The 71,705-nt window shown below is 46.0% G+C and overlaps 1 protein-coding gene across 3 annotated transcripts; it reads left to right on the top strand.

Moving 5' to 3' along the window:
• Positions 1-16,065: 16,065 nt before the first annotated feature.
• narfl (nuclear prelamin A recognition factor-like) lies at positions 16,066-60,507 on the top strand. Of its 3 annotated transcripts, none has more exons than XM_041206231.1 (11): positions 16,066-16,178; positions 22,443-22,538; positions 22,975-23,118; positions 25,087-25,222; positions 27,869-28,003; positions 30,064-30,182; positions 31,371-31,500; positions 32,381-32,453; positions 38,337-38,474; positions 40,023-40,180; positions 58,751-60,507. In XM_041206231.1, the coding sequence occupies exons 1-11, from the start codon at positions 16,080-16,082 to the stop codon at positions 58,990-58,992; spliced, it is 1,470 nt and encodes a 489-aa protein (XP_041062165.1). In that variant the 5' UTR covers positions 16,066-16,079; the 3' UTR covers positions 58,993-60,507. The 3 variants fall into 3 exon arrangements, with proteins under 3 accessions (XP_041062165.1, XP_041062167.1, XP_041062168.1); XM_041206233.1 differs by lacking the exon at positions 16,066-16,178 and adding an exon at positions 21,328-21,460; XM_041206234.1 differs by lacking the exon at positions 16,066-16,178 and adding an exon at positions 21,468-21,583.
• Positions 60,508-71,705: the final 11,198 nt, after the last annotated feature.

Here is a 71,705-nt window from a genome sequence, read left to right as displayed (position 1 = left end):
AATGTGTCCTTTGTTCGCTAGGAAAAAGGAGATGTTTGTATCTTCTGTTCAAGATGAAAAGAGGGATGTTTGGGTTTTGTAATATAACCAGTCTGATTGACACATCTGGCTTTTCCATAGTCATATGACTATGCCATAAGGCTGCCTCTGGAGGCAGACATCTTAAGAACAGTTCAGTAAAGACTCTCACTGAGACAGACACTGATGAAGCCTACTGTCTTGATACATGAAACATGCTTCATTTCATTGTGAGAACTGAATCATATTAAAGAATTAATGATTATCGCATCACTACTGAAGCCTATTGTGTGCAGAAAGTTCTGTATATTGTAATGTCATAATTGCTCAGGGGGTACAGTGCAGTTCTTCTTTAACAAGTTCTTTTGATTTTCTGAAGGTGGTGCAACAACTGCTCACATACAGACTCTTGCTGTCGGAAAAATCAATATGGATCCCAGTGTATTCCTGGCATTAAATCCTGGAAATGTACAAGTATGGAGAAACAAAATATTTATGCAAACAATTGTGTGGAAGGGAGGGTGGGTGGCTGGACAGGAGTGAGTTTGCCTTTGCACAGTGATGCCTTCCATGGTCAACTGTTATGTTAATATTATTTCTTGACACGTGAGCTTAGAGAGTGGTTGCTCGGTTCAGATAATGGAATTCTGTAATCTCTGAATTTCACACCACAGAGCTAATACCTTTAGAAGAGTGATGGGGGAGTGTGGAACACAGTGGATGGCATTGACTAAAATTATGATCACTAAAAGCAGTATCTTTATTAGTTTCATCATGCCATTACATCATTCCATAGCATAGCAAATGTGAAAAATAGGTTCACATTATAACTAGGGCTCAATACATTAACAGCGAATTCATGTGAAAGTTGTATTTCATTGGCTGAGAAGCACAATGGGATATCTTGAGGTCATGAGGGGTGCTGTATGAATGCAAATCTTTCTTTTAATTATAGTTTTAATTCTTCCTGACATTTTTTTAGTTATTTTTCATCACTTTACACAACATTAATTAGGCAAGATTTAGAGTACAAATATCACTGTTTTCCATGAAGTAATGCACAATTCTTTTTGCTTCAGGAACTCAGTCCTGACGAATTGAAAAATTTGCTTGGAATTAACCTTCAAACTGTTAAGGATGCTGAAAACTCCACATTAGTGAAAGCTTGGATTTTGCAACGTTCAGAAAGTGAAGTGAGGAGCCTGAGAATTGGACTGACTGGAGGGAATCCAGACCCGATTCCACCTGGTTTAATGACTATCCAAGGTAAGTGGAGTCCATTACAAGTCGATTCTGCTGATGATGATTAGCAATGGCAATCCATTCTGAGACTTTCAAAAGCAGTTGACTAATTGAAGGCTTAAAATCTTTTTGTTTTTGTTTTTAGAAATAGATTCATCGTCATCTTCTATCAACAAGAACTGTCTTCTATATATAATCCAAACTTTATCTATCAGCGCAATAATCATTGTAATACAAAGATGGTTATAATAGGGATAGAGAGTTGTTGTATTTAATACTGTCTGTAATACCATGTCAGTAAGAAATTCAGTAATGTCTTAATGCATTCAGCATATATAAACACAGTCCAACCATGCCATTCACAGACATTTATTGTATGGTTTAAAGTGTGTGTATAATATTTTAACTTACAAAGTAAATCCTATATATCGTAAGTTCAGCTCTGTATATTAGAAAGTCATTAAGTGGGATCCTATTAATGATTAATAAGATTGGCAGAATATGACTTTAAATCAAGCCAAGAAATTCATGCCAAGGGACATAAATTTAAAGCTTTAAATAAGGATATAAGGAAGATTCTCTTTAAACAGTGTTAAATGTTTTGGAATAACATGTCATTTAGTCCAGTAAAGAAAAAAATAATTGTTCAAAATATAACTGTATCTTACATTGGGAGAGGGAAGCTACTACAGAATTGAACTACATTGGGTCAAGTGTCGTTTTCTTAAGTTATATTCTATTATGAAAATTTATTAATATAGATTGAAAGATAAACAAAGATATATTTTCAGTAAATAGTAAGTGAACAATATCTATGTAACTGGTGAATTAAATACTTTTGAACTATTTTGTTAAAACTGCAATAGAAAATCTATGTGTTGACTCTCATTTAATGACAGCTAGATAATTAAGCAGAATTATATAAAATCTGCAAATATCTTTCCTAAAATAATTTTTTTTTTTAAATGAACTCCAGACTTGAGCTTTTGTCTTGTGTTTTCTTTAAAATATATATGGACCGTAGGTGTTGCCTATAACAGTTACATCATCACAGAAAAAGTACATAAAACACTTTGAGACATTTTAGACACAAAATATAAGTGCTACAGATTTTGGTTTGTCTCTGTTTTGTGTTCAAGAAGGAGACTAATGCCTTCAAATTCATTACAAACAGCTTGCGGGAGTTGTTGGGCAACTTTTTTAAACTGCATGGACAGTTATTTAAAACTGCTTAGTCACAGTCACTTTTTAATGGTATTTGTCATCCTGTTAATTTAATCGGACAGTCTCTCTGAAGCCCTTGAGGAGAGATATGCCAGATATTTTTAATTGAAAGAATAAGAGTGGATCCACTGCAAAGAGATCTGACAGGAAAGTCATCAGGAAGGTCTTTCATTGTAGTTAAATTTCTCTTCATTTACAAAAAATAGGAATGATTGCCTTTCCTACCACCATTATCCCCATACCAACCCCACCACCAACCCCATACCAGCACCATCCCCCTACCCCACCACCCCGCACTCCACCAAGATGGAAAGAATTTGAACCAGAGCACAAAATATCACAGCTCAGAAACTGATAGAGCCAACTCCATTGAAACACAATGAAACAATAAATAAACGATGAAACTTCTTACTTTACAATCTATCCTATCCATTCTGCAGGATGGTTAGATTAATCATTCAGTTACTGAGCACTCACACTAGATGGCAATCTAAGACTGCTTGGTCTTCTGTGTATTAACGTACATGTTATGAACAAGGCTAACTAACCCTGTAGGAACAGGAGTAGGTCACTGAGTCTGTCCTGCCATTCAGTTAGATCATGGCTGACCTGCAGCTCAACTTCATTTACCTGCACACTCACAAACTTTTCTGGCTGCATAAAAGCAAGGAACACAGATCACAGCCGGTTAGGTTTTTAATAAAGAATGCTGTAAAACAGTTAGGTAGCAACAAGAAGTTTGGAATACAGGATGGAGTTAGAAACCAAGTCAAGCTAGATGATCCACTAATGCAAGGGAATATAGTTTTTTTTATATAGTTACTTGAAACCAAGTTGTACTAATTGAACCAAATGAATCCAATGACAAACATAGTCACTTGGCTGTGAATAAAGCAGTGTAACAATTCATATCTCCTTGTTTCACTAAGTGTTAACTCGGCCTGCTTTCGAACAGATTGAAGAAAAACATATGCAAAAAACACGACTATCTAGTTCAGGTAACAGGAGGGTAACTATTGTTACTGTGCAAAATAGTTGAAGGGCATCATGAGCCAAACCCTGTAAACACTTATGGGAGCAACTAACCACTATCAACATCCTGGGGGTTACCATTGACCAAAACTGGACTAGCCATATAAATACTGCAGCTACAAGAGCAGAATCCTGCAGCAAGTAGCTCACTTCCTGATTCTCAAAAGCCTGTCCACAACCTACAAGGCACAAGTCAGGGGTGTGACGGAATATGCTGCGCTTGCCTGGATGAGTGCAGTTCTAACAACATTGAAGAAGCTCGACACCATCCAGGACAAATTAGCCTGCTTGACGGGCACCCCATCCACAAACATTCGCCCCCTCCACCACCGTTGCACAGTGGCAGCAGTGTGTACATCTACAGCTGATGTTCATCTACAAGATGCACTACAGGAACACACCTAGCCTCCTTAGACAGCACCTTCCAAATCCACGACCACTAACATCTAGAAGGACAAGGGCAGCAAACAGGTGGTGGAGTTTCCATCTATCTGCTGCCCTTGTCCTTCTAGATGGTAGTGGTCATGGGTTTGGAAGGTGCTGTCTAAGGAGCCTTGGTGAATTCCTGCAGTGTATCTTCTAGATGGTACACTCTGCTGCTACCATGCATTGGTGGTGGAGGGAGTGAATGTTTGTGGATGTAGTGCCAATCAAGCGGGCTGCTTTGTCCTGAAGCTATATCTGCCTGTGACCCTCAAACAAAAGGAGCTACCATGGCTGTATCACAGAAACCTGCACTTCATTATCTCTGAAGAGACACTAACCCCTGTGGGCTGCAGAGACCAAATTCAAAGACAACTATACAAAGGCTATTTGCATTTCATAAGCCAGGCTGGCCACCCAGAGCCCATTAATCTGCTAGGACAAAGGACCTAAAACCTTCCCTTCAAGTCTTAATGGTTGGAACATTTAACCATTTCGGGAACCCAGAAGGGATACACACCCTTTGTCAAAAACACTGTGAAGAGATGGGAATCATGTGACATGAACCTCTAGCTGGTGGGAACCAGTTATATTGCCTTGCTGTACTGCAAACTCAGTCTGCCATTTTACCATCTGCAGCACAGATTGCCTAGATTGAATACCTGGCCCCATCTACACTGTTTCTACTGGAACTTCTGTACCATTGCCTTACAAGACTTATTCATCTCTGCATGCCCATCACCTCATGTGAAGTCAACTCCACTAGAAAAGTGAATTATACAACATTGACTTTCAACCTGCTGACCTCCATGAAGAAATACCTCATTGGACTTTGATTCTGGACTCTGAACACCCATGAAACAATAATTCTTTTCCCTGGGGTCTTTGCCCTGTAAACCTTTCTTTTCTCTATCCCTCTCTTATTGTACGAGTGCACAGGGAGCTATATGGTGACCCCCACCCCTGCGGTTTGAGTGTGTGCAAATAAACTAACCCTGTGAGTTCACCCCATCACGAGTTTGCTGTGGGGTTATTAATAAAAATTGGATCACACCAAAACTGGGGGGTTGGGAAATGCGCCACTGCTAATAAAGGGAGAAGCAAACCAAAACATCTTTCTGTTTATGGATGGGTGGCAAAAGGATAAATCAGCATTGTTTAAATTAACCCCCCTCCTGTCAGAACAATTTCCCTTCGAAAAAGGTAGGCAGGGCAAACAAATCCAGGTCTTCCTGGATGACAAAGGAGATATGAAATGAAGATAAAAGGGAGGTGGTGGCATAGTGGTATTGTCACTGGACTAGTATTCCAGAAACCCAGGGTAATGCTCTGGGGGCCTGGGTTCAAATCTGACCATGGCAGATAGTGAAATTTGGGTTCATTTTTTAAAAATCTGGAATTAAAAGGATGATGTTGACCATGAAACCACTGCCTATTGTTGTAAAAACCCATCTGGTTCACTAATGCCCTTTAGGGAAGGAAATCTGCCATTCTAACCTTGTCTGGCCTGCGTGTCACTCCAGACCCATAGCAATGTGGTTGACTCTTAAATGCCCTCTAAACAAGGGCAATAAGGGATGTGCAATAAATGCTGGCCTAGCCAGCGACACCCACATCCCATGAATGAAAGGAAAAAAATAAAGAAAAAGTGTGTTTATGTCAGTAGAAAGCAAAATTGAAAACCAAGTTGATTTTTTTATTATTCATTCAGGGGATGGGCGTCACTGGCTAGGCCAGCATTTATTGTCCATCCCTAATTGCCCTTGAGAAGATGTTGGTGAGCTGCCTTCTTGAATTGCTCAGCCCATACAGTGTAGGTACACCCACAGTGCTGTTAGGGAGGGAGTTCGAGGATTTTGACCCAGCGACATTGAAGGAACAGCGATATATTTCCAAGTCAGGATGGTGAGTGGCTTGGAGGGGAATTTCCAGGTGGTGGTGTTCCCATGTGTCTGCTGTCAGGAGGTGAAGAATCAAATGAGGGAAGCCAAGAGGGAGTATAAAAAGAGACGGGCTGCCAAATAAAGGGAATTCTAAAGTCTTCTATAGGACATAAATAGTAAAAAGGTGGCAAAAGGAGGAGTAGGGCCGATTAGGAACCAGAAAGGGGATTTACACATGGGTGCAGAGGGTATAGCTAAGGTACTAAATGAATACTTTGCACTTGTCTTTATGAAAGAAGAAGATGCTCTTCAGGCCGTGGTAAAAGATAAGGTAATTCGTACAGTAGCTTGGTTGAAAATTGATAAGGCAGAGGTATTAGATTGAGTTGATAAAGTTCATAAGGCACCGGGGACTGGATGAGATGCATCCAAGGATACTGAAGGAAGTGAGAGTGAAAATTAAGGAGGCACTGGCAATAATTTTGCAGCCTTCCTTATACTCAGGTGTGGTCCCAGAGGACTGGAGAATTGCAAATGTTACACCCTTGTTCAAAAAGTGTGTAAAATTAAGCCCAGCAACAACAGACCAGTCAGTTTAACTTCTGTGGCAGGAACGCTTCTAGAAACAACAATTCAAGACAAAATTAATAGTAACATGGAAAATGTCAATTAATTATGGAAGGCCAGCATAGATTTCTTAAGGGAAAGTCATGTTTGACTAGCTATCTGGAGTTTATTGAAGTGTTAACAGAGAGGGTTGATAAGAACAATGCTGTTGATATGGTGTACATGGACTTCCAAAAGGCATTTGCTGCACAATAGACTTGTGAGCAAAGTTATACTCATGGAATAAAAGGACAGTAGCAACATGTATACAAAACTGACCGAGCGAAAGGAAACTAAGAGTATTGGTTAATGAAATAAAAGCAAAATACTACGGATGCTGGGAATCTGAAACAAAAACAAGAATTGCTGGAAAAACTCAGCAGGCCTGACAGCATCTGCGGAAAGGAAGACAGAGTTAACATTCTGAGTCTGTTCATCAGAACTAAAGAGGAATGGTTAATGAATGTTTTTCCTGCTGGAGGAAGGTTTGTCATGGAGTTCCCCAAGGGTCACTTTTGGGACCCTTGCTTATGCTGATATGACCTAGATCTTGATGTACTGGGCACAATTTCAAAGTTTGCAGATGATACAAAACTTGGAAGCATTGTGAACTGTGAGGAGGATAGAGTAGAAATTCAAAGGGACATAGGCAAGTTGGTGGAGTGGGCAGACAGGTGGCAGATGAAGTTCAATGCAGAGAAATGTGAAGTGATCCATTTTGGTAGGAAGAACATGGAGAGACAATATAAAGGGTACAAATCTATAGGGGGTGCAGGAGCAAAGGGACCTGGGTGTATCTGTGCATAAGTTATTGAAGGTGACAGGACAGGCTGTTAATAAAGCATACAGTATCCTAGGCTTTATTAATAGGGGCATTAAGTACAAGGAGGTTATGTTGAATTTGTACAAGTCACTAGCTCAGCCTCAGCTAGAGTATTGCATCCAGTTCTGGGTGCCACACTTTAGGAAAGACGTGAAGGCATTAGAGAGGGTGTAGAAAAGATTCACGAGAATGGTTCCAGGGATGAGGAACTTCAGTTATGAAGATAGATTGGAGAAGTTAGGACTGTTTTCCTTAGAGAAAAGAAGGCTGAGAGAACATTTGATAAAAGACTTGGGGCAGAATTTTCTGCCTGTCGGGCAGGCAGTGTGGGTGCGGGTGGGTGCGGACCTGATTGCTGCCTGCAATCGAGTCCACGCAGCCATTTTACGCAGGCGGCAGAACTGCAATGACTGCTGGGTCCAATGGCGACCGGCAGCCTGTTTAAAAAAGCTGCTGCAGCCTTTCAGAGGGATGCAGATTGACATTATCACCATGTTAACTGATCCAACGTCCTTGTTCTTCCTTTCATCATCATTGGAGCAGGGACGGGAGGAGAAGCAGCAGAGGTCTCCTCTCACACCTGAGGGGCCTCAAGTCTCACCAGCGCAACATCATCCCTCCCAGGCAGGCAAGAGCGCAGATACTAGCACCTCGGTTGGAGTTAGAACATCGGCTAGTGTCCTGGGGCACAGCAGTGAGGGCACTTCACAGCCACTGGAGTAGCTGGCAGAGACAGAGAGTGCTCATGGCGCCAGCAGTCAGAGGACTGCAGGGGACCAGGTACATGCTCAGTCGGTGCCTGATGGTGTGCCTCTGGAGTTGTCCACGACACAGCAAACGCAGGAAATGGGGCCGGGTGTGCGGGAGCATCTGGGGGAGATACATGAGGCTTCGCTTGGCTTGGTATTTGTGGTGGAGGAGTCTACGCGGACCATTGCTGATGCAATGAGCCTCATGGCCAAGCGCCACGTGTCCTCCATGGAGAGAGTGGCAACTCTCATGGAGAGGCTCCTCAGGGGTTCCTGGGGATGCACTCAGACCAGCAAGCCCTCACATCGGCATTGACCTCAGCTGGTCGGTGCTAGTGTGAGACATGGTCTGGGCACCAAGGTTCCCAGCTCAGTGCCCATCCATCCAGGGAGAGCAGGGAGGTCCGAAGCGACCTCATGTCGGCGCAGTAGCTGCCTGTCATCTCTCTGGGCACCTCTCAGGGCACTCCAGATGAGGGCAGCAGCTCCTCCGCCCCTCTTCCAGTGACCGTAGCATCCGGTGAGGCTGCGACAACTGGGGAGATGCCAGCTATGGAACTGGCAGCTCCCTCCCAGGCAGGATCAGCACAGGCTCCCAGGGCCAGAGGACGACTGCCAAGGTCATCGAGGCCAACAGGACAGCAGAGTCAGCAGGCTGTCTTAGATGCCACTCCGAGCGATGGGGCAGCATTAAGACGTAGCACCTGAAAACCTAAACATAAGGCACATTAGACACAGCATGGGTTTATCACTGGCGCTTTTGTGTTGGCCCGAGATGAGGTTCTTATGAGTTGGTGTGATTTTTAACACTTTTGTCATTTTATTTTTTTAAGTTCCTTTGGTTGTAATATTAAATTCAGACGTGTCACCATGGCTGAGGGTGCCTCTTTTCTTCTGCAGGTGGATGGTTACCAATAATGTTATGAGTGATCTGTGGGACATTCAGCTTTATTAACAAGGCCTTTAGATTATGTTCCTATCCAGGCAGATTTTGCACTTAGGTATTAAGTATGGAGCCTCCTGGTGGTCCATCTGTGTTGTGCTAGCTGAAGGTTCACTGGATTAAAGCCTGCTGGGTGTCCCTGCCTCCCTGCAGTATGCCCAAGTCAGTGTCTACCCCCTCAGCATTTCCCTGTGCCTGCTCATCCTCGGACTCACTGCTCGACTCAACGTGTGCAGCCACAGCCACTGTGTCTACATCTTCCTTGTCCACTGCGTCTCCCCTTTCCAGTGCAAGATTGTGGAGAATGCAGCATGCAACTACTATCACCGATACACAATCTGGGGGATACTGGAGTGCGCCCCCTGCGCAGTCAAGGCATCGGAAGCACATCTTGAGAAGACCGATGGCTCTCTCCACCACAGCCCTTGTGGAGGCGTGGCTCCTAATGTACCGCTGCTCAGCTTCTGTTCTTGGATGGCGGAGAGGCGTCATGAGTCACCTATTGAGGGGATAGCCCTTGTCACCCAGCAGCCATCCATCAAGCTGGGCTGGAGCACTGAAGAGCCACAGCACCTGGGAGTGCCTGAGGATGTAAGCATCGTGGGAGCTGCCTGGGTACCTTGCACAGACTTGTAGAATCAGCATCCTGTTGTCACACACTATCTGCATGTTCATGGAGTGGAAGCCCTTCCTGTTGATGAAGGCACTGGGCTCACCTGCTTGTGCCTTGATGGCCACATGTGTACAGTCTATAGCACTCTGGACACGGGGGAAGCCAGCAATGGCCACGAAGCTCTGGCTCGCTGTGTCAAGCCTGCCTGGTCCTAAAAGGAGTGGATGAAGGTCAATGCACGCTTGAACAGAGCGTCTGTAACCTGCTTGACGCAAGTGTGGGCAGCTGATTGGGAGACACTGCAAAGATCACCCACCGAACCCTAGAAAGAGCCAGAGGCATAGAAGTTGAGGGCAGCTGTGACATTCAGAGCCACTGGCATAGGGTGTCCACCCATACAGTTTGCAGTGACCTCAGGCCCAATCATCTGACAGATATAGTTGACTGTCTCCCTTGAGAGACGGAGCCTCCTTTGGCACTGCACCTCAGACATATTGAGGTAGCTGCTTTGCCACCTGCATACCCTGGCAGCAGGATAGTGGCATCTTCTGCGGCCCCTTCCGCCTTGGACTACCTCTTGGTCCTGCATCCCTTCTGCCTGCCCCTATCCTCCCAAAGGTGGCTCCCCAGGAGGCTGATTGTGCGCTCCTGGCTTCAACCCCCTTCTAGCCCTCCTTTCCTCCTCAGAGAAGGTGCCTCCAGTGGAGAGTTCAGCTCCCATTCCCAGGCTGAGGGAAGGCTTCCTGAAACCTCCAGGCTCCAAAAAAGAATCCTCACTGTAGAATGCTGACCTGAAAGTTGTGAGTCCAAGCCAAGCAGCTGGCTTTTGTTTTGAAGTATTGCAGATCACACAGTATTAGTAGCTTTGAAAAAACAATATTTGACAGAGCACACTCATGACCCCACTGAGCCCCCTTATCCTGCCCGTGGATGAGGTTTATACAAATGTATCCTGCCTGTTGCGCCCATACGCCAACCCAAAGATCGCACGGGCACCAAAAAATCAACATCAATTGGTGCCCCACGGGCTTTAAGTGGTCTGTTAATTAATGGTTGGGGCGCATTGGACATCATTGAATGCCCGCCCAACAAAATATCGCGATGGCGTGCGGTGATGTCGGGATGTTTGCCCGACTTCACCGCGCATCATCTTACGTGTCAGTGTGTGGGTCCCACCCCCACACGCCAGTGGAAAAATTCTGGCCTTGATAGAATTATTCAAAATCATGAGCAGTTGGAACAGAGTGGTTAGGGAGAAACTGTTCCCACTCATGAAAGGATCAAGAACAAGAGGGCACAGGTTTAAAATAATTAGTAAAAAAAGCAAAAGTGATATGAGAAGAAACTTTTTTACATAGCAAGCGGTTAGGGTTTGAAATGTACTGCCCTAGAATGTGGTGGAGGCAGCTTGAATTGAGTATTTGAAAGGGAATTAGACTGTTATCTGAAAAGGAAGAATGTGCAGGGTTACGGGGAGATGGGGGAACGGTACTAGATGAGTTGCTCATTTGGGGAACTGGTACAGACGTGATGGGCCAAATGGCCCCCTTCTGCACCAAAACAATTTTGTGATTCCTTGACCATCTGTGCAATCAAGCTACAGTTCAGCATGTCCACTGACCGTAGGAAATCCATTAATTGATTGGACCCTATCTATTCAGTCGCCGCTGTGTCCTAGACTTCTAGGTACAGCAGGGGGGGTGCAAAAACCCTGGAATTATTTGATAAATAATCAGATCTGCAGTGGGGAGACTTTAGAATTTTTTTGGATGAATATCAGTGTGCTTGCACACGAGTAGGGGAGAGACCTCATCCTGAGTGAGACACAGCCTGAGTGAGTGTGGGGATTGACAATTTGATGCACAGTGGGAATTCTGTGCAGAGGGGAAGAGGTGGTCTTCGCATTTTTTCTTTGCTATTCAACTTCTTAAATCTTCAGAGATTGGTCTTGCCCTGCTGCAGCAGTAGAGGCTACAAGGGAGAGAAATGACTGGTAAGTAGTGGGTAAGGTCAGGTAAGTATTTACTACTTTTATCGCTTATAGTTTAAGGTCTTTTTTGTGGTTTATAGTTTGTATTTTCTGTAGTAACGAGGAGCAGGAAAGAAGGGCCCGAGAGTAATTGACTTAAAAGGTTTAATTTAAAGGAATAAGTCATGGCAGGAGAGCTAAAAACCATGGTGTGCTCCTCGTGCTCCATGTGGGAAGCCGGGAACATTTCCAGTGCCCGGGACCAGCGTGTGTGCAGGAAGTGTGTCCAGCTGCAGCTCCTGGAAGCTCAGGTTTCAGAGCTGGAACGGCACCTGGGGACACTGTGGAGCATCCGTGAATCTGAGAGCATCTGAGAGCATGTCTAGAGGGGTGGTCACACCGCAGATGAAGGGACTTGAGGAAGGACGGGAATGGGTGACCACCAGGCAGTCTAAGAGAAACAGGCAGGTAGTTCAGGAGTCCCCTAGGGCCCTGCTCGCAAATTGGTATTCCATTTTGGAGGTTGATGAGGGCACTGGTACCTCCAGGGAGTGCGGACAGAGCCAAGCTTCTGGCACCACAAGCAGCCTGTCTGTACAGGAGGACCGGAAGAGAGGAAGAGCAATAGTAATAGAGGATTCTATAGTCAGGGGAACAGATAGACGCTACTGTGGCCGTCCACATGACTCTAGGATGGTGTGTTGCCTCCCTGGTGCCAAGGTCCAGGATGTCACTGAATGGCTGCAGGGCATCCTGAAGGGGAAGGGTGCTAAGGCAGAGGTCATGGTACATGTTGGTACCAATGACGTAGGTAGAAAGAGGGATGAGGTCTTGCATCAAGAATTCAGGAAGTGAGGCAGTAGACTGAAAAGCAGGATCTCTGGGGTCGTAATCTCTGGATTACTCTCAGTGCCACATGCTAATAAGCACAGAAATAGGAGAATAGCACAGATAAATATGTGGCTTAACAGTTGGTGCAGGAGGGAAGGTTTTAGATTCCTGGATCACTGGGACTGTTTTGGGGGAAGGTGGGACCTATACGTGGGTTGGTCTACATCTGAACCAGAGCAGGACTAACATCCTTGCGGGCATGTTTGCTAGTGCTGTTGGGAGGAGTTTAAACTAATTCAGCAGGGGGAGGGGACACAGAACGTTAGCAGTATAGGGACACATCAGAATACAGTAAAACAATCAAGTCAGAGGGAGTACAGCTGCATTAAGTTTCAGGGGAGTAAGGCAAGGCAGGATGGCCTCTACTTTAATGCCAGGAGTATTACAGATAAAACGGATGAGTTAAGAGTGAGGATTGACATGTGGAATTGTGATATAGTAGCCATCGCAGAGATGTGGCTGAGGGAGGAGCAGGATTGGTAGGTCAACATCCCGGGAGAGAGAATCTTCAGGCGAGACAGGGGAGGGGGTAAAAGAGGAGGGGACATTGCTTTATTAGTTAAGGAGTCAGTTACTGCAGTAAGGAGAGATGATATCTTGGAGGGGGCATCAAATGAAGCTTTGTGGGTAGAGCTTAGGAATAAAAAAGGGGCAGCCACATTGTTAGGTGTTTATTATAGATCCCCAGACAGTTAGTGGGAAATTGAGGAGCAAATATGTGCACAATTTGTGGAGGTGTGTAAAAACAATAACAATAGGGTAATTATATTAGGTGATTCCAACTTTCCCAACATTAATTGGGATCGACATAGTGTTAAGGGTTTGGATGGAGTGGATTTCTTGAAATGTGTACAAGAGAACTTTTTAGGTCAATATGTAGAATGTCCAACAAGGGACGGTGCAATGCTGGACCTAATCCTGGGGAATGAAGCCAGACAGGTGGCTGAGGTGGTGGTGGGGGAGCATTTTAGTGTTAGGGATCGCAATATGGTACAATTTAAACTTGTTATGGACAAAGAAATAGACAAGTTGCAAAAAATGTTTTGGGAAGAGCAGATTTTAGTAAAATAAGGCAGGATCTGGCCAAGATAGACTGGGAACAGCTACTTGTGTGGAAATCTATAGAAGAGCAGTGGGGGGCGTTCAAAAAGGAAATGGGGAGGGTACAGGCTCAACATGTTCCCTCTAGGGTGATAGGAAGGAGTAACAAGCCCAGAGAACCATGGATGTCCAGACATATTCAGGTTAGGATGAGAAGGAAAAGAGAGGCTTTTAGCTGGTACAAGGGAAGCAAATCAGCAGAGGCATTAGTGGAGCACAGAAAGTGCAGGGTGGAGCTTAAGAAAGCAATTAGGAGAGCAAAGAGATGATATGAGAAATCTCTGGATGGTAAAAGTAGGGAAAGTCCCAAGATATTCTATAAGTACATCAATGGGAAGAGGATAACCAGGGAAAGAGTAGGGCCCATTGGGGACCAAGGGGGCAATCTATGGGTGGAGCCAGAGGACATCAATAGAGTGTTGAATGAATACTTCACATCCATCTTCACCCAAGAGAATGAGGGTAAAGGTATGGAAGGTATGGGAGAGAGACTGCGAGGTCCTTGAGCAAATTGATATAGGGAGTGACAGGGTATTGGAGGTGTTGACAGGCTTAAAAGTGGACAAATCTCCAGGTCCGGATGATTTGTGTCCCAGACTGCTGAGGGATACAGGGGAGGAGATCGCAGGGGCTCTGACCCAAATTTTTAATTCCTCTCTGGCCACGGGAGAAATCCCAGAGAACTGGAGAACAGTTAATATAGTTCCGCTATTTAAGAAGGGTTGTAGAGATAAGCCATGGAACTACAGACCAGTGAGTTTCATGTCAGTGGTAGGGAAACTATTAGAGAAAATTCTGAAGGAGAGAATCTATCTCCACTTGGAGAGGCAAAGCTTGATCAGGGATAGACAGCATGGCTTTGTCACAGGGAGGTCATACCTAACAAATTTGATTCAATTTTTTGAGGAGGTGACCAGGTATGTGGATGAGGGTAGTGCAGTTGATGTAGTTTATATGGATTTCAGCAAAGCCTTTGACAAGGTCCCACATGGGAGACTTATAAAGAAGGCAAATGCACATGGGATACAGGGTAATTTGATAAAGTGGATTCAAAATTGGTTTAGTTGTAGGAGACAGGGGGTGATGTCAGAAGGATGCTTTAGTGACTGAAAGCCGTTGTCCAGTGGCGTATTACAGTGATCTGTGCTGGATCCCCTATTATTCATCATTTATATAAACGACATAGATGACTATGTGGGGAGTAGGATTAGTAAGTTTGCGGATGACACAAAGATTGGCCGGGTGGTTAACAGTGAGGTTGAGTATCTTAGGCTACAGGAAGATTTTGATGGGACGGTCAAATGGGCAGATAAGTGGCAGATGGAATTTAACCCTGAAAAGTGTGAGGTGATACACTTTGGAAGGAGTAATTTGACAAGGAAGTATTTAATGAATGGCATAGCACTAAGAAGCTCTGAGGAACAAAAGGACCTTGGCTTGTGTGTCCATAGATCTCTGAAGGTGGAGGGGCATGTTAGTGGGGTGGTGAAAAAGGCACGTAGGAAACTTGCCTTTATCAATCGAGGCATACATTACAAATGTCAGGAGATCATGTTGGAGTTGTATAGAACTTTGGTAAAGCCACAGCTGAAGTACTGTGTGCCGTTCTGGTTGCCACATTATAGGAAGGATGTGATTGCACTGGAAGGAGTGCAGAGGAGATTCACCAGGATGTTGCCTGGGATGAAACATTTAAGTTATGAAGAGAGAATGGATAGACTTGGGTTGTTTTTGTTGGAGCAGAGAAGACTGAGGGGTGACCTGATCGATGTGTACAAGATTATGAGGGGCATGGACAGGCTGGATAGAGAGCAGCTGTTCCCCTTAGTTGAAGGGTCAGTCACGAGGGGACGCAAGTTCAAGGTGAGGGGCAGGAGGGGGATGTGAGAAAAAACCTTTTTACCCAGAGGGTGCTGATGGACTGGAATGCGCTGCCTGGGGGGGTAGTGGAGGCGGGTTGCCTCATATCCTTTAAAAAGTACCTGGATGAGCACTTGGCATATCGTAACATTCAAGACAATGGGCCAAGTGCTGATAAATGGGATTAGGTAGGTAGGTCAGGTGTTTCTCACGTGTCAGTGCAGACTTGGTGGGCCGAAGGGCCTCTTCTGCACTTTGTGATTCTGTGAATATTGATGGGCTTTTCCTCATCTCTAGGAACTTTAGGAAACGAGTGGCAACTACTGCACTGTCTGTCAGCCTATGCAACATGCTTATTCCTACATTAACCATTCTGCAGTACATCAAGGATTACCAAGAAAACGAAATTTAATGAAAATTTTAGCATTGATAATTGTGCTATTTTTTCACAGCCTAGTACAAATTTGTCACCATTTGGGAAATAAGTTAGCTTTTTGATCAAAGAAAGTGTGAACAGTTCACAATCCCACGTTTAAATGTGTTAACAGGGTGCTTTATTATTTTCTGGAGTGAGATACATCATCAAAGCAGGGTATATGAGTCAGCAGGGTGAAGTCGGAGTTTGCCTGGAAGCGGTGGGGTGGGAACTGACCTTAATTGCCTCACTGCCGTAGATGAAGCCACGGCGCACACTTTACGGCAATGTATTTACGGCGCTGTCGGGCGATGGTTAAAATGGTGTCGCAGTTCAGTGGGGTGCTGCAGCTGACGGATTTGGATGATTTTATAACGCCGTCTCAGGTAGGAAAGCGGATCTAACGGGGACCGGCCGGGCTGGGTAAGAGCCCCGGTTCACAGGTACAGGCTGCCTCCTGGCCCAGGCGGATCGTCCTGTTGATAAAATGATGTAATTAACTTCCAGCAGAGTTGAGGTGAAAAGCTAGGATCATTTAAATAAACAAGAGGAGGTGGAATTGTTGTTGGGTGTCCCAGAGTAATGGTGGGTTGAATGGCCAGGTAAATACCTGGTTTGTATAGAGGGCTGCTGATGTCCTGTTGCTGTAATATCAAGTGTTGTCACAATTAGCAACATTGGTTCTGAACTCCTCCATCCTGGATTCAGGTAACGTACTGAGAATCACACCATACAAAAAGGGAGAGTTGCACAGAGAAACAACTAGAATCTCTGAAATAGTTCATTCTTAAAAACCCCAAGCTACCTTGAACCCAATGATACTCAAAGTGTAAGATGCAAGTTCATAGAATGTTTTCGGAATAGTTTCTTAGAACAACATGCTCTGGAGCCAACCAGAGAACAGGCTATACTGGACCTGGTACTGAGCAACGAGATAGGATTAATTGATAACCTCATAGCAAAGGTACCCCTGGATAACAGAGATTATAGTATGATTGAATTTTGCATTCAGTTTGAGAGAGAGGAGTGGGTCTACGACTAGTATTTAAAACTTAAATATGGGCAATTATCTGGGAATAAAAACAGATCTAGCTAAAGTGAACTGGCAAATAAGTTTAAGGGATAGGTCAATAGAGATGCAGTGGCAGACATTTGAAAGGTTATTTCAGAACACATGCAATAGATACATTCCAAGTTAAAGGCAATATCAAACTTTTTCTTTATTCGCTCATGGGACGTGGGTGTCTCTGGCTAGGCCAGCATTTATTGCCCATCCCTAATTGTCCTTGAGTTGAGTGGCTTGCTAGGCCATTTCAGAGTCAACCACTTTGCTGTGGGTCTGGAGTCACATGTAGGCCAGACCAGGTAAGGACGACAGATATCCTTCCCTAAAAAGCATTGGTGAACCAGATGGGTTTTTCCAACAATCGACAGTGGGTTTTTTTTATTATGGTCATTTTAATTATCAACTTTTAATTCCAGATTTTTATTGAATTCAAATTCCACCATCTGCCACAGTGGGATTCAACCCCAGGTCCCTAGAGCATTACCCTGGGTCTCTGGATTACCAGGCCTGTGATGATGCCAATACACCACTGCTTCCCCGAAGAAAAAGCATATAATTGCATAAAGATGGATAGCAGGTCAGAAGATTGGACAGAATATAAAGAATAACAAAAAGATTATGAAGGAGGGAAAAATTAAAGTATGAAAGAAAGCTAGCTAGAAATATAAAGACAGATAGTAAGAGTTTCTATAGATATTTAAATAAGAGAAGCATTAACAGTGTGCATTGGTCCTGTAGAAGGTGAGTCTGAGAAATTAATGGAAAACAAAGAGATGGCAGATGAATTGAATAGGTATGTTGCATCGGACTTCGCTATAGAGGATACAAGTAACATCCCAGAAATAGCTGTAAATCTGGAAATGGGAGGGAGGGAGGAACTCTGGAAAATTACAGTCACCAGGGAAGTGTTACTTAGCAAATTGTTGGAGCTCTAGGCTGACAAATCCCTGGGTCCTGATGGACTTCATCCTAGGGTCTTAAAAGAACTGGCTAGTGAAATAGTTGATGCGTTGGTTTTAATTTAGTAAAATTCCCTTTATTCGGTGAAGGTGACTTTGGATTGGAAAATAGCAGATGTAACTCCTTTAAGGGAGGGAGATAGCAAGCAGGAAACTACAGGCCAGTTAGGTTAACATCTGTCATATGAAAAATGTTGGAAGCTGTTATTGAAGATGTTATGACAGGGCATTTGGAAAAACTGAGGGCAATTAGGTAGAGCCAACATGGTTTTGTGAAAGGGAAATCATGTTTAACCAATTTATTTGAGTCCTTTGAAGGAGTTACGTGATGTGGATAAAAGGGAACCGGTGCCACATCAAAGATTATTGCAGAAAATAAAAGCTCATGGTGTAGGGGCTAGCAAATTGGCATGGATAGAAGATTGGCTAGTCAACAGTAAGCAAAGTAGGCATAAAGGGGTCTTTTTCAGGTTAGTGGGATGTAACGAGTGATGTGCCACAGGGTTCAGTGCTGGGGCCTCAACTTCTTACAATTTTTGTAAACGACTTGGATGAAGGAAGTGAAGGTATGGTTGGTAAATGAATTGATGACACAAAGATAGGTGGGAAAGTAAGTTGTGAAGAGGACATAATGAGGCTACAAGGGGACATAGGTTAAGTGAGTGAGCAAAGGTCTGGCAAATGAAGTACAATGTGGGAAAATGTGAAATTGGCAATTTTGGCAGTAAGAATAAAAAAGAAGCATATTATCTAAATGGTGAGATTAGTGTCCTAGTGCATGAATCACAAAAGGCTAGTATGCAGGTATAGCAAGTAATTAGGAAAGCTAATAGGCTGTTGTTGTTTATTCCGAGGGAAATTGAATACGAAAGAAGGGAGGCTGTGCTTCAGTTATACAGGACACCTGTGAGACCGCATCTTAAGTACTGTGTACAGTATTGGTCTCCTTATTTAAGGATGGATGTAAATGCAATGGAAGCAGTTCAGGGAAGGTTTGCTAGACTATTATCTGGAATGGGCGGGTTGTCTTATGAGGAAAGATTGAATAGGCTTGTATCCACTGGAGTTTAGAAGAGTAAGAGGCGACTTGATTGAAACATATAAGATCCTGAGGGATCTTGACAGGGTGTATGTGGAGAGGATGTTTCCTCTTGTGGGAGAATCTAGAACTAGGGGTCACAGTTTAAAAATAAGGGGTTGCCTATTTAAGACAGAGATGAGAATAATTTTTTTTTCTTGAGTGCAGGGAGTCTTTGCAACTCCCTTCCTCAAAAGGCAGTGACAGCAGTGTCTTTGAATGTTTTCAAGGCAGAGGTAGATAGATTCTTGATTAAGTAAGGAGGTGAAGGATTATTGGGGGGTAGGCAGGAGGTTACATTCAGATCAGCCATGATCTTATTGAATGGCAGAGCAGGCTCGAAGGGCTGAGTGGCCTACTCCTGCTCCTAACTCGTGTGTTTGTATTTATGTACATAAGAGAGCTCACCAGGAGAATACTATGATCGTGTAAAAGTTTCTGCTGAAACAATTAAAAATGAAATCAGCTATATATCATTTGGACTAGCACTTGCTCCTGACTGTGTATTTCCACATTGGATATTGAAAACAGAGTTCTGTTTTTACTTCTGTTTCAGTTGCAAAAAGCGCATTCTTTAGCATTCTTCTTTATTAACTGATGGTCCTTTATAAAGATTGTCTTTAACCTTTACCCTCCAGGAAAAAGTAAGCCATGTTGTAACAAGTGTAGTAGATTGTTTACTGATATTTAACAGTATGGTAAAGGGAGAAAGTCACCTGGTTTTCAGTTTCTGTTCTCTTAAACTTACAAACAGCTAAAAGAAACACCAAGCTCCTAATCCCAGCAACGCATGTAGGAAAATATGCAATTCTCAATCTATGCACACAAGCATTGAAATCTCTTGTAGATATGGTATGAAATCTCTTGACCTGGAGATCCTGTGAAAGTGCTGAAGGTTTGTTGCCACACTAATGGATTTTTGGGGAGTTACTTGAGGAAAGTGGATGTCTTATATCTGATGGTGACCACAAATCCATTACCGATTGTCATAAAGTCCCATCTGGTTCACTAATGCCCTTTAGGGAAGGAAATCTGCTGCCCTTACCTTCTGGCCTACATGTGACTCCAGACCCACAGCAACGTGGTTGACTCTTTAATGCTCTCTGAACGAGGGCAATTAGAGATGGGCAATAAATGCTGGCCTAGCCAGCGACACCCACATTCCATGAATGAATATAAAAAAAGAGAATAGTGTAGATCTCCATTTAGGATAATTTTTTTAGGTTAAAAAACTGATGCAGAACAGCAGAAAGTGTACACACAAAATTTTGGGCATTGACTGTTGAGAACTGACGTAAATGCAAGAAACTCATGATCTGGCCTGGTTTTTGCATGAGGACACAGCTCTGTCAGTGGGCTGGTGGGTAGCATCAGATGTTGCACTGAATCAGTGCAGCAGATTGGGTAAATTTGGCCGTAGCATAAAATGGGCGCAAATTAATTATGTCTAAATTTCTTCAGTCTTTTGTACTGAAAATCGACATTATGCATTTATTTCAGTGAAACTTTTACCAGAAGGTTTCAGGCTAGAATCTCTGTACCATTTGTCTGTCTGACACACATACAAATTCCCTCGGTCCTTTCCTGCTGGAAGCATTCCTTCCCTACTACCTTGCTGTCTAGTCTGCAAAACTCTGTTGCCTTCCTCACCCAACCACAGTCCTGGCCTCTTAATACTAAATTTCCTTCCACGCTGCAGCCTAGCTGCAAGCAATACCATGAAGTGATTATAATTAGCAATATAATTGAGTTTTATATTCCTGACTGCATTATGTGAACATCCAGGCTAAATTTCTGCCTTGCAGCCTTTTTAAAAATTCATTTATGGCATGTGGGCATTGCTGGCTAGGCCAGCATTTATTGCCCATCCCTAATTGCCCTTGAGTAGGTGGTGGTTCCTGAACCGCTGTAGACTCTATGATGTAGGTACACCCACAGTGCTGTTATGGAGGGATTTCCAGGATTCTGACCCAGTGACAGTGAAGGAATGGTGATATATTTCCAAGTTAGGATGGTGGGTGGCTTGGAGGGGGAACTCCCAGGTGGTGGTATTCCCATGTGTCTGCTGCCCTTGAATAACCATAATTACTTGATATTTTTCATTGTCGCATTTCCCATTAATATACTTGCTGCGAGGAACACAAACTGATTCAGTGTTTTAATTTATATTAGTTTTCCTACATTCCCAGCCAGAATTTACTTTGCCCTGTTATGTCACTGATATGCACTCATATATTTTACATTTGTTTAACAGAAGGATCTTTGCAGTCCTTTTTGTTTTGTACTGAAATTCAAAGCTGGGGAAGCTGGCTCACATCCCTGCTGTGTTTGTGTACAGTTCTACTAGCCACACCCCCGAACTGATTGGTGCTGTACTTCAGTTGCACACGTCTTCAAAACTGGGTTACAGGACAGATAGTAACACTAAAAACAACAGCAGTGAGCAGCTGATAGAGGATAGGGTGGGGAAGTTGGGTTATTAAGTTCACCTACTACACGGAAGGGTCTTTCCAAAGTACTTATTTTGCCATGAAGCTGGAGAGGTGTGCCAACTGCCTCAGTAGGGTGAGAACAAGTCATTGTGTACCTCATGGAGGATGTTTGGTAATAGAAGTAAAAACTCAAGTATTAAATAATGGAAAGAAGTTTGATTTTCAGCTACCTTGAATGTATGTTGCATTCTTTGAGGTAATGTTGATGTGTAAATATCGTGCATGTATGTAGTTCTCAATGTAGATGTAAAGTGAAAGCATCAGTACAGTTTTTCAACTAATTGTGTTCTGCAGTGCTGTTTTTTCTTTACTGCTTTAAGAAAATTAACACATTAGTTGGGGATTCACTTTGAAAGAATGCCCTGTGATAGTGTTTTCCTATAGGTCAGCGGGACCATTCACTCATTGTTAAGGAGCCTTACTGATGTTTCAGAAACTGAAGGAGGCTGTTTCACACAGGGAATTTGTAAACTGCCTTTCAAAATACAGAAAATGAGATGTTGTAAAACTACCACATATTCAAATGTTTGTTGTATGTGCCTTCTCTCTGCATGTCCTCGTTTTTTTTAATTATAATGTGTCAACACCCCTATGAAAAGCAAGTCTGTTATAAAGAAATTGTTTTTGTGAGTCTGGTGAGACTAGTTAGATATAGTGGGCTCCACAATAAATTCTGCCAGTACTTTCTTAATCCTCCCAATACTGCAGAGTTATTGATTCCTGAGTTTGTAGGGCTTTAGGAAAAAAAACAGAAAACTTTCTGTTCAGTTTGGCAATCAGCTAATGTTGACTTTCATACCCAACTTTCCTTGGCCATCAATTTACACCAAACTTTGCTGCCGGTGCTAAAAGAAATTGCTTGTGGGACTGCTTGCAGCTTTGGTCAAGGCATGGTTCCTGCAGCAGGCATTTTTGCTGTTACTGGGCATCCCTGTTGCTACTAAACAGAACAGCATCAATGTGTTTGTTATAAACCATCTCTGAACTAGATTGTGGGGAGAGACAGTCCCATTAGCAATCAGAATTCAAAGTTAAAATGCACTTTGTTTTTATAGGAATGTGTGAAGCCAGTGAAAGTGGAAAAGAAGCCAGGGAAAAGCTCTGGTATAATCAGGATTGAAGATGATGGTAGTTACACTCAGCTGAACCAGGTAAAACCTAAGTTTCTTTGGCTGCTTTTGGCTATACCTGTGTGGAGCTGACATCTGCACACAGAAGACTATAATTCTTTGCTGTTTTTTGTCCAACTGTTGAAAAATCAGGCTAATGTAGGAAGACCAAAAGTGCTTAAGCCAAGGTCTGTAGCACGTTTGAGGAAAGAAAAGGCAAATTATTTAAAAAAAAAGATGTTTTTTAAAGTTGAAATGGAATTTGTTTATTTAAAACGAACAGACCTATAGAGCATCTTATACTTTTACTCTGGAAAGAATATTTTTGGGAGGAAATTTCTAATTGTCTACACTGGTATCCTAATTCAGGAGATAATTATCCCTCGTTAAATTAAATACAAGATGGGAAGGTGTATTTCTTCATGAATGTCTTTGCATATTTGTTTTGTTCTGTTATCTTGCTGTGTTTTCATTTCAGGATGGAGGTATCAAGAAACTTGAAAAAGCAAAAATAACCTTGAATGACTGCTTGGCCTGCAGTGGTTGCATCACATCAGCAGAAAGTGTATTAATCACACAACAAAGCCATGAAGAACTGTACAAAGTTTTGAACCAAAGCAAAGTAAGACACTACTTTCTTGTGGCAGGTGTGCATAATATTTCAGCGCCAGATTTTTGTTGCAATTGTCAAAATGCACACACAAACATAGATGCTTCATCTTGGGTGACTGATTTGTGTGGTCACACTGTCTTTTTGTTTTACAAAGATGAGGGAAGGACAATACACCAAGTCTTTAATATAAAGGGAATTTGGAAAGATGGATTTGAGAGGATAGTTTGTGTAAAGCTAGGATAAATGAAGCAAAACCTTATGAATTGAGAAAGCCACAGGCCAAGTATGATTGGAATGGTAACTTTTCAGGACTAGTCATTAAACTAAACCACCTTGTAGTGCAGTACATAGAGACTTAATTCCTGATTTAGCAGGGAGACGAGGGATATGAATTTGGTGTAGGATTTTTTATCAGCTAAGATCAGATGTGATGGCACACTTGTGTTTAGTAGTAATTTCTTCCTATGTTCTAATGTTGTGCCTAATGTTACCACTCCGATATTGCCATCTGAATGCCTGAAAACAAGAGCATCGTCATGTTTAAAATGGTCCAAGAATGTGTGTTTCATGAAGGCTGAGGGTAATGCTTCCAGTTTCTTCTATACTTGGTGTTTTGTGTTGACAAATTGAGGATTGCACTGAACCGCTAAATTATTTTTGTTTTGAAAAGGGTTCAAAAAATGCGAAACCAATTATAAATTGTGTTTTTAATTCCAACCCGAAGATTTTTGCTATTACTCAAGCTCAAATAAAGCTCTGTGGACCTTGTGTTTTGTTCAACATATACTCATTGTAGTCTGTCTTCCAAGCCTGTGCACGCACTCTACATCATAAGGGGTTCTTAAGTTTCTGAGAGTCATAAATGTTGAGGAGAAACTGAACAAAATATCTCTGTATTTCACTTATGTCACAACTCAATTGATTATTATCGGAGCAGTGACTTCCATATCAATAACATCACCTTGCCTCAGCTCAATTGCTATTGAAATCCTCATCCATGCTTTGGTAACTTCTAGAGTCTACTATTTGAATACCCTCCTGGCTGGCCTCCCAGCTTCCTCCCTCCATAAATTTGCACTCATTCAAAACTGCTGCCCATACCTAACACATACCGAGCCTGAGCAGTCAGATGGGGCCACGGTTTAAAGTCTCAATGAAAACAACACCTCCAACATTGTGACATTCCCTCAGCACTCAATCCTTCAGTAATTAATAACACTCCTTCAGTGCTGCTCTGGAATTTTTCTTTTTGCCCTCAAGTCCTGAAGTAGGACTTGAACTCAGAACCTTGTGATTCAGAGGCAAGAATACTACCGAGCCACAACTGACACAAAATAAAATGTTAATATTAGCATAGCAGAGAATGGCTGAATCTATCCTTAGCTTCTGCATATAAAATTGTGCACACACTGCTTACTCTGGTGGAAGAAATAGACAATAATACTCAAACTTCTGATTCTTATCAGGGTGACTCTGCTATTTTCCACACCCTGTATTGGCTGTGCAAATTAGATGTGTGAGTTATGTTTGAACTGCCGTTATTACCTTTTCTGTCACCTCCCTCCTCCCCACCCCACCACTCCTCCAAGGTATATGCTGGTAATAGCAGCTTTTACTGCCTTACTCAATTATTTAATTTCTTGAGAGTTGGACTGTTCCTTCATGAGAGGCATCACAACTGAACCTGCTCCATTCTGAACTGATCCCTCGCACCTTTTTACATTCTACAGAGATCACTGGTCAGCAAACATGAGTAAAAAAATCTGGTAGTTTTCTTTTATTTTCTCTTTAGGCTATCTGAGGTCACTTGCCATGCTCGCCTCTAAACAATTCTTTGCTCAGCCATTTAACAAAAGGAAAAAATACAAATAATCAATAATACTGTTTCTTTGAATCCATTTAGTCATGGTCACTGTTTAAGTAGATCACAGTTTAGCACTGAGTATATTTCCTGAGCACTGCTGTTTCATTGATTAGGTATCTGGTTCTGCAAATCAGAAGCTGGTGGTGGTGGTTTCAGTTTCACCACAATCCAGGGCATCATTAGCTGCAAGATTTAAGCTCCAAGTTACAGACACTGCACGACGGCTGACAGCATTCTTCAAAAATCTAGGTGAGTGGATTCACAGCATGGTGAGACAGAATAAGTTGCTTTACTTGCACAGCTACGATGCAATTCAATGAATAAAACCTATGCAATCAACCCGATCCTAAATGGTGTAGGTGTGTTCATTTTACGTATTGGAGTAGTTGAGGGTGATGCCATTTGGCACCACTTTGGATCATCGCTCTGTCAAAGTGGAACCTGAGATGTCACCCACACGTTTGAATTCTTTTCAGTGATCTGGGGAAGCATGGAGCAAAAATTAGATTCTCCACACAGGAAAGGAACCAAAATTGAAAGGTGAACCAAAAACAAAAAAAACTGTGGATGCTTGAAACTCGGAAATAAATCAGTAAATGCTGGAATTGCTCAGCATGTCAGGCAGCATCTGTGAAGCGAGAACCAGAGTTAACATTTCGACTTGAAACATCAACTCTCTTTCTCTCTCCAGAGCTGCTGCCTGATCTGCTGAGTATTTCCAGCATTTTTATTATTGAAAGGTGAGCCACCATGTACGACAGTTGTACACCTCATTGTGATTGATTCTGTGCAGCATTGTTGTAATTGTGAGAACAAGCCATTTCCTGCACGCACAGCTGGATAATATGAGACCAGAGGAAGAAAAGTAAACTAAAGGGGGGAGGATCTTTCTCAATAGTTGGTATAAAAGGTGGTTGTATCTGAGTCATACAGATGAGGCTGTTCCTAGTGCTATATCCTATTTAATCCACAACTTTTGCTGAATTCATTCAATTGAACTGGGGAGCGGTAAACATAATGCAGTCTGTGAACCCATACCCAACTAGGAGGTCGTACACCTTATTAGACCATTCCCATCAACACAGCCAATGCGTTTATTATACTTTGTAATGTGTGCAGTTAGAGTTTGTAGATCTGAATATTCCATTTAGAGCAGCGTGCTTTTCGGCAGTGCTGGTTGGTTTTGGCAGGTAGGGATAAATAACAGCCTCCAGAGGCTTGATTGTGTGATTTGAATTCACGATAGTGGACTTAATTTTACTACATACTTGGAAGGACCAGCATGCGCTCTATGCTGGTGAGGAACAACATTCATATAATTACTTCCCAAGTATGCACAGTTTGAACTACGTATATAACGTCAGTCTAGCCAATTCAGCTTTTACATTAAAAATCCACTTTTGATATCTGTGTTGTGCAAGTTGCCATAAAAGTTGCTTGTCTATAAGTTGAAAAAGAAAACTCGAAAGCCACACAAGTGAAAAGCCACTTTTCTGTGGTCAGGCTTGGTCGTGTTAAATTGTCACGGTTTCATCTGTGCTGGTGTATCTGCCTCAGGAGAAAGGAAAATGAAGCAAATGCCTCGGGAGTGGAGGAAATGGCTGCTTAAAAACCTTGTTGCCTGCAGGACAGGGCAAGGTATTCTACATAGCTAAAATTTAAATTTACCATGGGGCTACAGGCTGAATTTATCACCACTTTATTGCTTCAGTACATTTTTGGTGGTGGTGGGTGCATTTATATTTTACAGGGATTTCCAGTGTTCCATGGACAGAATCTTCGGGTCAGCAAGCAGGAGCGGGCCCTACTCGTCGACGCATAAAATGACGAGCGGTGACATTGGGCACGTGTCCAAGAGTTTATAAATTAAATTAATTTTTTTTATTAAAGTTCATTGACATGTCCCAGCTCATGTGACAATGTCACATGAGGGGACATGTCTTAAAATTTTTTTTTCTTTTATTAAGTTTTTAAAAATCTCACTAATCTCCCTGCGGCAGCCCTGTGCCTCAAGGAGATTTCTGGGAGTGCTCAGTGCTTCTGGGTGTGCATCATGCTGGGCGGGCCTTAATTGACCCCCCCCCCATGCAAAATGGCGGCGCCCAGCTGATCATGGCCTCTTGCCCGCGCCCGCTCCCACCCAACCCTCCCGACGGGGAGAAAATTCTTCCACATGTGTCCATTGCTGCTAAAATAGTGACGACCTGAAATATGATGTGGGAATGTGGGTGGAAATCTGGTGGAGTAGATCACCCAGCTAATTTCTGTTTCATGATAGTTGATCTTAAGATGTTATCCTGTCATTATCAGTTACTTTGGGTATGACTGTCAAAACCTGCAGCTTGGTACACCATTAGATCAAAATTGCAATCAAAATTTGTTGATGCAACAGCTTTATAAATATAATCAGCATTTTCTTCATGGGCAAATGAGTTAATATAGTTCACTGGAAACAGCTCAGATTGTGCAGGGTTAAATAGCTCCTTAAACAAAAAATCTAGAGAATGTTCAATTTTTCTCAATTAATGACCCATTCAAGAAATTGTGTGACTGCCCTGCTTTGAAATGTGTGGTTTCTGAGAATCTGATTTTGTTAGTTTCCATTACCTACAGAAAACAACCAGACATTCTCTTGTTTTCCATTAAAGGAATTACAACCCAATTATTCTGTGCACATATAGGTGAATGTGAACTACTTGGAGAGCATTGGTGATTACACATGCAGGAAGTGTTAAAACGATGTGAAACAGTGAAAAAACGTAACTAAATATTTTGTTATAATTTGAAGTTAATTCAGCTAAGTATGTAGATGAAAATATTTAATTATGTCTTGGAGCATATTCCTAAAATTTTAATTTCCCTAACCCTACTTTTCTGCCTCCTAAATATCCTCAGGTGTTCACTATGTGTTAGACACAACCTTCTCGAGAAACTTCAGCTTGCTGGAGAGTCAGCATGAGTTTGTGCAGCGTTACCACAGGCGCAAGGATGATAGCAAAGCCCTACCAATGCTGGCCTCTGCTTGTCCAGGTATTTGTAATAGAAAGAAAGAACTTGCACTTGTATAGTACCTCTTATAAAATGTGCTCACTGTTGTAGAAAATGCAGGAACCATATTGCACACAGCAAGATCCCACAAAAGCACTGTGATAATAACCAGATAATTTGATTTTACGTATCGATAAATGTTGGCCAGGACACCAGGCAGAACTCCTTTGCTCTTCTTTGAAATAGTGCCATGGATCTTTTACAGCTGCATGTGAAGACAGGGACTCGGATTAAAGTCTTGTCTGAAAGATTGTACCTCCAACAGGGCAGAGTTCCCTCAGATCTGATGGATTGACCTAGATTAGATGCTCAAGTTTCTGCACTGGGACTTGAACCCGTTTGAAATGAAACAGGGAAAGTAAGAACATAAGAATTAGGAGCAGGAATAGACCACACGGCCCATCAAGCTTGCTCTGTCATTTCAATACGATTATGGCTGATCTTTGGTTTAAACTCCATTTTCCCACCACTCCCCGTAACCCTTAATTCCCTGAGAGCCCAAAAATCTGTCTATCTCAGCCTTAAATATATTCAACAGTGGGACATACACAATCCTCTGGGGTAGAGAATTCCAAAGATTCACAACCCTTTGAAGAAATTTCTCCTCATCTCAGCCCTGAATGATCAGCCCCTTATCCTGAGACTGTGCCCTGGTGTTTTAGATTCCCCAACTAATGGAAACAATCTCTCAGCGTCCACCCTATTAAGCCCCTTCAGAATTTTGAGGGTTTCAATAAGATTGCCTCATATTCTCTGGAGTTTAAAAGAATGAAAGCCCAATTTACTTAGACTCTCATCATAGGACAACCCCCTCATCCCAGGGACCAATTTAGTGAACCTTCGCTGTACCACCTCCAATGCAAGGATATCCTTCCTTTTGGTGACCAAAACAGCACATGGTACTCCAGTTGCAGCCTCACCAAAACCCTCTACAACTATAACAAGACTTCTTTATTCTTGTACTCCAATCCCTTTACAATAAAGGCCAACATGCCATTTGCCTTCCTAATTGCTTGCTGCACCTGCATGCTAACTTTCTCCATTCCTTGTACAAGTCTTTGAGGAGGACATAAAATAATATAGATCAGTTAAGTGATTGGGCAAGAAGATAGCAGATGGGGTGGAATGTGGGGAAGTGTGAAATTATCCATTTTGGTAAGAAGAATGGAGAAAGAATAATTATTGAAAAACGAGAGACTAGTAAATATTGATTATTTAAAGGGATTTGAGGATCCTTTACATGAGTCAAAGAAATTCAAGATGTAGGTACAGCAAGCAATTAGGAAGGCAAATGGTATGTTAGTCTTTATTGCAAGGGTTTGGGTAAAGAAGTCTTGCTGCAATTATGTAAGGCTTGATAAGACCACACCTGGACTACATGCAGTCTTGGTCTTCTTAGCTAAAGAAAGATATATTTGCTTTCAAAGGGATGCAGTGAAGGCTCGCTAGATTGATTCTTGGGCTGAGGGGGCTGTTCTTTGTGGAGCAATTGGGCAGAATGGGCTTATATTCACTGGAGTTTAGGAGAATTTAGGAGAACATTAAAATCCTGGAGGGCTTGACAGGGTAGATTTTAAGAGGCTCTTTACCCTGGCTGGATAGTTGCAAGATAAGAGGTTGCCCATTTAGGACCGAGTTGAGGAGCAGTCACTTCACTCTGAGAATGTGAATCTTTGGCATTCTCTACCCCAGCCAATAAGTATATTCACGACTCGGATTAATTTTTTTTGCACTAAGCAAATCGAGAGATATGGGTTCGGGTAAGAAAGTGGAGTTGATGTAGAAGATCAACCATGTTCTTAGAGAATAGACCATAGGGCCTAGTCCTGCTCCTATTTCTTATATTGATTTAGAGGTGAGAATGCTACCACTGAACCAAGGCTGGCATCCAATACTCTTCTTGTGAGTTGCATTCCTATTCCCAACCAGCAAATATTATTAGCATGAAACTGCTTTTGAAGTGCTGTGACTTTTTAAACATGATCTAGTGAAATTATATGGAAATATTTAATTCTTGTTACATTCCAATATGTGTCTTTCAGGTTGGATCTGTTATGCAGAGAAAACCCATGGCAGTTATATTATTCCCTATATCAGCACAACAAAATCTCCGCAGCAGGTGATGGGCTCTTTAGTCAAGGACTACTTTGCAAAGCAACAGGTAAGTGAAATATTACTCTTTTTCAACGCCACAAAATCTTGTACTGTTGCAGCAGAGAATTAGAATCTCAAAGCTGACATCATTAACTGCAGGCTTTCCTGATAGAGGTCAGGATAGGCTGAGAGAAAGCAACCACACTTAAACCATTGTAATTTTTATGCATGTTGGTGTTTGTGAATTTTCTCTGACTTTCCTTGCTTCAGTACTGTAACTTGGGCTAAAATTTCCTTCACAGATGAGGAGGGTAGTGGGTATGCAGCATTGTTCCCTAAAATCAAAAGATCAAAGCAAAGATATGTCAATGAGCTTGTTTAAAAAAAAAAAATCACTATCTTGGATGCTTGATGAGATTTAGATGAGTGCTGTTGCTACAAGAGATTGAATATTTTGTTTGCAAGCCTTGCATGATTATATTATGTGCTGTGTAGTGTCTGCCACATCATGTTGTGCCTTAACCAGGAGGAGTTGATGTATTTTTGAAGAGTTTAAGTGGGATGCTTTGACTGTGTGCTTTGATAAGGCTAAAGCACGGAGGTGCACATAACCTGGAATCTCCTGTACTATAACTCGCATCTGAAAATAGAGCTTTGAAGTTAACACTTTTTATTTTAGCTTGAGATTAGAAGAATGAGGTCTAGAAAATGTAAAGAGACTCAGTAAGGCAGATACAGAGAAATTGTTTTCTCTGATGGGGTGGGGGTTATTCAGAAGAAGAGGGCATAACCTTGAAATTGAGCTAGGCTGTGAAGGAATGAAATCAGGAAGCCCATTTTCACACAGGTTATTGGACTTCCAGAAGGCTGTGGGTGGTCCCAAACATTCCCATGCAGGCCATGCACTTAAGTTGCTGCGAATTTGCACAAAGTAGTAAATTGCCTGTACACTCCAAAAAAAAACGTGAGAATAATTTGGGTAAGAATATAAAGGACATAGAATGGAGGCAGAGATCAGCCATAATATAATTATATGGCAGAGCAGGATTGAAGAGCTGACTGACTTCCTCTTCTATATTCCTTTGAAATATGTTGCTTTAAAGTTGGGATTTTTCTTTGTTCGGTGGGGTGTTGACAATTTCTCATTTGAAGCTAGTATGCAATATGAATTAGTTGGAGAGTTTATGTGTTTACATGCATGTGCAGGAGGGCTGCAGCAAAAGAAGAGGTTGATGTATTCTGTTTTTTTCCCTAGAATATGACACCAGATCAAATATACCATGTAACAGTGATGCCGTGTTACGATAAAAAACTAGAGGCTTCAAGGGAAGACTTCTTTAGTGAAGGATACCAAACAAGAGATGTGGACTGTGTAATTACTTCAGGTGAGAAAAATTTGAAGCCAGGATACCTGTTAAAAGCATACTGGTATTGATGCTTCTGTCATTCTCTGCCTGCCTATATTATCTTGTTACTCCTTCGCCCTTTTCACTCGGGCTTGTACTTGTAATACTATTCCTTGGGGTCAAAACAAAAGGTTTCTAAATCGGCTGAATTGCCAGCTTAAGAATTACATCAGTCAGTCTGTCAAAAAGTGGAAACATTTTGGCTGAAAGTCAAACTTGTGTATAAGTGACACCTGTACTTTTATGAACTTTCTACACATCTTTCAGATATTCTGTTCTATTGGGGTGTATGTTTTCAATAGACTCGTGGTGGTAGAGTTTTATCTCACAACTTTCATGGAGAAATCAATGGAAGTAAAAGGTATGTTACATTGCTATGGTTTCAACAGTGACAACAATAGCATTGCATAGCAGCATCAACTCTTTTGTTGAAACTTCTGACTGTTATGTGTGTCGTGGCTAGTAATGGTGTCATTAATATCTGCACGAGTCCACCATCCAGTTCTGTCGAAGGGTCATGAGGACTCGAAACGTCAACTCTTTTCTTCTCCGCCGATGCTGCCAGACCTGCTGAGTTTTTCCAGGTAATTCTGTTTTTGTTTTATGATTTAGCTGGTTGATGTTGCTTCTGGAGATTCTTGTCATGTGATGGCGATGTAACTTACAAATAAGTTTGCACTCCAGAAAGCATCATAAAGATACCTTTCCCTGGAAGGAATCCCAGTTATTCCTTATGTTGAAATAATTCACATTTGAGACTGATTTCCTCAGTGAGAGCTCCATTCTTGTACGGGCTGTCATTTGCTCGTTTTAAAGTTCTGCTCAGTGATATACTGATGATGGAATATTTGTTTTGAAGGTGAAGTGTTGAAAATGTTAGAACAGGAGGGACTTTCCTTGACAAACGTGGACCCTGTGCCATTGGATACTCTGTAAGTCAAAAAGTCTCTTTTTAAGAAGCGCTTTAGTCTCTAGGGCCCATTTAAACAAAATGTTTAATTTAAAAGAAAATATTTATTTCCAAATGAGAGAATTCATGAACATTATCTAGAATTCATTCAAAGGATTGTGTAATTTAACCCTTGTACTGTATGTTGAAAGCATACTCCCTTTCCTTTAGTATCCATCTCACCATCTGGGCGCTTTGCTGTAATAATGTAGGAGTTTAGAAGTCATTAATTCCAGGAAGCCCACAGTTTCCTCAACATGTATTGTAAACAGTCACAATAATGCAGCAGTAAAAAGCTTCCATGCTGGTGACATTGTAATGAATTCATATTCTTAATCTTAAATTATGACTTTTAAATTTATTTTATACAGAACTCTTCCTTATAAAGGTTGCAGCTTTGCTCCTTTTATTCTTATAAGTAAACAATCATTTTCCTAATCTGATGAGTCCTGAACTCCTCCTCCCTGTCTTCAGAGCAGTTGGTGTGCCGGATAAGATAGTGGCTCAAGCCTGTTATTGCGTCAGTGCTGTCTAGGAAATGGAGTAAGCCCATAAGGGGGTAGAAAGGTACAGTCTGCTCAATCTTCCAGCAACATAACAGCAGATCCAGCCAAGGAACTGAATTTTTAAACAATTATATTTTTATATTTCAACATTTTTGAATATGAAATTCTGAAACCTTTCTCGCAGGTAGTTCAAATATTCAATTCATAATCCTTTATAGAATGCAAATGTATGGTTGTGCTAGTCTAAAATACCATCACTGTAGAAATGCACACTTGCTCTTACAGAGAACTGGCATAAACATGATGGGCTGAATGGCCTTCTGTGCTGTAAACATTCTCTGCTGTGATTCTGTGTTTTTAGTCTGCTTGTGATTTTATTGTTGTCTTGCAATAATTAGATTATTCCACACCTGAGGATAGCAACCATGAAATAATTAATATTAATAATGCTCAAAATGATAAATAACAAATCAGGATTACATTGCTGAATTCAAGTCATACCACTGTATTGAGCTACACCTGCCTGTCTTGAGTGCTCACCCATCCTGGGCATTGTGTGCAATCTGTTTTCTAACTATTTAAAGCATTTTCCATCTTAACATTCCTTCATATGCACCACTTCCAGCGAAAAAAAAAGAAACAAATTATATCGTGAGACACTGCACCCAAAGCTCAGAATTTACTCGACAAGATATCAGCTGGAAAAGCGTACTGGTGGCAATCTGTCTGTCACACGTCATTAACTTCAGGAAGCTGCAAACAGTCTCTTTGCAGATATCAAAATCTCTAGGCATCTAACAACAGAAGCTAAGATTGTTTTGTCTTTGTCCTGCAAACACCAAATGGAGCAGTTTTTTTAATTTCAGAAAGTCAAACAGACTTAGCATGGAACATGATGGGACACATCTGTTTCAAGTCAAAAATGCTGAACAACATTCCATTTCTAAATGCATGAAAAGCTCATGTCTAGCTACATCTGCAGCATAGCCATTATAAAAGGCTTGACTCCCTCCATTAACTCTAAATTGCTGACACCAGTACAGCAAAGGCCATGGCCTTGACAACATCCCGGCTGTAGCGCTCCAGATTTGTGCTCCAGAACTAGCTGCACCACTACCCAAGCTGTCCCAGTACAGCTACAACACTGGCATCTACCTGACAATGTGGAAAATTGCCCAGGTATGTCCTGTCCACAAAAAGCAGGATAAATCTAATTCAACCGATTTCCACCCTATCACTTGACTCTTTTGTCATCAACAAAGTGATGGAAGGTGTCGTCACAGTGCTATCAAGCTGCATTTGCTGAGCAGCAACCTACTCACTGGTGCTTAATCAGGATGCTGCCAGGGCTACTTGGCCCCACTCCTCGTTGCAGCCCTGGTCCAAATATTGACAAAAGAGCTAACTGGTGAGGTGAGAGTGACTGTCCTTGACATCAAGGTGTGACAGACAAGGTGTGACATCAAGGTGTGACAGACAAGGTGTGACATCAAGGAGTCCGAGCAAAATTGAAGTGAATGGGAATCAGAGGAAGCCTCTCCACTGGCTGGAGTCAGACCTAGCACAAAGGAAGATAGTTGCGGTGATTGGAGGATACCACCACCTGGAAGTTCCCCTCCAAGCCACCCACCATCCTGACTTGGAAATATATCGCTGTTCCTCAATATCGCTGGGTCAAAATCCTGGAACTCCCTTCCTAACAGCACTGTGGGTGTACTCACACCACATGGACTGCAATGGATCAAGAAGGCAGCTCACCACCACCTTCTCAAGGGCAACAAGGGATTGGGCAATAAATGGTGGTCTTGCCAGTGATGCTCACATCTCGAGCCAACCTTTTTAAAAAAAAATTGGATGAGCAGAAATTTTCTCCAGCTAAATATTGGGAAGGCTAAAGCTGATCCCTCACCACACCAACTGTCTGATTCTGAATCAGACTACTCTCAGCCGTGGCGTCATATTTGACTCTGTGATGAGCTTCCAACCATCTATCTATGCCATCAATAAGAATTCTATTTCCAACTCCATAACATTACTCAGCTCCACTTCTGCCTCAGTTTATCTTCTGAAACCCTCATTCATGCCTTTTGTACCTCCAGACTTGACTATTGTGACATAGAATCATAGAACGCTTACGGCACAGAAAGAGGCCACTTGGCCCATTGTGTCTGCACCGGCTGAAAAAAACGAGCCACCCAGCCAAATCCTACTTCCAGCGTTTGGTCTGTAGCCCTGCAGTTACAGCACTTGAGGTGCATATCCAGACACCTTTTAAATGAGTTGAGGGTTTCTGCCTCTCAGGTAGTGAGTTCCAGCCCCTACAACCTTCTGGGTGAAAAAAGTTTTCCTCATCTCCTCTCTAATCTTTTTACCAATCCCTTTAAATCTATGCCCTTTAGTCAGTCACCTCTCTGCTAAAGTAAATAGATCCTTCCCATCCACTATCCAGGCCCCTCACAACTTTGTGCATGTCGATCAAATCTCCCCTCAGCCTCTTCTGTTCCAAGGAGAACAACTGCAGCCTATCCAATCTTTCCTCATAGCTGCAATTTTCCAGTCCTTGTAAATCTCCTCTATACCTTCTGTAATGCAATTACATCATTTCTGTAATTAAGTGACCAGAACTACACACGGTACTCAAGTTTTGGCCTAACTAATATTTTATATAGTTCCAGCATAACCTCCCTGCTCTTATATTCTAATCCTCAGCTAATAATGAAGGATTCCATATGCCTCCTTAACTACCTTATCAATTTGTCCTGCTACCTTCAGGGATCTGTGGACATTCACTCCAAGGTCTTCAGCTCCTGACTGCCCATCCACCTTCTACCCTCTAAACCTGAAGCCATCCAAAACTCTACTGCCCTGGTGCTAATTTGCATCATGTCTTGTTGACTATTTGCTGACTGACACTGGCTCCCAGTGAAGACATTATTTTAAAATTATCTTTCTTGTTTTCAAATCCCTCCGTCACCTCGTTCCCCTCCCTTTCATTAATTTCCTTGAGCTCCACAACATTCCAAGCTATCTGCACTCCTTCAATTCAGGCCCCTTGCATATCTCCAATTTTAATCACTCCACTGTTGATGACCTTGCTTTCAGCTGCTTAGGCCCAAGCTCTGGAATTCCCTGCCTAAAACTCAGCCTTTCAACATCTCCTTCTTTAAAAACTCGAAAAAATGGTCAGTTTTGAGTCTATCTGAGTATCGTTTCCTTTAACTTGTCAGTATTGGCCTGAGTACGTGCCTATGAAGTGCCTCCAGCTGTTTTACTACATTAAAGGAATTATATAAATGCAAGTTATTCTCAATATTAGTCTGTTACTGAGCGTGGATAAAGCTTCACAGGCTGTCTATTTTTGTGGTTGCTGGGATTGGGAGTTCACTTTGCTGAATCATGCACAACAGGTCCATTTTGCCCCACCATGCCATGTGCTATGATATTAATTTAAAAACGTTTGGTCAGTCTTAATTGGGAAGTTTGCAAGGATCTTCAATTTTGTTTGTCTATTTTGTTCATCATTTATTTATAGCTTAAAGTCTCCTTGCTGTTGCCTTTTATTAGCCAATGCAGTTGACTTAAATCAGTAGAAATGACTCGATCAATCCAGGGCTGAGGAATTTTGTATATTTTGAGAAGTTTTTTTGGTGCAGCCTGCGAGTCAAAAGGCAATGTTTCCCCTCAGTCTATTACTGCTGATATCTTAATTAGTTTGTAGGAAGGTAAGCAAAAGTCACTGAACTTGGCTGGGATAGCAGAGCCTAAATGCCAAACTCTGCGTTTATCAGAGCAGACCTGTCTGATGCTTTTATTGATGAGAATAATTTCCGCAAAGCTACGTGATGGGAACCACACTTGGCTATTAGCATTACAGGCTTCCTGTAAACAAGCCAGCTACAGCTAAAAATAAACTTGAAAATATAGTCTCTCCAGAAGATAATTGAGTTTTCTGGCAGTAATAATTTTCAAAAATTTCTGCAGATTTTTTGTTTTCATTTTGTGTAGTGCTGGTGCATTGGTTTCAAGATGATTCCCAACACTTGAGCTACCTGTGTGGAGTTCAGACTCTTGCAGAAATTAACCTTGTATTACCTTTCAGGTGTTTTCAATGTTTGTGACATAAATGTAACAGTTTACTAAAGCAGGGTCATAAAGGGAAATTACCTAAAATGTCTCGTTACCTATGGATTTTCCGTAGGGGCTTAAGATGATCACAGGATTTGAGGACTGATGTTAAAATGAAAAACTGCACTATTAATACAACAAACCTCCTATACAAAGAATACAGTAATGGTTTCAGTCGTTAACAGCCAATTGCAGCTAGGCGCTAATACATTATGTGGGGTGTTAAAGATTGTTAGCCATATGCATCTACCTGCTACAGTTTATATAGATCTATAATTTGACTTTATCATTTGTGTCCTCGACAATTTAAGGAGCTTAAATATATGAAACTAAGCACCAGAACCAGGTTACCTAATGTATGAATGTCCTAATGGTTTACATAACTCTTCCTTCCGATTCAAGACAAGTTTCATTAGAGTAATGATGCACTTATAACTGTGTTTATACAATAAATGCTTCAGAGGCTTTTATGGACTGTTTGGTTACATTTGAGTAATTTTAGTATCATCACACTGATTTATTAAGGTCATCCAAGTTCAATTTGAAATCTGTTTACATGTATCCCTGTTACTTTATGGAGTTGAATTTTTGTGCATTATCAAGAACCGGATTTCAGTGCTAGGGAATGAAATATTTTATTCCTGTTTGCAGCCATGTCATACACCAAATTCGCTTCTTTTCCCCTCACCCAGGTTATGTGTTGCTTGTGTGAGTGACCATACATAGTAACACTGCAAGTTCGATGCTAACACCAACCTTGAAAGAGTATGTTGTACTACACCAATATCACCTCTTCATTGACTTTGTGGAATATTCTTGTTGGCTTAATAGCAAGTACAGTGCTTGGTGCAGCGGGGTGGAGGGGAATTCAGTCTAACCTGCAGTTCACTGCTACTGATAACTGTCAGCAGGAATAAGATCACACAATCACGTGCCCACCCCATTTAAAAAGGAGAAACTTGTGTATTAATCACATTGAGCATAAAAATTTATCTCTGAGAAGAAATATAATTTTCGGAAAATCTTTTGAATAAATTCTAGGGGAGGAAATTTTTCATTTAAAAATGGCTTTGCTGAAGATGCTCTTTGATGTCATGCTAAGACCTCCCTGTCTGATAGCCCACAATGTGGAGTAAGTGTTTCAATTTTTTGAACCACTCATAATTCTATGACCTTTGGGTTTAACTCAACATCAAGGAACTTGGAAATTCGTGTTAATTTAACTTGCCTTTTAGGTTCAGTAGTGTGGCTGAAGCTGAAGTGATTGGGCATTCTGGTGGAGGTTCGGGTGGATATCTGGAACATGTTTTCAAGCATGCTGCTAAGGAGCTCTTTGGAATTGAAGTACATGAAATTACGTATAAAATACTCAGGTAGGTGGTTTCACCGCTTCACTGAAATTTATTTCTCTTATATCTTCAATTAAAACAGAAAGATTTGATTCTCCTGATTGCTCAGTGAATATTATTTATTAAGTAATGAGCCATACAGACAGGCAGTTCCCTGGTTCATTTCAGTTTATACTGAGTTCTCTTAGCCAGGACGTGGGGTGGGGCTGCTATAATTTCCACAGCGTCCCTCAGCTAGCAAGGGGAATATTGGTCAGGGTTCCCACTACTTCCACCATAAATGCGCTTATGATCTCTTGTTACAAATTTATATGATTGATTACAGATCAACACAGGATGTGGTACATGAAATTCAAATGCATTGATCAGGTAAATAGATTTGGCTGTGGTGCACCTGACCATCGAATATCATGTTGATGTTGAGCTGAATCAGCCAGGGTCAGGCAAAAGGAAGTCCTGTACTCGGGAAAACAATTGCAGCCCCTAACTCATTACCTTGCTAACAACCAAGTATCCTTTAATTTTGTGAAGGTTAACTGTTCTTAAAAACTAGTTGAAATAAATGGACTGCTATTCAGCGATTACAGTACCAAATGGATGAATTTATTACCAGAACCATTTTTGAGGATCAAGGAAAAATTGCTATTATGATTCACTCATTCTGCTTTCATTTGATTATGGTAGTCTAGTCTAACAGAATTTCAAAGGCAGTTACCTTTACCAAATATAAGGGACCTGACCTGCCTCTCTGTTCTAAAATGTCCTTTAAGCTTAATTTTGATCCATGCATTTGAATTTCATGTACCACAGCTTGTGTTGACCTGTAATCAATCATATTAATTTGAAAGAAGAGATCATTATGACAGCAGCACCAAACTAAAGGATCCCAATAATTAATTTTATCATGTTGATCAACTTTCCCTGTTCCATTCCTGTTAGTTCACCTTGTCCAAGGACCCACAGAAAACAAGATTAAGGGTAATTTAGGTATCCCATAGAAATATTTTTAATTTTATTTTAAACTTTACCTGCTATAGTTGCTTAATAAGAATAGCATTTTATTACATTTGATTGAAGCATGTGTTGCTTTCTTGAATTTGTTTGTGCCAACCAGTCTTAAGAGCCAAGGCAACAAATTCACAGGAATCTCTTCAGCTACACTCCTTTAACTGATTGTGGATGTTGTTGTAGGCAAAGATTGTCATGTAACAGCGAAGACAAAGGTGAGAGCAGGGAACATAAAAGATTGGAGGAACTTTGTGCTGTAAAGAACCTACATTTTATTCAAAAGTACCCCACCTACCTGATCTATAACTGCTGAGGAAAGCATGTATATTTGAACACACTTCATACTGTAACCCACAACTACTGGATCTTTCACCTGACATCTGGTAATTTTGCAGTAAACTGCTCAAATCTCCCTGCTCCCTTCAGATCAGCTGAAAATGCTGCGCATACTTAGAATGGCAGAGTACTTTTTTTTAAAAAAATCTTTAAATACCACCTTGGCATTGAATTTTTTTCTATAACTGTTTATCGGGCAATAATTTTTCTAATCTTTCCGTTCTGTAGGAATAAAGATTTCCAGGAGGTAACATTGGAACAGGATGGGAGTGTTCTACTCCGCTTTGCACTAGCTTACGGATTCAGAAATATTCAAAACCTTGTTCAAAAGTTGAAACGTGGAAAGTTGATCTATGATTATGTGGAAGTGATGGCTTGTCCTTCAGGTAAAACTAGACGGAAACCTTTTTGTGGGGGAGGAGATGCAAATTGGGGTGTCAATGTGAGAAGTGTTTGCTGCATCTTGTGTGGCAGAAAAATAAATAGTCTTATCACTTGAGTCTACAGAAGATTTATTTTGAAACACAATTTACAATTCTGGTTGATGTCTTGCACTCTTTCAGGATTTTTTTCTGTACATTTTCATACATTGTAAAGTTTTTGATTTTGTATTTTTTTCATGGCCTTGCAGACAGGGAACCAGGAACAGACATAGTCTCGAGGCCCAGCGGGGTTAGAAAGTGGGCAATAGTTGGTTGTATTTCAGTTGTCTTTTTAAAGTCATGCATTCTGTCTTTGCTTTCATCTTTCAGATATTAATTCCTGATGTCCACATTGTAAAGGAAATTGCCTGTGTAAAATTGTTATGCTGTAATCATGTGCAACTACCAGTTGCAGTGCTAAAATGCCTCAGGGTGGGGTAATTACAGGGGCAATTTGCAATGGCCAGTTTCTATTCTAAATGTGGATATTTAAATGAGCAAAAGTTGACGGGAAGTGAAGTTTTAAATATTTTAGTAGTTGATTCCCTATGGCATTGCTTGTGGCAGGCGGGTCAAGACAAAACAGTCTTCAGGTGAAGAAAGATTAAAGGGCAGGGATAATATGCCCTGGATGCACAGACATAATTTGGTATCCATTTTAAGCTACTTTCTTTCCTTATTGTTATATTTTCTTTAACTATTCTTATTCTAATGAAAGCCTACTATGTAGACATGATACTCTGCAATTACATCCTCTTAAAAGCTGGAAGCGAGGTACTTCACCATCTCCGCTGGAAAAGGTGTATTTACAGCACAAGTTCACGTAGGCAGTTTCATTATAAATGTGAACCTGGAATTTACAATATACAAAAAATGTGCACATGTACGAGCATACAAATGAGGAGCTGGAGTAGGCCACTTAGCCCCTCAAGCCTGCTCTGCCATTCAATAAGATCATGGCTGATCTGAACGTAACTTCAACTCCACGTTCCTGCCTACCCCCGATAACCTTTCTCCCCCTTGTTAATTTAGAATCTATCTAGCTCTGCCTTAAAAATATTCACAGACTCTGCTTCCACCGCCTTTTGAGGAATAGTGTTCCAAAGACAACACTCAAAAAAAATTTCTCCTCATCTGTCTGAAATGAGCAATCCCTTCTTTTTAAACAGTGGCCCCTAATTCTGGATTCTCCCACAAGAGGAAACATCTTCTCCACATCCACCCTGTCAAGACCCCTCAGGATCTTGAAGGCTTCAATTAAGTCACCTCTTACTCTTCTAAATTCCAGTGGATACAAGCCTAACCTGTCCACCCTTTCCTCATAAGAAAACCCACCCATTCCTGGTATTAGTCTAGTAAACCTTCTCTGAACTGCTTCTATGCATTTATATCTTTGAGACCAGTACTGTACACACTACTTCAGATGTGGTCTCACCAATGCCCTATACAACTGAAGCATAACCTCTCTACTTTTGTAATCAATTCTGCTCACAAATGATAACATTCTATTAGTTTTCCTAATTACATGCTGTACCTGCATACTAACCTTCTGTGATTCATGCACTAGGATAACTCTGAATCTTGGAGCTCCTCAATCTCTCACAATTCAGACAAGCTTTTTTATTTTTCCTGCCAAAATGAATGATTTCACATTTGACTCCATTGTACTTCTATAAGATGTAGGAGCAGAAGCAGGCCATTTGGCCCACTGAGTCTGCTCCACCATTCAACGAAATCATGGCTGATCTGATAATCCTCAACCCCACTTTCCTGCCTTTTCTCCATAACTTTTGATTCCCTTGCTGATTTAAAAATCTATCTCAGCCTTGAATATACTTGACGACCCAGCCTCTGCAGTCCTCTGTGGTAAAGAATTCCACAGATTCACTACTCTCAAGAAGAAATTCCTTCTCATCTCTGTCTTAAGTGGGTGAGCCCTTACTCTGAGATTATGCCCTCTGGTCCTAGACACTCCCAAGGGGAAACAACCTCTCAGCATCTACCCTGTCAAGCCCCCTAAGAATCTTATGTTTCAATAAGGCTGCCTCTCATTCTTCTTAACTCCAATGAGTACAGTCTCAACCTCTCCTCGTAAGAAAATCCGTCCATACCCAGGATCAATCTAGTGAATCCTCTCTGAACTGCCTACAATGCCAGTATATCTTTCCTTAGATAAGGAACTAAAACTGTTTACAGTATTCTAGGTGTGGTCTAACTAGTGCCTTGTATAGTTTTAGCAAGAATTCCCTATTTTTATACTCCATTCCCTTTGAAATAAAGGCCAACATTCCATTTGTCTTCCCTATTACCCGCTGAACTTGTATGTTAGCTTTTTGGGATTCATGCACAAAGACTCCCAAATCCCTGTGCTGCTGCTTTCTCCAGTCTTTTTCCATTTAAATAATATTCAACTCCTCTATTCTTCCTGCCAAAGTGCATAACCTCACATTTTCTCGCTTTATATTCCATCTGCCAAGTTTTTACCCACTCACTTAACCTGTCTATATCCCTCTGTAGACTCTGTCATCTTCACCACTTGCCTTCCCACCTACTTGTGTCATCCACAAACTTGGTGATAGTACATTCATTTGCTTCATCTAGGTTATTAATATAGTAAATAATTGTGGCCCCAGCACTGATCCCTGTGGCAGTCCACTAGTTACAGGTTGCCATCCTGAAAATGCCCCCCTTATCCAAACTATGTCTTCTATTAGCCAATCCTCTATCCATGCTAATATACTAGCCCCAACACCATGGGCTCTTATCTTATTAAGTAGCCTTAAATGCGGTATCTTATCGAATGCCATTTGGAAATCCAAATATGTTATACCTACTGGTTTCCCTTTATCTATCCTGCTTGTTACCTCCTCAAAGAATTCTAATAAATTTGTCAGGCATGATTTCCTCTTCATGAAGCCATGCTGACTCTGCTTGATTATATTATGCATTTCTGAATGCTCTGCTATTACATCCTTTATAATAGACTCTAACATTTTCCTAATGATGGATACTAAGCTAACTGGCCTACACTTACCTATTTTTTTGTCGTCTTCCCTTTTTGAATAAGGGCGTTACATTTGCAATTTTCCAATCCTCTGGGACTTTTCCAAAATCTAAGGATTCTTTGAAGATTACTATTAGTGCATCCGCCCATCAGGTCCAGGAGAGTTATCAGCCTTTAGCCCCATTAGTTTCCCTAGTACTTTTTCTCTAGTGGTAATTACTGTATTGATTTCCTCCCCCACCCCACCTTTTGCCCCTTGATTATTTGGTATTTTTGGAATGCTATTAGTGTCTTCTACTGTGAAGACTGATGCAAAGTATTTATTCAACTCCTGCCACTTCCTCGTTCCCCATTATTATTTTCCCAGCCGTGTTCTGTAATGGACCTATGTTCACTTTGGCCTCTCTCCCTCTCTGTTTTTATATTACTTTCCAGCTTACCCTCAAAGTTTATTTTATCCCCCTTTATTATTTTTTGGTCATCTTTTGTTGGTTTTTAAAACTTTTCCAATCCTCTGGCTTACCACTAATCTTTGCCACATTGTATATTTTTCTTTCAAATTGGTACTATCCTTAACTTCCTTGGTTAACTATGGTTGGTTTTTCCCCTCCTAGAACCCTCCTTTGTCACTGGAATATATCTTTTGTTGTGAGTCATGAGCTATTTTCTTAAACATCTACCATTGTTCATCAATCGTCTTTTCTGCTAAACTCCTTTCCCAGACCATTCCAGCCAATCCTGCCTTCATTCCTTTACAATTACCCTTATTTAAGTTGTTTCCGACCCAAGTTTCTCACACTCAAACTGAATGCTAAATTCAACCATGTTATGGCCACTGTTTCCTAGGGGATCCTTTATTCAGATCATTTATTAAACCTGCCTCATTACACATTACCAGATCCAAAATAGTTGGATCCACAACATTGTTCTAGGAAACCGTCCCAAATACACTTTGAATTCTTGATCGTGGCTACCTCTGTTAATTTGATTTTCCCAATCTGTATGAAGATTAAAATCACCCATGATTAATGTGCCTTTTTTACGTGCCCTCATTATCTCCTGATTTATTCTCTGTCCTACAGTATAGCTACTGTTAGGGGGCCTAGAGACTACTCCCACCAGTATCATCTTCCCCTTATTATTTGTTACCTCCACCTATATGGATTCTACATCTTCTGATCTAAGATCATTATTCCTTCTCGTACTAATAAAACTATCTCACCATCCTTTCCTTTCTATCTGTCCTTTCAAAAAGTCACATACCCCTGAATATTTAGTTCTCAGCTTTGATCTCCTTGTAACCATGTCTCCGAATTGGCTATAAGATCATACCCATTAACCTCTATTTTGTTCCGAATGTTACGCCTGTGTAAATAAAGGACCATTAATTTTGCCTTTTTACCATTTTTTCCTCCTTTGACCCTATTTGCTGTTTTTTTTTAAATGTTTTTACACTCTAACCATTCCTGTCACGCTCTGGGTATCATTACCTAAATAGCCGCCCTGCAATGCTGCCGTATCCTTTTGCTTTGCAAGCTTATGTATCCCCTTTCCAGAATCACCCCCCTTCTTTATTTAGTTTAAAGCCCTCTCTACAGCCTGGGTTATCCGATTCGCCAGGACACTGGTCCCAGTGCGGTTCAAGTGAAGCAGGTCCCACCAGAACAGCTCCTTTCTACCCCATTACTGGTGCCAGTGCCCCATGAACAGAAACCCATTCCTCCCACACCAATCTTTGAGCCACACATTTAACTCCTTGACTTTATTTACCCAATGCCAGTTTGCCTGTGGCTCAGGTAGTAATCCCGATATTATTACCTTGGAGGTTCTGCTTTTTAATTTAGCTCCTAGCTATTCAAATTCTTTGAGCAGCCTCTCCTTTTGAGTCCTATCAATGTTGTTGGCAGCAACGCAGACGACATTGGATCCCTTCCCTCCCACTCCAAGTTCCTTTCCAGCCCTGAGGAGATGTCCTTAAACCTGGCTCTGGGCAGGCAACACAGCCTTCAGGACTCACGTTCACAGCTGCAGAGAACAGTATCTGTTGCCCTAATTATACTGTCCCCTACCACTACTACATTCCTATTTCCTCCCCTGACTTGAATGGCTCCCTGTACCACGGTGCTGTGGTCAGTTCGCTCATCCTCCCTGCAGTCCCGGCTCTCATTCACACAGCTTACAAGAACTTCGTAACTGTTGGACAGTTGCAGGGGCCGAGACTCCTCGAACGCTACCCCTGGGTCCCCAAACCTGCTTTGCCTGCAGTCCCTGATCACAGACCACATTTGAATGACCTAATCTGAGGGGTGTGACTGCCTCCTGGAGCAAAGTGTCCAGGTAACTTTCCCCCTCTCTGATGTGGCACAATGTCTGCAGCTTGGACTCCAGCTCCTCAACTTGGATGCCAAGTTCCTTGAACTGCAAACACTTATTGCAGATGTGTTCGTTCTGGATCACCTTGGTGTCCAGCAGCAGCAACACGTCAACCGTCCTGCCATTGCTATTGTAGTTTAAAAAATTTATTAATTAATTACTCTAGTATCCCTGCTATTTACACTTGAAGAATCTCTCGCTCTTTACACTTTACTGGTGTAAAAAAAAATTACAATATCAATCCTATACTTAACAAGCTATTTTTAAGAAAAAAGAATAAAAAGACTAAAGACCTAAACACAAACTAAAGACCTTACTTTTACTTTAAAACCTAGAAATACTCACCAGTCAGCTGCTCTCCACACTCTTTTCCCTCTCACACTTTTTTTAATCGCCTCTGTCCTGTCCATTTGCCGGACCTTTTTCCACTCACTTAACCTATCTATGTCACTTTGTAGCCCCCTTACGTCTTCTTCACAATTTGCTTTCCTACCTATCTGTATCATCAGCAAATTTAGCAACCATTCCTTCGGTCCTTTCATCCAAGTCATTTATATAAATTATAAAAAGTTGAGGTCCCAGCACTGATCCCTGTGGCACACACTCATCACATCCTGCCAACCAGAAAAAGACCCATTTATGCCAACTCTGCTCTGTTGGCTAGCTAATCTTCTATCCATGCCAATATGTTAGTCCCTGCATCATGAGCTTTTATTTTCTGCACTAACCTTTGATGTGGTATTTTATCAAATGCCTTCTGGAAATCTAAGTACAGTACACCCGCCGGTTCCCCTTTATCAACAGCACATGTGACTCCTTCAAAGAACTCCAATAAATTGGTTAAACACGATTTCCCTTTTACAAAACCATGTTGATTCTGCCTGATTCCCTTGAATTTTTCTAATTGCCCTGTTATAACATCTTTAATAGCTTCTAACATTTTCCCTATGATAGGCTAACTGGCCTGACTGGCCTGTCATTCCCTGCTTTCTGTCTCCCTCCCTTTTTGAATAAAGCAGTTACATTTGCTATTTTCCAAACTAATGGATCTTTCCCCAAATCTAGGGAATTTTGGAAAATTAAAACCAGTGCATCAACAATCTCACTAACGACCTCATTCAAGACCTTAGGGTAAAGTCCATCCAGACCTGGGGAATTTTCAGCCTGCAGCCCCAATAATTTGCTCAATACGACTTCTCTCTGGTGATTGTAATTTTCCTGAGTTCCTTCCTCCTTTCCATTTCCTGATTTACCGCTATTTCCAGGCTGTTACTTGTGTCCTCTAAAGTGAAGACTGAAGCAAAATACCTGTTTAATTCATCCATCATCTCCATACTTTCCATTATCAATTCTCCAGACACACACCCTGTAGGACCAATGCTCACTTTGTTAATTCTTTTCTTATTTAAATATCCATAGAAACTCGTACCATATACTATTGAAACTCTTTTATTACTAGCTAGCTTTCATTCTCTAATTTTCCCTCCTTATTAATCTTTGTCATTTTTTGCTGTTCTTTATATTCTTTCCAATCTTTTGACCTGCCACCTGTCTGTATAATTATATGCTTTTTCTTTAAATTTGATACTGTCTTTAACTTTTTAGTTAACTACAGATGTTAGACCCCCCCCCCTTGGGATTTTTCTTTCTCATTGCAATGTATATATCATGTGTATTCTGAAGTATCTCTAAATGTCTGCCGCTGAACTTCTATTGACATATCCCTTAACCTCATTTCCCGGTTCACTTTAGCCAGCTCTGCTTTCATGTCCTCATAATTGCCCTTATTTAAGTTTAAAATACTAGTCTTGGACGCACTCATTTCTCCCTCCAAATTAATGTATAATTCAAGCATATTATGATCGCTGCTACTTAGGGGTGCCTTCACTATGAGGTTATCAATTAATCCTATCTTGTTGCTCAGTACCAGGTGTAGTATAGCCTGCTTCTTAATTTGGTACCTAGCTCGTCATACGGACTATGCAGAGCCTCCTTCCTCATCCTGCTATATTGTTGGTATCTACATGGACCACGACCACTGAATCCTCCCCCTCCCACTGCAAACTCCCCTCCAGCCCTGAGCAGATATCCCAAACCCTGGCACTGGGTAGACAATAAAACTGTCTGGACTCTTGCTCTTTGCTACAGAGAACAGTGTCAATGCCCCTTATTGTACTGTTCCGTACTACCACTACATTCATTTTTGCTCACCGCAATTGGATGGCTTCCTGTATCACGGTACCATGATGCTCATCCACCCTACAGCCCCCACTCATCCAAACAAGCTGAGAGAACCTCAAACCTACTGGACAATTGTGGAGGCGCTCACTCCGGCCCTCTGAGTCCCCTTACCTGCCTTACTTAAAGTCACACCCTCCTGTCCCTGGCCACTGGCCAAATCAGATGATCCTATCCTAAGTGGGTGTCACTGTCTCCTGGTATAAAGCATCCAGGTAGCTTTCCCCCTCCCTAATGTTTGGCAGAGCCTGCAGCTCAGCCTCCAGTTCAATGACTCTGAGCCAAAGTTCCTCAGGCCGCAAACACTGACTGCAGACGTGTTTGCCCTGGATCACAGTGTTATCCAGGAGCTCCCACATGCTGCAGCCTTGACACTTCACCTGTCCTACCATCCTCAATATGTTTTAAATAATTACTTAATTATATTAGTCACTTATTTATTTTGCTTTCTTATATATTTTATTAACTTTACCACCAAATTATGTACTATTTTAAACCTTAAGGATAGAATAGAACTTACCCACTTACCAGATAATCACCAGCTAGCTCCTTTCCCTGTAGTAGAGCAAGAACCAATTTCTATGGGGTGAGAAAGTGGAAATGAACAACAACAACAACAACTCCCCCTCCCCCTCCCTTCCTCCTCCCCCCTCCCCCCCTCCCTCTCTCCCCCTCCCTTCCTCCTCTCCCTCCCCCCTCTCCCTCCCCCCCTCCCTCCCCCTCCCTCTCTCTCCCTCCCCCTCCCTCCCCCCCTCTCCCTCCCCCTCCCCCCCTCTCCCTCCCCCTCCCTCTCTCTCCCTCCCCCACCCTCTCTCTCCCTCCCCCTCCCTTCCTCCTCTCCCTCCCTCCCTCCCCCTCCCTCCCTCCCCCTCCCTCTCTCTCTCTCTCCCCCTCCCCCCTCTCTCCCCCTCTCCCTCTCTCTCCCCCTCTCCCCCTCCCTCCCTCTCCCCCTCCTCCTCTCCCTCCCCCCCTCCTCCTCTCCCTCCCCCCTCTCTCCCTCCCCCTCCCCTCCCTCCCCCCTCTCCCTCCCCCCCTCCTCTCCCTCTCCCTCCCCCCCTCCTCTCCCTCTCCCTCCCCCCCTCCTCTCCCTCTCCCTCCCCCCCTCCTCTCCCTCTCCCTCCCCCCCTCCTCTCCCTCTCCCTCCCCCCTCCTCTCCCTCTCCCTCCTCTCCCTCTCCCTCCCCCCTCCTCTCCCTCTCCCTCCCCCCTCCTCTCCCTCTCCCTCCCCCCTCCTCTCCCTCTCCCTCCCCCCTCCTCTCCCTCTCCCTCCTCCTCCCCCCCCTCCTCTCCCTCCTCCTCCCCCCCTCCCTCTCCCTCTCCCCCTCCCTCTCCCCCCCCTCCCTCTCCCTCTCCCTCTCCCCCTCCCTCTCCCTCTCCCCCTCCCTCTCCCTCCTCCTCCCCCCTCTCCCTCCTCCTCCCCCCTCTCACTCCCTCCCCCTCTCCCCTCCTCTCCCCTCCCTCCTCTCCCTTCCCCCCTCCTCCCCCCTCCTTTCCCCCCCTCCTCTCTCCCCTCCCTCTCTCCCCCCCCTCTCCCTCTCTCCCTCCCCCCTCCCTCTCCCTCCCCCCTCCCTCTCTCCCTCCCCCCCTCCCTCTCTCTCTCCCTCTCCCTCCCCCCTCCCTCTCCCTCCCCCTCTCCCTTTCCCTCCCCCCCTCCTCTCCCTCTCCCTCCCCACCTCCTCTCCCTCTCCCTCCCCCCTCCTCTCCCTCTCCCTCCCCCCTCCTCTCCCTCTCCCTCCCCCCTCCTCTCCCTCTCCCTCCCCCCTCCTCTCCCTCTCCCTCCCCCCTCCCCCCTCCTCTCCCTCCCCCCTCCTCTCCCTCCCCCCTCCTCTCCCTCCCCCCTCCTCTCCCTCTCCCCTCCTCTCCCTCTCCCTCCCTCCCTCCTCTCCCTCTCCCTCCCCGCCTCCTCTCCCTCTCCCTCCCCCCTCCCTCTCCCTCCCCCCTCCCTCTCTCTCTCCCTCCCCCCCTCCCTCTCTCTCTCCCTCTCCCTCCCCCCTCCCTCTCCCTCCCCCTCTCCCTTTCCCTCCCCCCCTCCTCTCCCTCTCCCTCCCCCCTCCTCTCCCTCTCCCTCCCCCCTCCTCTCCCTCTCCCTCCCCCCTCCTCTCCCTCTCCCTCCCCCCTCCTCTCCCTCTCCCTCCCCCCTCCTCTCCCTCCCCCCTCCTCTCCCTCCCCCCTCCTCTCCCTCCCCCCTCCTCTCCCTCTCCCCTCCTCTCCCTCTCCCCTCCTCTCCCTCTCCCCTCCTCTCCCTCTCCCTCCCTCCCTCCTCTCCCTCTCCCTCCCCGCCTCCTCTCCCTCTCCCTCCCCGCCTCCTCTCCCTCTCCCTCCCCCCTCCTCTCCCTCTCCCTCCCCGCCTCCTCTCCCTCTCCCTCCCCGCCTCCTCTCCCTCTCCCTCCCCGCCTCCTCTCCCTCCCCGCCTCCTCTCCCTCCCCGCCTCCTCTCCCTCTCCCTCCCCCCTCCTCTCCCTCTCCCTCCCCCCTCCTCTCCCTCCCCCCTCCTCTCCCTCTCCCTCCCCCCTCCTCTCCCTCTCCCTCCCCCCTCCTCTCCCTCTCCCTCCCCTCCTCCCCCCTCCTTTCCCCCCCCTCCTCTCTCCCCTCCCTCTCTCCCCCCCCCTCTCCCTCTCTCCCTCCCCCCTCCCTCTCCCTCCCCCCTCCCTCTCTCCCTCCCCCCCCCTCCCTCTCTCTCTCCCTCTCCCTCCCCCCTCCCTCTCCCTCCCCCTCTCCCTTTCCCTCCCCCCCTCCTCTCCCTCTCCCTCCCCACCTCCTCTCCCTCTCCCTCCCCCCTCCTCTCCCTCTCCCTCCCCCCTCCTCTCCCTCTCCCTCCCCCTCCTCTCCCTCTCCCTCCCCCCTCCTCTCCCTCTCCCTCCCCCCTCCTCTCCCTCTCCCTCCCCCCTCCCCCCTCCTCTCCCTCCCCCCTCCTCTCCCTCCCCCCTCCTCTCCCTCCCCCCTCCTCTCCCTCCCCCCTCCTCTCCCTCTCCCCTCCTCTCCCTCTCCCTCCCTCCCTCCTCTCCCTCTCCTCCCCGCCTCCTCTCCTCTCCCTCCCCCCCTCCTCTCCCTCCCCCTCCCTCCTCTCTCTCCCTCCCCCCCTCCCTCTCTCTCTCCCTCTCCCTCCTCCCTCCCTCTCCCTCCCCCTCTCCCTTCCCTCCCCCCTCCTCTCCCTTCCCTCCCCCCCTCCTCTCCCTCTCCCTCCCCCCTCCTCTCCCTCTCCCTCCCCCTCCTCTCCCTCTCCCTCCCCCCTCCTCTCCCTCTCCCTCCCCCCTCCCTCCCTCCTCTCCCTCCCCCCTCCTCTCCCTCTCCCTCCCCCCTCCTCTCCCTCCCCCTCCTCTCCCTCCCCCCCTCCTCTCCCTCTCCCCTCCTCTCCCTCTCCCCTCCTCTCCCTCTCCCCTCCTCTCCCTCTCCCTCCCTCCCTCCTCCCTCCTCTCCCTCCCCCTCCTCTCCCTCTCCCTCCCCCCTCCTCTCCCTCTCCCTCCCCGCCTCCTCTCCTCTCCCTCCCCCCTCCTCTCCCTCCCTCCCCCGCCTCCTCTCCCTCCCCGCCTCCTCTCCCTCCCCGCCTCCTCTCCCTCCCCCCTCCTTCTCCCTCCCCCTCCCCCTCCCCCTCCCCCTCCTCTCCCTTCCCCTCCCCCCTCCTCTCCCTCCCCCTCCCCCCTCCTCTCCCTCCCCCTCCCACCTCCTCTCCCTCCCCCTCCCCCCACCTCTCGCTCTCCTCCCCCTCCCCCCTCCTCTCCCTCCCCTCCCCCTCCCTCTCCCCCTCCTCCTCCCTCCCTCCCTCTCCCTCCCCCTCCCCCTCCCCCTCCCTCTCCCTCCCCCTCCCCCCTCCCCCTCCCCCTCCCTCTCCCTCCCCTCCCCTCCCCCTCCCCCTCCCCTCCCCCCTCCCCTCCCTCTCCCTCTCCCTCTCCCTCCCCCTCCCCCCTCCTCTCCCCTCCCCCTCCCCCCTCCTCTCCCTCCCCCTCCCCCCTCCTCTCCCTCCTCCCCCCTCCCCTCCTCCCTCCCCCTCCCCCCTCCTCCCCTCCCTTCCTCTCCCCTCTCCCCCTCCCTCTCTCCCCTCTCCCCTCCCTCTCCTCTCCCTCTCCTCTCCCTCTCCTCTCCTCTCCCTCTCCCCCTCCTCTCCCTCTCCCTCTCCCTCCCCCTCCCCCCTCCCTCCCTCCCCCTCCTCTCCTCTCCCTCCCCCTCCTCTCCTCTCCCTCCCCCTCCTCTCCTCTCCCTCCCCCTCCTCTCCCTCCCCCCTCCCCCCTCCCCCCTCCTCTCCCTCCCCCTCCCCCCTCCTCTCCTCCCCCTCCCCCCTCCTCCCCTCCCCCCTCCTCCCCCTCCCCCCTCCTCTCCCTCCCCCTCCTCCCCCTCCTCTCCCTCTCCCCCTCCTCCCCTCCCCCTCCCCCCCTCCCCCCTCCCCTCCCCCTCCTCCCCTCCCCCTCCCCCCCTCCTCCCCTCCCCTTCCTCTCCCTCTCCTCTCCCCCTCCCTCTCCCCCTCCCTCCCTCTCCCCCTCCCCTCCCCTCTCCCCCTCCCTCCCTCCCCCTCCCCCCTCCCCCTCCCTCCCCCTCCCCCCTCCCTCCCTCCCCCTCCCCCTCCTCTCCTCTCCCTCCCCCTCCTCTCCCTCCCCCTCCTCTCCCTCTCCCTCCCTCCCCCCTCCTCTCCCTCCCCCTCCCTCCCTCCCCCTCCCTCCCCCCTCCTCTCCCTCCCCCTCCCTCCCCCCTCCTCTCCCTCCCCCTCCCCTCCTCTCCCTCCCCCTCCCCTCCTCTCCCTCCCCCTCCCCCCTCCTCTCCCTCCCCCTCCCCCCTCCTCTCCCTCCCCCTCCTCTCCCTCCCCCCCTCCCCCCTCCTCTCCCTCCCCCTCCTCTCCCTCCCCCTCCTCTCCCTCCCCCTCCCCCCTCCTCCCCCTCCCCCTCCTCTCCTCTCCCTCCCCCCTCCTCTCCCTCCCCCTCCCCTCCTCTCCCTCCCCCTCCCCTCCTCTCCCTCCCCCTCCCCCTCCTCTCCCTCTCCCTCTCCCTCTCCCTCCCCCTCCCTCCCCCTCCTCTCCCTCCCCCTCCTCCCCCTCCCCCTCCCTCCCCCTCCTCCTCCCCCCTCCTCTCCCTCCCCCCCTCCTCTCCCTCCCCCCTCCTCTCCCTCCCCCTCCCCCCTCCTCTCCCTCTCCCCCCCCTCCCCCCCCTCCCTCCCTCCCCCCTCTCCCTCCCCCTCCCCTCCTCCCCTCCCCCTCCCCCCTCCCCTCCCCCTCCCCCTCCTCCCCTCCCCTTCCCTCTCCCTCTCCTCTCCCTCTCCCCCTCCCTCCCCTCCCCCCTCCCTCCCTCCCCCTCCCCCCTCCCTCCCTACCCCTCCCCCTCCCTCCCTCCCCCTCCCCCCTCCTCTCCTCTCCCCTCCCCCTCCTCTCCCTCCCCCTCCTCTCCCTCCCCCTCCTCTCCCCTCCCCCTCCTCCCCTCCTCCCCCTCCCCCTCCTCTCCCTCCCCCCTCCTCTCCCTCCCCCTCCCCCCTCCTCCCCCTCCCCCCCCCCTCTCCCTCCCCCTCCCCCTCCTCTCCCCCTCCCCCCTCCCCCCCCCTCCCCCCCCCCCCTCCCCCCTCCTTCCCTCCCCCTCCCCTCCTCCCCTCCCCCTCCCTCCCTCCCCCCTCCCTTTCCCTCTCCCTCCCCCCTCTCCTCTCCCCCTCCCCTCCCCCCTCCCCCCTCCCTCCCTCCCCCTCCCCCCTCCCTCCCTCCCCCTCCCCCCTCCGCTCCTCTCCCTCCCCCGCCTCTCCCTCCCCCTCCTCTCCCTCCCCCCTCCGCTCCCTCCCCCTCCTCTCCTCGTCCCGCCCGCCCCCCTCCTCTCCCTCCCTCCCCTCCCCCTCCTCTCCCTCCCCCCTCCCCTCCTCTCCCGCCCCTCCCCCCTCCTCTCCCTCCCCCTCCCCCCTCCTCTCCCTCCCCCTCCCCTCCTCTCCCTCCCCCTCCCCCCTCCTCTCCCTCCCCTCCCCCCTCCTCTCCCTCCCCCTCCCTCCCCCTCCTCTCCCTCCCCCTCCCCCCTCCCTCTCCCCTCTCCCTCCCTCCTCCTCTTCCTCCCCTCCCCCCTCCTCTTCCTCCCCCTCCTCTCCCTCCCCCTCCTCTCCCCCTCCCTCCCCCTCCTCTCCCCCTCCCTCCCCCTCCTCCTCTCCCCCCTCCCTCCCCCCCTCCCTCCCCCCTCCTCTCCCTCTCCCTCCCCCTCCCTCCCTCCCCCCTCCCCCCTCCCTCCTCCCTCCCTCCCCTCCCCCTCCCTCCCCTCCCTCCCCCTCCCCTCCCTCCCTCCCCCTCCCTCCCTCCCCTCCCCCCTCCCCCTCCCCCCTCCCCTCCCCCTCCCCCTCCCCCTCCCTCCCCTCCCCTCCCCTCCCCCTCCTCCTCCCCTCCCCCTCCCCCTCCCCTCCCTCTCCCCCCTCCCCTCCCCCTCCCTCTCCCTCCCCCTCCCCCTCCCTCCCCCCTCCCCCCCTCCCCCCCCCCCCTCCCTCTCCCTCTCCCTCCCCCCTCCCCTCCCCTTCCCCCCTCCTCTCCTCCCCCTCCCACCTCCCCTCCCCCTCCCCCCTCCTCTCCCTCCCCCTCCCCCCCTCCCCTCCCCCTCCCCCCTCCCCTCCTCCCCCCCCCCCCCTCCCCCCTCCTCCCCCCTCCCCTCTCCCTCTCCCTCTCCCCCTCCCTCTCCTCTCCCCCTCCCTCTCCCTCCCCCTCCCCCCCTCCCTCCCCCCCTCCCTCCCCCCCTTCCCTCCCTCCCCCTCCTCTCCTCTCCTTCCCCCTCCTCTCCTCTCCCTCCCCCCCTCCTCTCTCTCCCCTCCCCCTCCTCTCCCTCCCCCTCCCCCCTCCTCCCCCTCCCCTCCCCCCTCCTCCCCCTCCCCCCTCCTCCCCCTCCCCCCCCCCCCCCCTCCCCCCCCCCCCCTCCTCCCCTCTCCCCCCCCCCCCTCCCCCCCTCCCCCCCTCCTCTCCTCTCCCCCCCCTCCCTCCCCCCTCCCTCTCCCTCCCCCCTCCTCTCCTCTCCCTCCCCCTCCCCTCCTCTCCCTCCCCCTCCCCTCCTCTCCCTCCCCCCTCCCCCCTCCTCTCCCTCCCCCTCCCCCTCCCTCTCCCTCCCCCTCCCCCCCTCCTCTCCCTCCCTCCCCCTCCCTCTCTCCCCCCTCCCCCTCCTCCCCCTCCCCCCTCCTCCCCCTCCCCCTCCTCCCCCTCCCCCCTCCTCCCCCTCCCCCCCTCCCTCCCCCTCCCCCTCCCCCCTCCCTCCCTCTCCCCCCCTCCCCTCCCCCCTCCCCCCTCCCCTCCCCCTCCCTCCCTCCCTCCTCCCTCCCCCTCCCCCCTCCCTTCCCTCTCCCTCTCCTCTCCCTCTCCATCTCCCCTCCCTCCCCTCCCCCTCCCCCTCCTCTCCTCTCCCTCCCTCCCCCTCCTCTCCCTCCCCCTCCTCTCCCTTCCCTCCCCCCTCCTCTCCCCTCCCCCCTCCTCTCCCTCCCCCTCCCCCCTCCTCTCCCTCCCCCTCCCCTCCTCTCCCTCCCCCTCCCCCCTCCTCTCCCTCCCCCTCCCCCTCCTCTCCCTCCCCCCTCTCCACCTCCCCCCTCCCCCCTCCCCCCTCCTCTCCCTCCCCCCCTCTCCTCCCCCTCCTCTCCCTCCCCTCCCCCCCTCCTCCCCCTCCCCCTCCTCCCCCTCCTCCCCCTCCCCCTCCTCCCCCCTCCTCTCCCTCTCCCTCCCCCTCCCTCCCCCCTCCTCTCCCTCCCCCCTCCTCTCCCTCCCCCTCCCCTCCTCTCCCTCCCCCTCCCCCTCCTCTCCCTCCCCTCCCCCCTCCTCTCCCTCCCCCTCCCCCCTCCTCTCCCTCCCCCCTCTCCCCTCCCCCTCCCCCCCTCCCCCTCCCCCCTCCTCCCCCTCCCCCCTCCTCCCCCTCCCCCCCCCCTCCTCCCCCTCCCCCCTCCTCTCCCTCCCCCTCCCCCCCTCCTCTCCCTCTCCCCCCCCTCCCCTCCCCTCCCCCCCCTCCCCTCCCCCTCCCCCCCCTCCCCTCCCCCTCCCCTCCTCCCCTCCCCCTCCCCCCTCCTCCCCTCCCTTCCCTCTCCCTCTCCTCTCCCTCTCCTCTCCCCCTCCCTCCCTCCCCCTCCCCCTCCTCTCCTCTCCCTCCCTCCCCCCTCCTCTCCCTCCCCCTCCTCTCCCTCCCTCCCCCCTCCTCTCCCTCCCCCTCCTCCCCCCTCCTCTCACTCCCCCTCCCCTCCTCTCACTCCCCCTCCCTCCTCTCACTCCCCCTCCCCCCTCTTCTCCCTCCCCCTCCCCCCTCCTCTTCCTCTCCTCCCCCCTCCTCTCCCTCCCCCTCCTCTCCCCCTCCTCTCCCCCCTCCTCTCCCCCTCCCTCCCCCTCTCCCTCCCCCCTCCTCTCCCTCCCCCCTCCTCTCCCTCCTCTCCCTCTCCTCCCCTCCCCCCCTCCCTCTCCCTCCCCCCCTCCCCTCCCTCCCTCCCCCTCTCCCTCCCTCCCTCCCCCCCCCCCCCTCCCTCCCCCCTCCCCCTCCCTCCCCCTCCCCTCCCCCTCCCTCCCCCTCCCCCTCCCTCCCCCCCTCCCCCTCCCTCTCCCCCTCCCCCCCCTCTCCCTCCCTCCCTCCCTCTCCCTCCCCTCCCCCTCCCCTCCTCCCCCCCTCCCTCCCCCTCCCCTCCCTCCCCCTCTCTCCTCCCCCTCCTCTCCCTCCCCCTCCTCTCCCTCCCCCCCCCTCCTCTCCCTCTCCTCCCCCCTCCCCCTCCTCTCCTCTCCCCCTCCCCTCCCCTCCTCTCCCTCCCCCTCCCTCTCCTCTCCCCCTCCCCTCCTCCCTCCCTCCTCTCCCTCCCTCCTCCCCCTCCCTCTCCCTCCCCCTCCCTCCCCCTCCCTCCTCTCCCCCCCCCTCCCTCCCCCTCCTCCCTCCCCCTCCTCTCCCTCCCTCTCTCCCCCCTCCTCTCCCTCCCCCTCCCTCCCTCCCCTCCCCCTCCTCTTCCCCCTCCCCTCTCCCCCTCCTCTCCCTCCCCCTCCTCTCCCTCTCCCTCCCCTCCCTCCCCCTCCTCTCCCTCCCCCTCCCCCCCCCCTCTCCCTCCCCCTCCCCCTCCCTCCCCCCTCCCCCTCCCTCCCTCCCCCCTCCCCCTCCTCCCCCCCCCTCCCCCCTCCCCCCCCTCCCCCTCCCCCCCCTCCCCCTCCCCCCCCTCCCCCCCCTCCCCCTCCCCCCCCCCTCCCCCTCACCCCTCCCTCTCCCTCTCTCCCCCTCCCCCCCCTCTCCCTCCCTCTCCCCTCCCTCTCCCCCCTCCCTCTCCCTCCCTCCCCCTCCCCCTCCCTCCCCCCCTCCCCCTCCCCCCCCTCCCCCTCCCCCCCTCCCCCTCCCCCCCCTCCCCCTCCCCCTCCCCCCCTCCCCCTCCCCCTCCCCCTCCCTCTCCCCCTCCCCCTCCCCCCTCCCTCCCTCTAACCCCTCCCCCTCCCTCCCCCTCCCTCCCCTCCTTTCCCTCTCTCTCCCCCTCCTCTCCCTCTCCCTCCCCTCCCCTCCCTCTCCCTCCCTCCCCCTCCCCTCTCCCTCCCCCCTCCCTCTCCCTCCCCCCTCCCTCTCCCTCCCCCCTCCCTCTCCCTCCCCCCTCCTCTCCCTCCCCCTCCCTCCCCCCTCCTCTCCCTCCCCCTCCCTCCCCCCTCCTCTCCCTCCCCCTCCCTCCCCCCTCCTCTCCCTCCCCCCTCCTCTCCCTCCCCCCTCCTCTTCCTCCCTCCCCCTCCTCTTCCTCCCCCCTCCTCTTCCTCCCCCCCCTCCTCTTCCTCCCCCTCCTCTCCCCCTCCCTCCCCCCCTCCCCCCGTCTCCTCTCCCTCTCCCTCCCTCCCCCTCCCCCCTCCTCCTCCCCCTCCCCCTCCCCCCCCTCCCCCTCCCCCTCACCCCTCCCTCTCCCTCACCCCTCCCTCTCCCTCCCCTCCCCCCTTCTCCCTCCCTCCCCCCCCTCCCTCTCCCTCCCTCCCCCCCTCCCTCTCTCCCTCCCCTCCCTCCCTCCCTCTCCCTCCCTCCCTCCCTCCCTCTCCCTCCCTCCCCCCCCTCCCTCTCCCTCCCTCTCCCCCCCTCCCCCTCCCTCTCCTCTCCCCCTCCCCCTCCCTCTCCTCTCCCCCTCCCCCTCCCTCTCCTCTCCCCCTCCCCCTCCCTCTCCTCTCCCCCTCCCCCTCCCTCTCCTCTCCCCCTCCCCCCAAAACTCCCAAGTCATCACTCAGTTAGTCAGCTGCACTAAAGAACCCTGAATTTATAGTAAACTGGGGCTACAGCAACCAGATTCAACCGATTAGCTAATTAACTCTGGGCTCCTACAGCTGAGAGTGTTTGCCCTGTCTAAACTGCAAGAAAAAACTTAGCCTGTTTACATTGTTTCATAGTTTGCCATTGTGAGATTTGAACTCTTGATACTCTTTTTGAGTAAACCTGTTTCCATCTGTTTCAGATGAAGTTACGTTGTTTCATATTTTGCCATTGTGAGATTTGAACTCTTGATCTTAGGGTTACAAACCCAGTACCATAACCACTTGGCTATTTAGGCCAAGCCTTAGCCTGTTTACACAGTACTTTCCAGTTTCTGCTAATTATAGACTAGATTAGATTTTAAGAGGCAGATTTAAGAACAAAATTAACACTTAAAACTCCCCTTTCACCAAACTCCAAATCTTCACTCAGTCAGTTGCAGTCCGTTTGCCAAGGCTGCACCAAGATATTTAATTATGGATGACTAGTTTTATGAATATTTCGATGTAAATTAACACTTGCAGTAGATTCCTATCAGCAATACCCTTTTCAGTTGAAGGTGCGTGGTTTTTAATTGGCCTCTTAGACCTGTTACAGCTATACATCAATTGAGATTTAAACTTGAATGCAATTATCTGAAAATCAATTTAAAGGTTAAAACAAAATGCCCAAGGGTGTAGTTCTGCTTCCTTAAAATATATTTTGGAGCTTTTTTTAATGTATTAATTTCTCCTGAAAACCAATTACTAATTAATCAGATCCGTTACTGTCTGCAGGTTGTCTCAATGGTGGTGGCCAAATACGAACGGAGGGATCCGAATCCAGTAAGGATTTGTTGCAGCAAGTTGAGGAACTGTACGCAAGTGTGAAGGTCCAGGCACCAGAAGCAAATGAGTCCATTAAGAAACTCTATGAACAGTGGTTTGGAAGTACTGATAGCAGCAAAACTTTGAAAATGCTGCATACACAGTACCATGCTGTGGAGAAAATGAATAATGCCCTGAATATTAAATGGTAGCGATATTGAAAACATCAAAGTCTGTACTGAAAACACATGGTGGGCATTAACAAGATCCTGCTGTGGTACGTTTTTTGTGAAAGACACTGATGATTTTTTTGCATTGGAATCTTCATGTTTTGAAGGCACAGGCTTACAAGTTACAAATAGATGTTCAGATTGCAGCCAGAACTAATTTTCTACCAGTCATAAGTGGAAGGAAAATGAGAAGTATGCCTCGATTGCTTGCTATAATCAGTAGCATTGTCAATCACTTATTACAGGACAATCATATGGGAATAACTATTACCCCTTCTGGTTCAACTTGTAACTTACAGGGATAAGTTAAAAGGAGGAGGAAATACTTCCAAAGTATTCTGCCATTGAAGTAAATTGAACACATTTTCCTGCAAAGACACTAGACTGATTTTCCACTTCGTCTGGTGGGAACTGGCTGATAACATGATAAATTGTGGTGCAACACTTACTGCTTTGTTTCTATGGTTTCTTTGGCTAATGCTGTTTAGGTGGCAGCCTTGAAACCCTTGTCTCCAGAAACAGGCAGGAGTCTTATTGGCCTATGTAAATGTCACTAGGACCCTGGTGCAATTTTCAAGGATACTGAAGACCACTTAAAAGGTTAGTCTAAGGTTTAAAATTGATTTTTGTTGGTCAGGTGAAGCATTAGCGCTCCTGGCCACACAAAAGTGAAATGCCTAACCTACATGCAGTTTACCTCTGGGTGAGCTGCTCATCACGAGCAACTTACTGACACACCACTATCTGCTGCCCAATGAAATTGGTCACCTGAAAATCAGTGGCAGGTTTTATTTCCCTTCCCCTCTGAGACGTACAGGCAGAAAGTAGAGACAGTACCTACAGGGGAGCAGCTCATAGGAAATAAAGATCTGCATGCTCTCTGGTACTGGATCACAGTCTGAAAGTGACCTTGCTGGAAAAATTAAACACCACTACTTGGAAGTTTCCCAGCACCTATCTTGGGAATAAACGAGTGCCTTCTTTGGTCACAGTGGACAGCAAATTCTTTATAATAATAAAATAGTAAATAATACTGGAAAGCATTTCTTCATGTTAATCACTACTGAGTTTGTAAATGACCAAGATTCAGCATATATGGTTAAGGCTGTTAACCTATCCCAAAATCATTTCTAATAAGTTCAGATTCTCAACAATATTGGCTGCAGCCTTGGATGAAAAGGATGACTATTGTTCTTGGAATTTATTTCCTGTTTTCACACTTCCCTGTGGAATTACATGAATAAACTACCTTTTTAATAATACACTTGTTAAAGAGGCGAGAAAGGAAAATATTGCTCCAAAGAGAAATTTAAAATAAAATGCAAACGTGTGATTCTGTTACTGTTTTCTTTTACAAACTGCTGTATAATTTGATTTGTATACAAAGCCTGCTAAAGGTGATATGCAATGTCGACAGTCAACAATATACGTTATGTAATTCTGTAAATGGTAAATGTAATTATTTTTCAACATTCAAAATAAAGTTTAAAACTTTAATTATTCTATATGGCTAAAAATATACCATACTTATTAAAAACTGTATCAAATGATTAAACCAGTAATAACCTAAATTTATTAATATTGCAATAAAAAAGACCAAATTTTACATTGTCAAATATCTGATTATATTGCAGAAGCCATTTTAAAGAACTAACTTATTATGCCATAGTCAAAAGTAAAAGACCCCATATACAGGGAGATACAATGGGGAACTGTATCTTAACAATAATTTTGGTGTAATGCTGATCATAGTTTAATTAATGGTATACAATAGCCTGGAGTCTTGTGCAGTAGCACATTCAAAATCACTATCCTTTATGAAATTTGGAATCTTTAAAATTGATGGCCTACGACTCACCATAAACCATATCCTATGATTATCTACAGGTCTAAGTTCTAAACTGTTGAGAAATCCCACCTGAATAGTTGAATTCTATGTGTACATTTGCTTGCAAAAATCTATAGAGCATCAAGTACAGATTTGGACCAAGGGAGAGAAGAGTAGTGAGTAGAACAACTTGCATTTACATAGTGCCCTTAGGTACTACAACATCCCAAGGTGTTTGAGAGGAATGAATATCTTTTTGAGAAGAATGCTTATCAAACTAAATTTGATATCGGGCCACTTGAATTATTAGTTATTATCAAAAGCTTTGTCAAAGAGGTAGGTTTTAAGGAGCATCCTGAAGAAAGAGGGTAGAGAGGCAGAGATTTTTAGGGATGGAATTCCAGAGCTCCTGCCCCAGGCAACTGAAGGTACAGCCAATGGTGGAGCAATTACAGCAGAAGATGCACAACACCAAAATTGGAGACATGCAATGATCCCTGAGGGTTCTAGAGCTAGAGGACGTTACATAAATAGGGGAAGATTCATGAATGAGGAAAACTTTTAAAATTGAGGCATTGCTTAACTGGAGGCCAATGTATATCAGTGAGCACAGGCGTTGATGGATGAACAGGACTTAGTATGAATTAGGATACAGTAGCAGAGACTTGCAAATATGTTACAAGAGGAGGAAAAAAATTCTGAAAGTTTCAGAGAGACATCTTCATCTCAGCAGGATCTGTTGATGAAATGGTAGAGAAAAATGAAGTTGCAGATATGATACTATAGACTAATATCAAGCTATTGTATACAGGCACTTGATTTCAAAGCATGTTGTTACAATTCTTCAAAGACTCTTGGCAACTTTTACCTTTGATGCAAAAAGACTAAGGATGGAGCTATTAAATGATATTGTATAATGTTAATTCATACTCTGTTATCTCCCTGGCAGATCCTAACACCTTTCTTCAAAATTCATGTTCCATTTGGACATCACTGGTCCCTTAACCTCTCTTGATCATTTCACTGAGAACTGTCAGTGACATTGACCATTTCTGTTTCTTTATTCCCCTCACATTCTAACTAATATTCCTATGATTTTGCAGAACTCTGTTCTCACATTATATAAGCTGCTGATAAGGAAGAGGGAGGCAGTGTTGCTGAATGGCCTAGAGACCTCTCTACCTTCTGATCTCTTCTTACCTCCTACCCCACTAAATACCAAGCTCCACCTCAGATCCTGACAAATTGCCCTGTCTGTGAAATTCAGGTACATGTTTTAGGAGAACTTTATAATCTGATCCTACAATGGCTTCCTATGTACCCGTCTCCTCTCAAAGCCCATCACCATGGCAATATGAATCATATGGGATTTGTATCCAGGTAGACATGCTGATGACCTATCCTTTGGCCTCCCAATTTATTTTGATCTCAAAATTAAACATATAGTTAAAATGTAGCTGTTTACAAATCCTGACATTCTTAACACCACCTTGGGACTTTGGAGACTAACAGTTTATCTCCCCTTGACATTCTATGGCATTACCATTGCCGAATCCCTCACTATCAACATCCTGGGGGGTTACCATTGACTAGAAAATGAACTGTACCAGCCATATTAATACTGTGGCTACAAGAGTAGGTCAGAGGTTAGGAATAATGTGGTGAGTAATTCAACTCCTGACTCCCCAAAGCCTGTCTACCATCTACGAATCACAAGTCAGGAGTGTGATGGAATACTCTCCAGTTGCCTGGATGCAGCTCCAACAACAATTCAGAAGCTTGACACCATCCAGGACAAAGCAGCCTGCTTGATTGGCACCACATCCACCACTGACACACACACTGAACCATCTACAAGATGCACTACAGCAACTCACCAAGGCTCCTCTGACTGTATCTTCTAAACCCGTGACCTCTACCACCTATTAGGACAAGTGCAGCAGATGCATGGGAACAGCGCCACCTGCAAGTTTCCCTCCAAGCCACACACCACTCTAACTTGGAACTATATTGCCATTTTTTCACTATCACTGGGTCAAAATCCTGGAACTCCCTAACAGCACAGTTACCACATGGACTGCAGTGGTCCAAGAAGACAGCTCAGCACTACCTTCTCAAAGGCAATTAAGGATGGGCAATAAATGCAGGACTAGCCAGTGATGCCCACACCCCTTGCACAAACATTTAAAAAAAATCTACAGTCAGCACAGATGCTTCTGCCATTGTCCAGAAGTGTGAACACCTTGCACCTTATTCCCAGTAAAAAAACCTGGGCCCTGCTTTAACCTTTTAATAATCATAACATCCAGGTTTGGTGTCAGCAAAATTTAGAACAAGTCATTTGAACCAAAATGGCTTCCTTCTGTGCCATAGTGACTCCATGGGTGGAATTTAATGTTGCCTTGGAGATGCATTCTAAGGGTGGGGGGTGGTGTGGACCGGGGACCCCACTGGCTTCCTGCTTCTCCCCAATCAAACTCAGGACAGGAAGGGTGGAGGGTGGCCTTCTCACTCAGAGGCCAATTGAGGCCTTTAAGTATAAGGGTTACTTAACAGCCTCATCCTGACATCCCTGGTATCCAATTACTGTTGGGTAGGGGACTTGCCATGCAGGGAGGCAGCCCTGCAAACCCTTTTTGGGTTTGCCTGTAGCCTCATGGGGGTGAGCCCATCATTCTTAGGCATTCTGTGCCCAATTGAGGGAACTGGCATAGGAAAGGGAAGCTCCACCCTTTCTATCAACCTCCTCCCCACAACATCCATCCCACCCACACTTACCTCTGTCTGGGGATCCAATGCTAATCCCTCTTGCAAGCCTGAGTGTTATATCGGTAATGGCTACTGCTCCCGGTGGCACTGCTGGTACAGGACAGCTGGCCTTTGTTTGGTCAGCAGTTCTTGCAGTTGGGACTTGTGCCCTAATGGGAGCTTGATTGCCTAAGAGGCCCGACATTGTCCAGCTAAGTGCTTGATTACCTGGTATTGCATCGGGCTTCCTGGAGAGAAGCGATGCAGGATTCCACTGGTTCTCCAAACGGTGGGCACGATCACGATCACACTCATTAAATTCTGCCCTTTGACTCGACTTATTCAAAGCCTAGTTCCCAGTATCCCAGTTACCCATCACTCCTATCCGCATTAATCTACACTGGCCTCTTGTATTGAATTTGATCTATTTGTCTTCAAATCCCACCACGCCTCAGCCATGCAATCTCATACAGCTTCTTCGGCCCTTATAACCCAGCATCACCCTCTGTCCCTCTGACTTTGACCATTTGTACATCCCTCATCTCTTCACCTCAATGCAAAGGGCAGAGCATTTGATATTTTGGTCTTAATTTCTGTAGCTCCCTCCCTAAATCCATTCATTTTTCGATTTCTCCCATCACATTTAAAAAAGTGCTCAAAATCTATCTTTGCTAGCAAATTTTCAGTCAGATCTCCTAGTTCTCTACCATTATTCCTTTTATCTATTTTAATTTTGACTCCTTCATTCTATAAAGTTATGGCATATTCTGCATTAAAGGTATAACAATGCAAGAAGATGATGTTATTGGCATCGAAGGAACATTGGGAATGCAGGCAGTCCATGTCCAAATGCACCAATACCTGAACAATGTCCAGGCTTGGGCTGACATGTGATAAGTAACATTCGTGTCATACAAGTATCTCCAACAAGAAAGAATCTAACCATCGTCCCTTGATGTGCAATGGTATTACTATCACTGAATCTCCCACTATCAACATCCTGGGGGGTTACCATTGACCAGAAACTGAGCTGGACTACCCATATAGATACTGTGGCTACAAGAGCAGGTCAGAGGCTAGGAATCGTGCAACGAGTAACTCACCTCCTGACCACCCAAAGCCTGTCCACCATCTACAAGGCACAAGTCAGGAGTGTAATGGAATACTCCCCACTTGCCTGGATGAGTGCAGCTCCTACAACACTCAAGAAGCTGGACACCTTCCCGGACAAAGTAGTCCACTTGATTGGTACCACATCCACAAATATTCACTTCCTCCACCACCGACACACAGTAGCGGCAGTGTGTACCATCTACAAGGTGCACTGCAGGAATTCACCAAGGCTCCTTAGACAGCACCTTCCAAACCCACGATCCCTACCACCTAGAAGGACAAGGGCAGCAGATAGATGGGAACATGACCACCTGGAAGTTCCCTTCCAAGTCACTCACCATCCTGACTTGGAAATATATCACCGTTCCTTCACTGTCGCTGGGTCAAAATCCTGGAACTCCCCCCTAAAAGCACTGTGGGTGTACCTGCACCACATGGACTGCAGCTGTTCAAGAAGGCAGCTCACCACCACCTTCTCAAGGGCATCTAGGGATGGGCAATAAACGCTGGCCCAATCAGTGAAGCCCACATCCCGTGAATGAATAAAAAAAGGAATTATCTCCATCTCCAGGCTTCCTAACTCATTTGAAAACTAGTTCTCAGTTAATCCACTAGATGGCATCTCTAACTTTAAAAACATGACTAAATCCTTTTCTGTTTCCCAGTATAATCGACTCAATGCCCTAGAAATCCCATACAAGTTCTTTTCCGTAGCAAGGATGGTTTTGTCGTAAATTTGAGCCTACAAAGCAGATATTGATCCATAATTTTAGTATAAGCATTACATAGTCTCATTCACATTAAATTTTGATCATATGTCAAATAGCTCTACAATATTAGAGACTTTTCATGCATTTTACATTATTTAAAGGCTTCCCAGCAGTGTTTCCCAATAACAGACAGGCTCCCTTATGTTAAACAGATCCTCTTAAGGTAGACAGACTCCACATGGTTCAAGAAGGCAGCTCACCACCACCTTCTCAAGGGCATCTAGGGATGGGCAATAAATGCTGGCCCAGCCAGTGAAGCCCACATCCCATGAATGAATAAAAAAAAGGCCCTTAAAGCTACTCTGTAACTGGCCATGCTGAGGGGGTGTGACAGCAGTTCAAGTGAGGTCACCGTCCTACCACTTCATGTTGAGCACAGTATTTTAATACTCCACACCACAGATAAAATATTCTCTATCGGCTGGTTGTGGAATTGAAAGTGAAGATCAATGGAACAAGAAAAGTGTTAGAACAAAAAATATCAGGTTTTTGAACAAAATTAAAAGTAATTGACTTATTGATACTTATGACATTTACACATCCAATGGTGCCATCTGAGCCTTCTGATCTCCCAAACCTTGAGGGCTGTGTCAACAATCCTGAACATTTATCTTGTCTTTTCTGTTTAGGCAGTTGTGAAAAAAGAAACAGAAGGGGAGAGAGAAAAACACAGAAAAAGTGTTGTTCATGCCGCTCAGCCTTCTCCTATTGGCCATGTGGCAGTCACAGCTTGCCATTCTTATCCACATTATGTCTCTGGTGTGAGGCAATGCTTGAGGTGCACAGACGGTGACTGAAAATCTCACACCAACAACGTGCCTAATGTTGACAGCTCTGCTAATATTAATTGAAATTCTTATCCTTAATAATGAGACAATAAGCAGTCAAAGCCCAAAAAGCCACCCGCTGAAAAAAAGGCTTGAAAATTATACTGGCAGAAAATAGTCTGATTAAGTTGGGACACAGAGAGCAGGCTGCAATTTGGAGTTTTTCCAACCTGTTGAAAAGGCTCATTTAGTTCTTTAACCTCCAGTTCCTGACTGTGGCCAACCTTATCTGTTAAAGCACCAGTTGTTTCATCAGCTCCATACACCCTTAAGCTGGGCTGTTGCTTGCAGTTCCTCCGTGCGTTTTGCATGATCCCTCAAGGCATCACCTATAGGTAGGCTACAAACTGTTTAACTTTTCCAATAAGATTAACTGTTGGTAGAATGCCTGAAATATTCAACTGGTTAACATTGTAATGTTCTTCAATTCCACATAAATGTTCCAATCACACAACAAGAATTGGTAAACAATAATGTGAGTTCTTTATTTGAAGATGAGACTGTATACATACAATGTTAACTAGGAGACCATGTGCTCATCTGACCTTTGCCATTGCTGCTTGTAGACTGAGCTCAGAGTCCTGAGATGCATCACATCCTGTGACGATTACATCACATCCTGTGTCAAGGTGGTAGTGATTGACAGCAGTTTAAGATAATGCCCTCTTATGAATTATACTACAATATGAAAAGCACCTAACAGATATAAATATAAGATAGTCACTAATAAATCCAACAGGGAATTCAGAAGAAATTTCTTGATGCAAAGAGTTGTAAGAATGTGGAATTTACCATCTCCCACAAGAAGTAGTTGAGGTTATTAGAGTAGATGTATTTGAGGGGAAGTTAGGTAAACACGAGGGAGAAAGGAATAAAATGTTATGTGAAGAGGGTAAGATGAAGAGAGGAGATTTATGAGAAGCACAAACACCAGCATGGACAGGCCTGTGCTTTAGATTCCATGGAGGGGGCTTTAAAAGCCAGGAATGTGTGGGTTGGTGTTTGGGTAAAAACTTAAGCACAACCCGACTCCAATTTGTCCAATTCAGGGATTAACAGAGACATGTTTGGATGTGTGCGAGTTCAGCAGTGGGGATGTGATCATTAGTACAGCCAGGTTGGCAATTAGCGCAACAGTTGACATCATTAACATATGATAATGAGAGGATTTTGAATTGAATTAAACAAGCATTTGAATTTAACACCTCCAGGATGGGTTTCCCGCGGCTCGAGAAACTCACCAGCAAAAAGGAGGTGAGTCTGAGTAATAGCTTATGTAGGTATTTAAACCTCAGATTGCTGATCTCAAGAAAGCCTCAGATCTTGCAGCTATGTTGTTAGCTCTCTCGGGCAGGCATTTTGTAGAGAGCTCTGGCCAGCATCAAGGTTGTGGAGACGTTTGTAGCCTCTCAGCCACCAGCAGGATGGGAGGCACTGTGGATGTTACGCATGATGTGGTGGGATCAGCACATGCACAGGAGATGGGTGCACAACAGAGGCCCAGGTCTCTGGGTGCACTACTCATGTAAGAGGCCCTACCAACAGGTTCAACTTCCATCACTGATGAAATAAAGTCAGCATGTCGATCAGAAAATTCTGTCACCGGCAATCTGTCTCTTCAGCTCTGATTGAGAGGGATGCAGTTCTGCCACTTATCTCCATGTCCCTATGCTCTATTTCTGTCAGCTGCACACTTCCAGTCCTCTCTATTGTATTGTGTTCTCTTCTACATTAGGCAAAAATCAGACCTGTGGGAAAAAGAAGGCTTCGATGGTGGTGACTATCAGACGGATTCATCACATTGCATAAAGATTATGGTAAGTGGCAACGGTGAATGAACACATGGAGAGATGAGGAAGTGCAGAGAAAGTGAAGGATGTGTGATGTTGCAACTTAAGTGGATGTGAGGATTGGTGTGTTGGAATGTGCTTGGCAAGACAGAGTGAAAGGAGGATAGTGGCTTACGCCATAGGATATGGCTGAATCAGCAAATCACTCATTGTTCCCGAACTGGTTAGATCATTAAGCTCCTTTCTGCACTGTATCAGACCAGGGCACCATGCTCCTGCTGCTCACCTTCTCCGTTATGTCCAACCATGCCTTCTTGGTGACTATAGCAGGTTTTTTCCTTCCATTGCTGGGAAATAGTATGTCTCTCCTGATCTTTACTGCACCCATAGTAATTCCAGGGACTCTTGGTGCCCTCCTTGTTCTTTGTGACTCCATCCTAAACACCTCCTGCCTTCACTAAATTCCATTCCTCCATTTGCCCTTCAAATTTTTGAACATCCGCTTGCAGCAAGTGTGTGAGGATTACGCCCTGAACACAGCTTGAAGACTCAACACCCAGAAGAAAAAAATTAATGATTCAATCAGGCGACTCGACCCACTGACTTTACTTTGGGGTTTAATACACATGTCCCCCCCCCCCCCGCCCCCGTCAGTCCAGAACCCACCATTTACATTAATATCTAGGCCAAAATGCTACTGGCCTTTTAATGGCTTTAAGCACCTGCACTGACATTTCCAGGGAATTATATCCTGGAATCCCCAATCTCATTGTGCATCCACACCCTATACCTACAATGGGTAGACTCCTGATCCTTTCCTTCCTTCTCATGTATCTTACATGCGCATCCCTGAGCATGCATTGGAGTTTTCCATCGCTGATGCTCTTCTTATTACAAACCATTTGATAACAACAGTGCAATTGTCATTGCTAATGTTTAAAACTCACGCTGCCTACACTAAACTCACTACAGACTGGTAACAATAAAGTACAGAAAATATTCGTGTTCTGCAGCAGCGTACTGACAATAAGACTTTTACTGCAGCTTCTAAAGATAACATTACGGGAATCTGTACTTAATACTTAACACAAGATAGGAAAAGGAAAATACGGCAAAATCTTGTAAGTTTGACTAAAAACAGAAACTAGAGTGCAACAAGGTGATTAGAATTGAGGGAGAAGGATAGATTAACATTTCAGATGGGATTCTATCTTTACTGGTCAGACTCTGAATAACTGAGTGACTAATTATTTATAGCACTGTGTATTTTTATTAGGTGATGCTTTATAGCTTTGGGCTGGGTCACTCATTCACATATTGCCCTGAAACCAACCCAAGACCATAAATCATTGTATCACCATCAGTTGTGCTTGTGTACATTTTAGACAAACACAGCAACACTGACGTGGGAGTTTTACATTTTTATTTGCTCAGCACATTACTAAATAAAGTAACTAATTAACAGTAATTAGTTTAAGGTTGAAGGGAAGGGAAGGTGCGTAGCAGGAGTAGAGGCTGAATGCCAGAGCAGCGTACCAGCTTTAGATCATTAAAAAGTGATACTGTGATAGCCTTATTCATAGGCATCATTACCACACGAGTATTGTAGGTAAATCATTAATACCTCACATATGGTGCATCTGTTAGTCTTCTACTGGCCCAGGTAGGCTATTAAAGCTAGCTGCTTTGCTGAAACGTTAATAAATCAGAGGAACTCCTGCAGGAGAAGACTTCTGTCTCAGCAACAGATGCCTTTAACCCTTCATGAACTGAATGAAGTCTCTTAATTTGCACGTTAGAGTTTGTTTTATAGTTAAATATGAAGTGTAGAAAAGCCTTAGAGAGTGAGAATGAGAAATAAAACATTTATCCCATCACCTCTCAGATAAAATTGTTTACCAAGAGCACAAAATCTTCATTCACATTCATCTAGATATTATTCATTTCTGTAAAACCTATTCTACTGCTCTTGTTGCAGTTACTCTGCACACCATCAAATTAATTATTTAGAAAATACAGTGTGCAAGGTATAGGGCAATAACATGTGGTCTGCAGACAATCCAGAAGACGTACTGATCATTGGCCAGCTGAGTGGCCTTGACATTTACTATGGGAAGCTTGTTCTTAGCTGTATATTGGTGGCACGTGTGACGGTCACATCATGCCTGCAAGGATATCATGTTGCTAACTTTCAAGATACAGACTTCAGTCAATGTGAACTTTTGAAAATTGACATTAAAAATTGGTCAAAATGCTGCCTAAGATGGCCACCAGGGGTCATGTGATTTCTGCACAAAGCATTAACTCATGTCTGAACATGCTTCCGGAAAGTTCTCAAAGTGTAAATGACCATGGGTGGTATGCCTTCACTTGGATAAACACTCACAATGTGAAACCACTTATGAATTTACATCTCCTGTTGACTGGATATTTACTGAAACTCCAAATCAACAGCCATCAATAGATGCAGTGTTTGTGAGCTCGACCTCTGATAAAGAAATGTGCAGAGAAACCAGTTTATCCCAAGCAGGTGTGATCAGCTACCATTGAAACCGTACTGTGTGGCGGTGGCTTATAACTTTGAACCAAGTTATGTGGGCAATGGAAATATTGATCATGGAGGGGAAGCAGGGAATCACATGACTGAAATCGACCTCAGATCACAAAATTTTTTACCCCAAGAACCAGGGTGGGACAGAATGATCTGTAAACCAACAGGACAAGAGGGATCATCCTCCAGAGCAAAGAACAGAACTCTGCCGAACAGCCAGTCAACCTGGGCAGTGAGAGAACTAATTCGTTTTCACCTGCAAAGCTTTACTTCTGCAAAATTTAGCCCCGGCTTTGTCTGGAGATCCAGAGGCTTTCAACTTCCATTCAGCCAAAGAACCATGAGAAAGGGCCCACCAGCCCTGCTATGCATACATTTTTTAAAGGACTAAAATTTTGATACATGATTTACTTCTTGTATTTTCTTTTGCTAATACCCTAAACGTGTGCTTTGTCTCTAGAATCCATCTTTACTTGTGTGCATTAGGGAGTGAGTGTGTTTTGTTGTGCCTATATTTCCGAGTGTTGTGTGAATAAACATTATCCTTTCTTTTCATTTAAACTTATCTGGAAATTCGCTTTGTGCTTATTAATGAAAATCAATACAAACATGTTTAAAACACTCCCTCTAAAACACGTCTTTCTGCGGTTAACTGAGAGGCGAGAAGAAAGAGGAAATGTTATCCCACCTCCTCTCCCCATCTGTTACAGACAGCAAGGAAGGAAAGGAGAGTATACAGCATTTCTGACAATTCTTCTTTCTGTCCCTCCATTTCTTGAAAAGAGGTATATTGGACGTAGGAACATAGGAGTTAGGAGCAGAAATGGGCCATTTGCCCCTCTAGCCCGCTCTGCCATTCTATAAGATCAGGGCTGATCTGATTATGGACTCAACTCCACTTTCTGTCTGTCCCCAAAGGTGTCACATTTGTGATTTTCCAGTCCACTGGGACCTTTCCAGAATCTAAGGTATTTTGGAAGATCACAAGCAATGCAATGAATTTTACAATGATTCCCCTTAACATCAAGAGAGCATTTGACTGAAAATGACTCCAAGGAGCTGTAGTAA

This window comes from Carcharodon carcharias, chromosome 15 (assembly GCF_017639515.1).
Source record: "Carcharodon carcharias isolate sCarCar2 chromosome 15, sCarCar2.pri, whole genome shotgun sequence".
Taxonomy (NCBI): Eukaryota; Metazoa; Chordata; class Chondrichthyes; order Lamniformes; family Lamnidae; genus Carcharodon; species Carcharodon carcharias.
Note: the sequence above shows the minus strand (reverse complement) of the source record. Positions and strands in the feature narration are given on the sequence as shown.

What these genes read in the sequence shown, in the direction of transcription:
- narfl (XM_041206231.1), top strand. Translation starts at nt 16,080, where the DNA reads ATGTATTTACGGCGCTGTCGGGCGATGGTTAAAATGGTGTCGCAGTTC. An exon ending in GCTGGCCTCTGCTTGTCCAG is followed by an intron (nt 28,004 to 30,063) that starts GTATTTGTAATA and finishes TGTGTCTTTCAG; the next exon opens with GTTGGATCTGTTATGCAGAG. An exon ending in AGTGATGGCTTGTCCTTCAG is followed by an intron (nt 40,181 to 58,750) that starts GTAAAACTAGAC and finishes TACTGTCTGCAG; the next exon opens with GTTGTCTCAATGGTGGTGGC.